The sequence below is a fragment of the Mya arenaria genome, chromosome 16 (genome assembly GCF_026914265.1).
Source record: "Mya arenaria isolate MELC-2E11 chromosome 16, ASM2691426v1".
Taxonomy (NCBI): Eukaryota; Metazoa; Mollusca; class Bivalvia; order Myida; family Myidae; genus Mya; species Mya arenaria.
The window spans coordinates 51,596,149-51,668,237 of NC_069137.1; the positions used below are offsets into that span (position 1 = coordinate 51,596,149).

The window sequence follows — 72,089 nt, forward strand, 5'->3', positions numbered from 1 at the left end:
GTGAGCTTAACGCTGATGTTAACGCCAACAGGTAAGCGTTACATCAGTGTTAGCTAACGCTTACGCCGATAGATTTTTGAACAACAGGATAACGCTGATTGCGTTAGTTAACGTTACTGCTTACGGTTAACGCTAACACGTCAGCGTAAGCGTAAGTAATTTAACGAGAGTTTTGAACAACCGGGTCAAAGATATATCAAACGTGTTACTTTTCATAATAGAGCAGGAAATGATCGTAAAAATCTGCTACATCGATGCCAAAGTCACAAAAGTGCTCAAATATTAAAGTTGAAGCAACACTATAATCGACCACAATGTATCTGTTTTTTATCATTTGAGTGAAATTTCTCTCCATGACATCAAAAAGACGACGATGTAATAAATGCACGTCATATGTACTGTGACAGCATAATTCAATAAGTGATAACTCAAATATGTTTAACACCAAGTCTTTTGAGTAACGCGGTAAACAAAGTTCATCTCCTGGATAGTCTGTTTTTGTGTTATAAACATATTAAACACAGTTTTGTGGAATTAATTCAGTATATATGTAAACTACAATATAAGATAATAGTTCCTTTCACCGGTGGCCACACTGGAGCAGCACGGCGTTCTCATTTTTGTAATGAATAACCGCGGAAGAAGGGAAGGGCGCCTTTGCGCTTCGGGGAATGTTTTTAACAAAGGGAAATTAGACACTATATTGACAAAAGCACAGGGTTAGTACACTTAGCAGTGTGTATCCATGTATATATATATATATTTTGTTATAATTGTGTAAGCCATTATCCATGACTTTATTATTATATTTGATTTTATTGTATATGTCATTTCGTTACAGAAATAACGTACCGTTGAGTCCGACCTGTTATTTCGTACTGTTTGTGTAAAATCAACACCAAAGTGTATGCACAGTACTTTCCGATTTTATTATTCGACGCCGTTTGGAAAAAAAAAATAATGTAAATTCTTCATTACGACATTGATTTTGTTTGTTGAGTAACAAGACATGATTAAAAATGTGGCAAAAATGTCTCGCGAAATGGTGTTTAAAAGTCTATTTTCAAGTTCACGTACGACGTCAACTTCCGTTAGTGAATATATTTACGTTGAGACACATAGGCGTACTCAATACGGTTATTTGTAAAACGTTCGCTTTGTAACGCTCTGTCCGATGATAAATAACCATGACAGATACAAAATGCTTGTGAAAAACTCATAGGTGGTTGGCCTAATCAATTATAGTACCGAATGAAAGGACGAAATCAGGTTGATCATTATGAGTAGCGGTACTGTGTCCCTCAAGTTCATGTGCGGATCTTGAAACATATATAAGCATATTTTAGCACAGTTGTGTACCCTACATTACAACCCATGACAAGGCATTCACATTGTTACTTCTTCATATTCGTATTTCAGATTAAATATATATATGATGAAATATATGAAACATATGTCAAATAAAATGTTATCGGCAAAAAACTCACATTCATAGTAACAGATGGCTCCGCTGAAAACGCAAATGTGTGACTTTTGACGCCAGAGCCTTACAAGTGTGACTTATGTTTACATTAAAACTTTTCTGTGTGAATTATCGCGTAATTTGATATATTAAACGAATGACCAACAAAGGGGGGAAAGGGAGAAAAGAGCTTTATTCAAATGAACTGACAAACAGCTACACTATCTAAAAGCGCGAATATTTAAAGTGACACTCTTCTTCAAAATCAATACATACACTTGTATAACAAACATAAATTTTTACTGATAAATCTTAAACTTTTTACTAAATAATGCATTTATGGAAAATATTAACTTCTGATAACAAGATTGTAACCGTGAATTTAATAGCAGAAAGCGCAAAAAAATATTAAATGATTGGTGAATGCTAAAATATTTACTGAGATCTTATATTGTCTCATAAGGTAGAAAAATACTGTGTTTTATGCAAATTTCTTTCAAATCAAACTCGGTATGCTTCATGAGAACCATTGATTTTTTAGATAAATTAATCCTTAACTTTTTAGAATATTAAAACAATATTATTATTTGTGGTAAATCTTATTTGGGAGTAAGAGTGCATCTTTAAAGATAACGTTAAACGTATTCAAAACATTTTCAGTGTAAAAAGCGCGCACATACAAAACATGGCATATTTAATACATAATGCAAAACATGCAGACGACAGTAGCATGAATTATAAAAGGCATGCGCAATGTATAACTAGCTTTTCGTGAAAAGCTACATATCATGCATTCACTTTTCAAGTTGATTTTTAAATTGAATGTAACAATCGTTGCGCAATCAACCTTTCAGCTCTCTCATGGTATCATTTTAAGCACGATTGTTTGATGTAGTATATTTTTTATAACATGATTATACAATACTTAAGCATTCTTATTTTTCGTTCAGTTATCATTGGGTGCAAAATCAAAACAATTCAACACTCTACAACATGGTAAAATCGCCAAAATGAACTCTAACTTAGTTGATGTTCGCTAAGGTGACACAATAGATCCGCCCTTTGTGTAGTCACTAGGGTTTTGGCGCGAAAGTTAAACCACTCAGGCGTTAGTTTCATTAAATGAGTGTCGGGCAACGGTAAACTATCTCGACTTTGTGAATGTGTTATAAAATGAAATAAAATTGATTGATGTTTGTACAAAAATGGAAAAGCACCCCAAAAAGTGAACGATTTTATGAAAATAGTTACAATGATATTTACAATGCAATGTTTATATTGACAGATGGAATTCTAATGTTCTGTAAATCATGAAAAGCCAAAGCTTAGCATGTCATCAAATAACTACCAAACGTATATAGTCATGTGTTCGTGTCAATGGTAGGAGGACCTTTATCATTGTTCAAAATATGTCAGCACTGTTTATTCCCTCTGGATATCCCCACTTATGTTGTAATACACAGCGTTATCTGTTGCGTTCACGGAATGGAGAACGCACTCGTGGCAAAAGTAAAACTGCTCCTGAAATATCGAATTCATAAAAAATGGAATACTAATTATCATTATGTTATGATAACTGATTTAGAATATAGAATATGCAAACTGAAAGCATATATATTTCCCATTTCAAAACGCGATTCGACGTTAAAAATACTTCATCAGATGAGAGCAAGTGCGTACATTTGCATTAACAACGTAATAAATAAATAACATGACGTCATGAGTTGCGACAACGACGTTATATTTTATTATCCAGTGGCGAATCTACCTGAGGGTCACAGAGTGCCTGTGCCCCCCCCCCATCTGGCCGGCAAGTAATGTTTTTTGGGGCAAATCTTTATTGACTTAACTGTACAAATAAGTTGTTTTGTCACAATTTACAGTTTATATAAATATACAATTGAACCTGATTCTCGTGTTCCGTTATGTTATACCAATTTCAAAGTATGACATAGTATACGACACGAAAAAGTCTCATGAAAATGACATCGGGGCCCGAACATTCGATAATGACAAATCGGCGCTCTATTTTACAGAGACAGCTGATCAAAAGTAAACAAATTTGGCTGCAGTTATACGGGTTAGTTTTCTGTTTTCAGAATATATCCCATACCAGATATATGAGTTGTTTTAAACTGTTAACATGTGCACATTATATGTTCGTCATTGCTTTAAATAATGGCATTTGTGTCAACAAGATATGTGTGTGCATGACGATGCATTTAACAAGTTTAAATTCAAAACGTTGCCGCCTTGAAACTCAACAATTCGGATTTTATGAACATCGGAATCATGCTAGAGCCTTTGTAAATTAATACAGAATAATATATTTGAAACCATTTTTGGAATTTGTTGTCAAGATGTTTTTACTTCAGTTACCATAAATGACAATGACATCAGAAGTACAATATCGTTAAATGCAAATAATATACTTAAGTTACTATAGGTTTATACAGTATTTATTCTTCGTCAGAGATGTGTGTCTCAGGTGTCCGAGTGGTAAACGACTATGATTTAAAATCCGTCGACCCGGTTTCGATTGCCCAAACCGGCATGCTATTTTGTTTGAAAGGTTTATCTTATATCAGTTAATACTATCTTTTTAATTTAATTGATCTGCCAGAAATCATTGGCAGCGACAAAAAATATGAATTCCATGTCATTATATGATTAAAATAATACATTCAAAATGGTTTTATATGTTTATAATTAGTTGTGCCCCCCATTTAGATTGTCCTGGAGCCGCAACTGTTATCCAACTTGATAGTCACTTAGGCATAAATTCTAACAAAGATGCTAAATCTGAAAACTACTAGTACAACTATTAAATAGTATAACCCACAGATACCTGATTGGATTGAGAAAAAAATACAACGATAAAACCTTCCTGGCTCAGTAGATGTATATTTGATTCATGGACATTCGTATCAAGCAAGCATATTTAAATGATGTCCCTCATTGAACCGTCACCTTAGTGCAAGTACACAATATCTGCTTCTATATATATATGCAGTTATTGAGTTATTGCACTAATGTGGCGATTCAGTGTATATTAAACCTTGAACCTTGAGCCTCTTTACAGGCCCATTGTATCATTATTATACAACTCTTTTACCAAACAGATATTCCTACACATACAGTACGAACTAGTTGTTTTGAAAAAAACGTAGTTTTATATTCACCTTATTTGCCTGTGGGTTCCATTGTATCGTTGAGGTGCAACTCTTTTACCTAGCAGTTATTCCTACACATGCAGTAAACGAATCATTTGTTATGAACAAGCAGTTTTATATTCACCTTATTTGGAATAGCGAGCGGTCTTCTAGCTCTGACTTTCATCACGACATTGACCACACTGACTTCATTAGCTTCACTCAGTGTTTCAATTAATGTCGAGACAACACAAAATATGCCACTCTTTTCAGCACCGTTCCTGTCACAAAGGGAATATGCCGTGTAAAAGATGGTGTCTAAGATCGTAGAAATAAAATAAACAAATGTTTTATTTCTTCCTATAGTATACAGTCAAAACTCACTATGCCGAAGTCGTTTAGGGCTCGGGAATAACCGAACCACATAACATGTCATATATGTCTCACTGAACCCCAAAAATTCGACATAACCGGAAAATAGAGATGACAGAGTTCGACATAAAGAGTTTCGAATGTACTTGTTTTTCAAACATTTTTTATTTTTTTATTGACAGATTTCGTTTCTTGTTTGAATGAGTTTAGGGTTTAAAATTAAATACTTTTGAATAACTGCATAAACTCATATTTTGAAAGCAAACGAAATCTAAAACAAAACTTGCACGTACAGACAATGCACCAGTATCGGTCCATTTGGATGAGATGATTTGGATACGCCTTCAACCTCTTTGATGAAGGCAACGAAGTGTTCGGGCTTCTTAGGAACATTGTGTTTTGTATCCCAGTCTAGGTATTCATAGTGTGGAATGGTCACATCTTTCTTGGTCTATAAACCAACAAAAACATAATGTTTACAGGCAAAGCTAGCGATGTAAAATCGACAATGTATTAAAGGTTGTTGTTGTTTCCTTTTTTATATAATAACATATCTTTGATTTCGAATAAACGTAGGGATATTATTAAAATTACATACAAATTAACAAAAAGAAGATAAAATAACATTTTTCTAATTTGCGCACAGCCACAAAGCTTGAAGCTGCACTCTCGCATATTGTCAGTTTTAACAATATTTTTTAAAACGGCTAATTTCGGCATCAGTGCCTTCAATTCACTCATAACAGATAATTCACAATATAACAAATCTCAACTGTTTGGAAAAACTACCGAAAAGTTCACTTTTCTTAAAGCGTTAGTAACGCTTTTAGCCATAAAATATCATTTTTCTAACTTGAATATGATAAATTGCAAAATGATCTTTTACCAGCAGTTTCATATAGTGTATTATTTTTTCCAGACATGTACTCAAAAACAAAAAAATAAGAAAAGTTGTCAAACGATAAATCTGTTAAAGTTCAGCTTTAAGTCTGACCTTTTCCTCGTGTTCGAAATGCAGCATTCTTTTTACAAAGTGTCTTGAACTTTGATCTGTGGTGGATCGTACGGAAACCATACCAGCCTTCATTGTTTGGTTTTCATCAGGAAAGCATAAGCCAATCCCCTGTATAAAACAATATCATAAGAAGCAGGAAACATTTTTGTCTTATTATTTTTCTAGAATTTATAAAACCCTTCCTTTATGATTTCTAGAGCTACTCTACTGATTAATGACGTAACGTTATAAATTGTAACACTACTGGTATTCAAAATATATTAACATGTTATGTCATAATGGCTACGTCATTTGTGATATGAAAATAATCAAATAGAAACGCAATATAAGCTCTCCTTAAAACTTGCGCCCATACTCCAACATAAGCGTTACCACAATAAACACAATTGTTTACATATACCTAAAAGGATGAATAAATGTAAAAAAAAACAGTAGTTCTTACGAAGGATACCGAGTTTAATTTGAAAGAAAGGTGCAGAAAATAAACTATTTCTACCTTCCGAGACGATGGTAGATCACAGTCAATCTTTAAGCACTCTCCAATCGTTAATATTTGTGCGTGTTCAGCAATTTAATACACGGTTACAATTTGGTAATCAGCAATTAACATTTGACATAAATGCTTACTTAGTAAGTAGGTAATGGTTTATTACTCAATACTGTATGTTTGTTATACGTGTGTATGTATGAATTTTGAATTAAAGTGTCACTTTAAGGTAAGCGTGAAATAACAAACCTTCCCGATGTGATTTTCCAAATGTGCCTCCATACTAACGATACAGGAACAGTTTTCTTGAACAGCAAGTGCAATGAAATCGTCAACTGTGCCAGACAGAGGTGTTTGTGCAACTAGGAAGCGGTGTTTTGTTTTTAAACTCTGAAATAGATTTGTCACAAATGCAGTGTAGCGTTTTGTGTATCTCGTTTATTGTTTTTGGGCCTTTCTCTCATTCCCCTATAGAAGTACCTCTTGTCTTATTCTATATATAGATTAGAGTTTATTCAGTAATTTCTTCGTGAATAAATAACCTAGGGAAGCGTTAACCTCCCAAACTGCATCAGCTTTAAAATTAAACAGAGCGCATGTACAACAGACTTGCCAATCAATGCACGATATCGTGACGTCATTTAAATCATCGTTGACACTGAAATCGCGCCTATGCGATCAGTAGGTGGGGCTATATGCGCATGCGCAGTTATAGCAATTTACTTTATCCTGAAGAGTCGTCTTCGGAAATAAGTAACGATTCTGCACACATAAGAAACGAAACATTTTAAAAATCTCGCGCCCCTGATTGGCTGACAATGTAGGGCAATCATTAAAGGGTATATTGTAATATTATTTTGATATTAAATGGACAACTGTCATCGAGGAATATATTTTTAATATATATTTATCATGTCATACAAAACACAGACTTACGTTGATGTATATCGCATTGATGTAATCAGACTCGCCGGGTTGTAAACACAGAGAGAGACGCGGTCTGTTGGAGTCACCTAACAATACACAGAACCAAGAATATAGGTGTTAGCCATAAAAATTGCAACTAAGTTAGGTAACTACTGTATAAAGCAGAACATGTTAATCGTCACCATTAAAGTTTCAAATAATTATCTAAATATTTTAAAAGACTAACGAGTTTATTATTTTTATTTGAGTTTATTTCTTCTTAATTATCTATGTTCAGATGATTACAGTATGTAGCTAGGGTAGTTCGCCCTTATGCAATAAAAATGACCATGGTACCTGGTATATCCGCGTGTTTCCTGTTCTTTTTCGTGAGTAGCCGATTCCTTTCCGTAGCCTGTACTTCCTTATCGGACATCTGTTCCCGGGCTAATTCCATTTTCTAAAGTTTATTTCGAAAGCAACGTTATGTTTGAGTAATAATAAAGCAGTATATATACACTTGGAGCATGGTATTCACATTTTAGGTCAATTATTGATTCATTACATTATACCAGTTGATACTTAGTGTAACAGTCTTACCTCAAACTGCTTCTTTATCTCCTCTTTTCCGGATTTCTCCATATATTCATGGAAGTGTTCCCGTTTTACCACCGAGTCCATAAGAGTCAATGCATAAACCAAAGCTTGGTGAAGATACTTGTATTGACTCTAAAATAGCAATTGAAAAAAAAGTATTTAATTGTACGGTACTTTGAAAGACAATGCATGAATAAATGCAACTATAATTTACATAAGTTCTAACAAATATTAGTGTGACGCTGACATGATGTTTAGAGGTATAGTGGTAAAGATGCCCACATCAGACCCCAGATATTTTTATTCGTGGTCTATACAGTGTGTGTATACAACGTGATAGATTGCGTCATAAATGCTTCGTCGAAAGGCAATATTTTGCTTCGAGTGAAGAATTTAAACAAAGATAACTTTACTATTTCTTCACCAATTTATTTTAATAAATAAAAACTAGCATAGTCTACGCCGCTTACAGATCTTTCGATCCTTCTATCTTTTACTAGAGTTTGATTGGGAGTTTAGTTTCTTAAAACACTTCGACAAACCTTTTCACAAAATTGCCACCTGATGGAGCACTGTCAAAACATTATTTTGGAAAGATGTGTGTTTAAGTGTTTAAGGTAACTAATCACCTAACCAAACTCCTTTTATAACGAAGGCGGTGATCTTTAAGCGACATAGACTTTCCTTAGTTTCATTTAAAACGGTGAAGAAAAAGCTATCTTTGTTTTAAGTCATCATTCGGAGCAAAAAGTTGCCTTCCGACGTAGTATTTGTGACGTAATTAATCACGTGGTATACACACACTCCTAAATATGTCTTTCTCTTCCCATGGACTAGATTAACGTGATTAATATCAGCGTATACGTAGCTGTGCTAAAGAAATAGTTTAATATTAACGTGCGGGTAAACTAATTTGATATTATATATATATATATATATATATATATATATAAGTTAACATCTCACCAAAGTCTGAATCATGTTTGGCCTGTTCTGTCTCATGTTAAGGACACATCCAGGTATATCTATTGCTCCTTCTACCTCACCCTCCTTTGTCAGAATGTCTAAAGCTATGTATGTGCCCGTTCGGCCAACACCAGCACTGAAGGTACACAAAGCTCAATAGCTATATCCGGTCAGAAGAGAGACTTAGAACCAATTTTGGTTACTTCTCAATCTATTATGTAAATAAACAAGTACCGCTATGGCCAAAGAGTTTAATTCTGATACTTTATGGTATTATTGTATGTGCTTAATGCATATAAGTAGTTACATAAATACTTGTCAAACGACTATCTGACTATTCATATATCTATCCTAGTATACATATATACTATATTCGTTCCGTGAAGTGCGTTTAATGTGTTGTCTTTGTATATTTGTCATTAGTTTAAACATTATATATTTTACAACGATTGTGAAACAAGTTATAATAACTTGAACTATGTCGCTCTCGTTGGCACGATGTTGCGCTAGAATGTGGTCTTGTGGTGCGGGGGAAACCGGAGGGAATCAACTTGTCAGACTTGGTGACCACTAACCAAACTCACACGCGCTCAGGCCGGGAATGGAACCTGGGTCGCCTTGGTGAGAAGAGAAGCGAGTGCGCTAACCACTGCGCTAACCGGACAATATTTGTTGTTAACTAACCATGCGGAGTTTCGCTACTCCCATGGACATTTGTCATCATGGGGACTCATTTGTTCATTTAACAGTTTGCACTGGAAATACTTTCTAATTGGACCATTTATGCCTGCAATGGCTTGGCTTAATTTACCAATATATTTTAATACAAAACATTATTATAGTGCTTCTTTACTTTTGTCACAGAATAAGATTATAATTGGAAATGTTGTATTTGTTTAAGATGTCTTAAGCTGTTTGTGCAATTTTTTAATAATCGGATGAAGCATTTCTGATTGAAATGCACTCGCTGACGTTTGACCTATTTTTAGCGATAATACGTCTTTCAGAGGGCGACAGCCCCACACCCCGGTTAAAGTCAGTATTTCATAATCAAAGTTTGACACCAAACCTGCAATGCACAACTACTGGTCCGTTGAGGGTACTCGGCAAGGCGCTCACTCTCTGTCTTAACTCAATAATTGATGTGACATCATCAGGGATGTCCTTGTCTGGCCAGCTCGTGAACTGTAGATGATGTAGACTTCTTTCTTCAGAGTTCTGATACCATGTTTTGAGAAGAAGAATAACATTAAAATGCGGCTGATATAGAAAACCGTTTTATATTGGTTATGAATTTATATTTTTACAATGCATTTCATGTGTAAGATGAATAACACTTAATTGCTATTGGAATAATACACGCTTACACGTCTGTTGATAAATTAACGATCTAGTCACAAACTATAAACGACACAAACCAATTTCATGTGTTTAAAAATACAAGATGATATTTATTAAAACATCAACATAAACATCACTATTAATTCCATCGTTATAGTTAAGACATTGTTTTCTGACGGGTAGTTTCTATGGCAGCTTATTAGCATACTGACGTTAACGTCACCTTTCAAAATTATTCCTGCCTAAATAAAAGGTTCGGGACATTCTACTTTTTTATGTAGGGAAATAAGATAATAATTTTGATTTGATTCCAATAAGAGTTATATGATCCATTTATCATATTTGAACTATCATCTTTCACGTCGAAGAAAATACGTCATCAAATAATATGTATTTGGAGACGTTCTTCTTTCCCCATTCTCCGACAATAATAGCGCTGAACGTTTGAACTATTTTTATAAACATTCACTTTCATTTGAAAAAGTTAATGGTTAACAAAATAGATAACAGTGGTTTCTCATTAAACATATTTACAACAGTATTAAGCAATAAGGAAGTTTTGATAAAGCGCTTAGTTCGTTGCAAACTGATACTTGAACACACACTTAAATCCGTATCATATCATCTTTATATAACTAATATATAACAAGTAGGCAATCGTTTTGACGGGAAATGGCTAGGAAACTGTTTAATATTCTAATTTTAATCCAGATACCTCAACCAGCTTACTCTTAGTTCTTTACTGATATTACTGTGTTAAATCATAATACAATGAAAATACTTTTGCATGGCGCATATAATCATCATATGATGTATAACTACTTTAATACAAATACATTCATTATTTACATTCCATTGTTTTGGATGCGTTATTTTTCATTGTTGCAGTAGAGTAATTCCAGAGGAATTGTGTGCATTATTAGTACAGATATAAACATTGAATATGTTCGAATTGCACATTATCTATGATGGAAAACGTTTGGTCAGAGGATGATCGTAAAGTTCAAATGCTTTCATTACATCGATGAACCGCAATACTTGAACATTCAATCCTGAAATCGGCCTGCTATACTATAGACTGAGGAGTAATGACCATGTTCAATGTACCTGAGAAAGCGTAAATTGTCTCCAAATATAATCTGCGTACAGTTTTTCAACCTTGCACACAACTTCTATATCGTCGTATAGTTTACTTTGATGATGGTCCGGCCAATATTGCTCGCATTTTATGTTCTGCAATGAAATAAATATGAACTTATCTATCACATTTATATGAATATAATATAAAGGACCAACATGTTTGATATACTTAAAGGTGATGGCACTCTAAAGGAGTTATTTTCCTTAACAGATTGCCATAGAATCATCAGGGAACTAAAACATTCTTTACTTAATGCATACCTATATACCATGTGGTTCCGTATTTTTAATTGTAATCATGAAGGAATACCAAAGCGTACGATTTGTTGCTGCTGTTAATCTAGTTCAATACTGTTTTTATTTCAAATTCATTAATTTTATTACAAAACCATAACAAACGTAGAAGACCATTTTAATTTTAATCTAATCTTACATCATCCTCTTCTAAGTTCCATCCACATTACACATTTTCAAAGAAGGGCACAATAAATATCATCTTACCTCACCCTCTACCAAATTGGTCACCATGACGATCTTCTCCACATCCTGTTGCCAGATCATTCGCCAGAATTGGCCGAAATCGCCAAGCTGCTTAGCCATTGGACCTTAAAATTGCTTTATTGAATATAATAATCATTTATGTTCGCTTTTCATAATAGTAAAAATCAGGTTTAATAGGAATGGCATTTATTGTCTACGCAGTTAGTCGTAAAGATTTTGATATTATTAGTTCTAATAATATTGATAGACAACAAATCAAAGTACAAAAATACGTGCTATTACCCAAAGTAGCAATATATGCATTGCGCCTTCTGAATCCCTGAAAGAAAATACAATTTATGTTTTTGATAATGACAGTTATTGATTCACTCCATTCCAATAATCTAGTGAATCGTGTACCAGTACAGCAGTGTATTGGCATAACACATCAGCAAATTCTTAAGCATGTACAATATCAAGCTGGTATGAAATGTTTAAGCCAAATAACAACTTCATCCTTATGCTAACGGACGTTTTACTTAACTCTTGTCACAAAGACGTTTTCGAAATGTTCACTTCCCTATTTGTGTATTGGCAGATATTACAAATTGTAATATTGATACTAAAACAATGGCTACAATGGCATTGGTTATGGCTTAACAGACACTGAATCAGCACACAACATACCAACAAAACATTTATATACATTAAAAGTCAGTAATTATAACTGTTGGGGGACCTTTCAGGGAGACAAATGATCAGTGGATATTTAATTCAATTCAATATATTGCAAATTTACGACATTATGACGCTTCTGTCAGAAAGCATTTTTCAACTAGTTAAAATATATAAAATATAAAACGGGCTCCTGTGCGAAAAACTAACAACACATATACTTATGTAAAGGCCCAAAACTCATTACAATAATACTGCTTTGGTAAGCAACAACATACGTCCATATAGCTTGCATTAATGTAGTCTGTTTCTCCATCGCGTACAATAACTCGAGAATCATCATCTGAAATGAAACAGGTTAAACATTTGACCATGAAAAGTATCCAAATGGTACTAATGGTGTAAACAATGCACGGGAAGTCAAACTAGCAACCAAAACACTATTACGCGATGAAAACAAGAAATTGTTAGTATCCTTACACGGATAGATTCCTTTGTATCTATTACTGTGCATGTTAAGTGTCATTTGGGAAACTTCATAGGATTTCACAAGACCGTATGGGATTTTCTGCAAGAGATAAACCATTAACAACTTAAATAGATTGAACGATAGTAAAATAAAATAAACATATCTACATGACATTATTGCACATAACCCTATAGCAAAAGATATCAGATTAATTTTGTAAATTCAGGTGGTGCACGTACCTGAAATTCTTCCTCTAGGTCTTTCAAACGAATATTTAGTACATATTGTGGTAGACCGGTCACAGGCAGTTTGATTGTTCTAAACTTTTCGGCGTTGTTATAATAAACACCTCCATTTTCCTCAAATATTACTGCAAATTCCCTGGCAGAAGCATCATCTTCGTCTGCATAATCGTTAAATTGGTTTAACATGATCTTCTTCATTAAAACAACAACAACAACATCAATACGTTTGCAATACCGTTAAATTACATAAGCATCAACAATCAACATAGTATCTGTAATACCGTAAGTTTGATGTAGTATTAAAAAACAATTTTCGTCTTGTATAGCGTTAATTTTATTGAAGAAAATCGTATTTGCCTGGCATGGCGTAATTTGATTAAACTCAAGCATTGTACAACTATAATGTAACCTTTAAACTATTTAGATTACAATCCTACCAATTTCAAGATTATCTTCTATAAAAATATGCGTCGTTTCCACTCCGGACCTGTTCGGTGGTGAATTGGGGCTTTTTATGATGGTAACAGAGTGCATATTGTTAGAATCTCCAAAAGTGTACTCCGCTGTGGAAACTCCTGTGGAAACGAAAAGGGCTTGCATGTTTACATAACTGTTTCCATTGTTTTATTAATATATATAAATAATATGTAGATTTGCCTGTACAACATTATATGAGCGCTGCGTCAGATTTTGCTTTACAATGTTTCAACCAATAGGTAGTATTGTAAGACAGTAACTCTCGCCCCGCCCATTCTTAATCATTATAATCTCACTTTATGTCATCTTACTATAGCATAGATTGATTAATCATTATTTCATAATTAACGCCCTAAATCAAATCCTTACATTCTCTTAACACTCAAAAATGTTTTGCTACGAGTACACAAGAAAATCATTACTGGATGTACAGGGCGCATACTTACTTCCTTTGTTCACTGTTGCGTACAATGCGCAGGGGTTCTCAGGTTCTTTTTCATTTGTTTTACTTTTATTGCTCAAATTTACCTTTCTGAAAATACATGGAGATTGCGTTTTGAAGATTACTTTTTTTAAAATAAGTTTTACAATAGTATTAATTGAAATGCATTTAATTATGTTTGTTTGCGTGCATAATAGTATATTGATAGTATATTCGAAGCAGAAACTGTCCAAGGAACACAATGTCAGAAAGCGTGAATAACAGTATATTGATAGTATATTCTTTTGTATTACCTTCTTCGAAACAGAAACAGTGCAAGGAACACAATGGCAGAAAGAGCCACAATCCCGCATCCAATAACCCCACCCAGTGCAGTAGGTGTCGTTTGCTTTTCTGGTTTTGTCTGAATGACTAAAGAGGCAAAACAATTAAAATGAAATACAAAACAATATAATTATATAATATGACTTAAAACAGGAAAGTTTGTGTAGAAAGGCTTACATAAACAATTAATGTTTTGTACGGTGCAGTAGGTGATAAAAATGTGGTTTGGTTTTCTGTTTTTGTCTAAATGACTAAAGAGAAAAACGAGTAAAATGAAATACAAAACAATATATTTATATAATATGATTTAAAACAGGAAAGTTTGAACAGAAAGGAGTATATTTACAACTAATGATTTGTACGGTTGTTTTTGTAATTCTTTGAAAAACAAATACAATTTGCTAACATATATATGAGTCTAAAAATGGAACGTTTTGTACAGCTTTGGGATTATGGGAATTTAAAAGTGTATCTTAACATCAGATTTAAAAGCATTGTAGGATTGATCCATACATGTTTGACATCTTTGACCGTTCCATCCAGCTTTGCAGGTACAAGAGCCAGTTTCTTTCGTGCAATTACGCGATTCGCATCCAAGTGAACAAAAATGCTCACATTTCTCTCCAAATCTTCCATTCGCACACTGGCTACAGGTTTCATCAGGATTTTTCTCATCACAATATCCGTTTTCACAATCCTGAGAACAAATATATTGACAGGTCTCTCCAAACGTACCGGCAGTACAGGAGGTGCATACTGTTTGACCGGATAAAGACTTATTACAATTAGAACAGTACTCAGGACATTTTGAACACAATGAAGGGTTGAGAAAATATCCATATACACATCCACTGCATTGTACATTGCTTGTGCATGTGCATCCGTTGGATCTATACGAACACTCTGCACACATATTATTGTGTTTGTAATATCCTGGTAGACATTGTAGGCAACCATTTATTCTGTCACAGTTTTGACAATAAACTCCGCAGTCTTTGTCACATGTTTGGCCATAGTAACCAACATTACATTCCAAACATCCATTTGACTGATTACATATTTTACATTGAACATTACACGCATCGCATGCATATCCCCAATGACTTTTATCACATGATATACAATTACCATTTAATCGGTCACACTCCAAGCAATATTCGACACAGAGATCATCACAAGTGCTTCCCATATAGCCAGGCTTACATGACAGACAACCACCATTCGATTTTTGGCATAATGAACATCTACCAGTACAGCTGTTTTCACATTTATTTCCCCAGTAGCCGTCACGACACGATGTACACAAGGTTGCACTACATACAGCACAGTGTGTGTCACAAGGGTAACAATTGCCATTATGTACGTAGTATCCTGGCTCACATGAGAAACAATAACCATTCGATTTGCTGCACGATGCACAACTTTCATAGCAGTTGTTTTCACATGTATTTCCCCAGTAGCCGTCATAACACGATTGACAACTGTATATAGAGCATAATTTGCATTGTGATCCACAATTATGACAAATATTATTTTTCAAATAGTATCCATATTTGCATTGTGAACAATAAATTCTACCATAAGATTGATGGCAGCTTTTGCAGTTCGGAGTAATACATTTGTATATACAATTGTTTCCATAATATCCGTCTATACATCCGTTATAACAGTAGCCTCTACTTGTACATGATGCGTATTTGCATGTTGAACACTCCTGTGCTAAGACAACTGTAATAAAAAAGAACCAATACCTAAGGAATACTTCTTGGATACCGTATAATTCTGTTTTGCACTAGACATTAGTGAAAACGTTTGAACCAATTAGCTTTAAAAAACAGCCCATTTTTTTATATACTCAATACAGTGTTTTTTCAGTGCAGTTCAATTTAAAAAAAATAGTTTCTGTTTTAAAAAATTCCCTCTTTCATACAAAGTGCGCGTACATCTTTTACTCGTGAGTGGGCATCGATCTGTGTAAATTACTATATATAAATTGTAATAAAAGGCGGCGTGTTAAGCATGAAACCTTAACCCTTCTGCCTTTTTAGTCTTGTTACTATTTTCTGGAAAAGAATTAAGTGTGAATTGTTCCCTTATTCTTGTAAATTACAAGGAAAAACACAAACAGACGGGGAGAATTGTAGATAACAAGGAAAAACACAAACAGACGGGGAGAATTGTAGATAACAAGGAAATAACACAAATAGAGTTGAAGAATTGTAGATTACAAGAAATAATACACGTATACTGAGAGAATTGCAGAAAGCAATTGGGAGAATTGTAGATAACAAGGAATAACACAAATAGACTTGGAGAATGGAAATAACAAGGAATAACACAAATAGTCTGGGAGAATGGTAGATAACAAGGAATAACACAAATAGACTTGGAGAGTTGTAGATAACAAGGAATAACACAAATATACTTGGATAATTGTAGATAACAAGGAGTAACACAAATACAGTGAGAGAGAATGGAAGATAACAAGAAATAACACAAATAGACATGGAGAATGGTAGATAACAAGGAATAACACAAATAGACTGGGAGAATGGTAGATAACAAGGAATAACACAAATAGACTGGGAGAGTGGTAGATAACAAGGAATAACACAAATATACTGGTAGAATGGTAGATAACAAAGAATAACACAAATAGATTTAGAGAATTGTAGATAACATGGAATTACACAAATAGACTCGGAGAATGGTAGATAACAAGGAATAACAAAAATAGACTGGGATAATTGTAGATAACAAGGAATAACACAAAAGACTGGGACAATGGTAGATAACTAGGAATAACATAAATAGACTTGGAGAATGGTAGATAACAAGGAATAACACAAATAGACTGGGAGAATTGTCATTTACTTATAGACCTTGAGCTGCCAATTGACCCTGCTCCCCCCCCCCCAGGGGGAAATTGAAGGTTATGATTTTCTTAAAGCTTAAGCAAAACGCCACAAAATGAGATATGTTTACGCTCTGAGGGAGGGGGCATAAGTGAGTAACGGACTTTTAAACTACGTTAGTTAGAAAGTAGTTACTTTCAAGTTTTATCTGTACTATTTCTTCTATGTATAATGACCGTTTATGAGATAAAAGTTGGTAAATCATCGTTCTTAAGTTCGATGAAGGTTTTCTAATAATTCATACCGCGCTAATTGGTGAATTACGTTACTGTTAAAACGTAACATAAAAAGCAACGTTTTTATAGGAATAATATGTTACACAGAGTGCTTATACAAATAAGGTCATGTTATTTTGCTTGATGAAAGAGGTATACCATATTTTAAATACGTATTAGACGATTTCATCAATAAATCCCTAAACTTTCTTATGATTGTGCAGATAACGAGTGTGTAATTTACGTTACTTTAAGTTATATTTTGCATGGTAACGATTGATGCTGGTAAATTATGAATACCCTTTACACAATTAATCGTTTTAGTTATACACATTATATTCTGGTTTTATTTGTAATTTGAACCAGCGATAAAACCTACGTAACCATGATTAGGTTACTTAGGCAAAAAAATGAATATTATTGTTAAGTTTCATGTGGAAAATGGGTAAGATCAAATAGAGTTGCAATCAATCAAATGTTAAAACACAATAATATAAAACATATGTATTTGTTCAATATAACTTGTATAAAGGCATAAATATATATATATATTCAATTAATAATCAATACAGCGTGAAAATTCATTAAAATGCAGTTTACAAGCATAAACATAAATTGATAAATAAGTGGAAAAACTAAATTTTGTAAGATGAATAAGATTTAAAATTGCGCTCATGGAAATGGGCTAGGCAACTTTGGAATAGGTCATAAAAATCCAATTGTGAACAAAACTGCCCTTTTCCTATGGTCAAGTTACATGGTCCTTAGAAACTGCTGATAGAATGGCTTTTAAAACCATGTGAGGATGTTGCACAAACATATGTCGGCGATGCAACACTTCAAAGCCTACCATGAGTACCTGATACATTCGAAAAGCTGGTTGATTACCCTGATTTATTCAAGTAAGTTGAATGAAAAAAAAGAACTGCGCCAATATTATTGATATCTGGTCCCAAAACAAGAACTCCTACGGATGGATGGCTTTTATGGGTAACAAGGACATACTAGTTTAACCTAAATGTCATGTTTACTTTTCGACCAGTGGAAAATTGACAACTTTGCAGAAAAATTTGAGACCCTGTTGTTCTAAGAGAAATATGTTAAAATCTTACAAGGCTTGAAGGTGCCAATGTTGAAATATTTCACAAGAAGGCTTTGTTTTCATCCTAACAAGAGGCAGGCATTAAAACGTGCATTGTTAGATCTCAAGATGTCCTAGTGGTTTAAGCGAGGTATTTCAGGTTTTTTCATACTGGTGTAGGTAACAAGCAGCATTTTTCTTTGGAAATGAAATTGGTCAAAACAAAGGAGAAGATATTTGTTCAGTAATATTAAAAGCCATTCTTATAGCATAGCTTCCCAAGATGTGATACAACAATGGCGCCCCTTTAAATTATTATATAATTATAAAAGGGCTATTACCAATTCCATATGGGTTCACTGTTTAAACTTGGTCACATTATTGAAAGAATGGAATGCTTTGTCTGCTGAATGGTAAACCAAAATATAACCGGTGAACAAATTGAGATATGACACATTGTGCAAGAAAAAGAACCTAGGTTCTCAAGGTTTCTCTCTAGACTCCTATAACAGTATCAACATGAGTTGTAGAGCACCCCTTAAAATGCATGGTCAACTACCAATTGTACGTCTGGCAATACTTCCATGAAAATTACCCACTACAAATTTGAGATATAAAATGAAGTGGTTGGATACAAGTGCCAAGTACTATCGAAAACGTGTGGTAAGATTGTTTCACAAGAAGTTTGTGTACTAGGTAAGAAGAAAATTACAGTGACTCGGAAAAGGATGTTGAGGAAGTGGAGTTTGAAAATATGACTGACATAGTATTTGAAGATGAATCTGATACAAACTAGAGCAGGATGTTGCTATATTACGTGTAATCGGTTAAAGTGACACTCTTATTCAAAATCAATACACGCACATGTATAACAAACACAGATTTTAAGTGAAAAACCGTTTACTTCTGAAACTAACTCCATTTTTGGAAAATATTATTTACTGATAACAAGATTGTAATAGTGTATTTAATATCTTAACACGCAGTTTTCTAAGATTGGTAAGTACTAAAGATTTACTGTGATCTATTTTCGTCTCATAAGGTAGAAATACCGTGTTGTCTACCTCTACACTTGGTATTCTTTATAAGAACAATTGTTTTCGACGTTTATTTATCCTCTTTGGTTTGTTAAAACATTTGTGTTATTTGTGGTAAATCATATTTGTGAGTAAGAGTACATCTTTAAAAGTATAACGAAAATTGAATGAAGTTACTTGACTTCACTGACTGCAGAATGTTTTTCAAATAATTAACTATAATGAATAATATTAAAAACGTGTAGACATTTTTTTCATGTACATTATGCAAAATTGCAAAAAAAAGATGTATGAGCATTGCAATTTGTCACGTATATGACACATACTGTTAACAAATGTCAAGTTGTTTTAATCTCATGTAAGAGAACTGCATGTAAAGGAACACACGGGCGTGTACAGCAAATTTCTAGACTGTGATTGTTAATATATTGTTTACAATTATAATCATATATTGTCCCGTTACATGGTTAAGGATATTCTTGTTAACACTGGTAACGTAAACTACAATTGACAGATGCAATAGTATTCCCATGTAAGAATGTAATTTATATTTCTAATCCATTAACATACAATAATTAGGAGTGGTATGTTATAACTTATCAAAATGTCAAGTCATGTAATTGAAATTTGAAGTAAAGTATTTTATATGCAGATTAGCATTTTTTGTGACAAATCTTTAATTTAAATTTAATGATGCAATGATCGTTCATTTTGTTTTTGCAATTTAATCTTGCATAACAGATTAGAAATGTGATGTGAACAGTGTGAAGTTAACAAATCAAGTCCTAATTACTTAGGAATTGTCTGTAACGTATTTTTTTGCAAAATGACGTATTCTACATGCACATTCATCAGAAAATGTGATTGTTTATCTAAATTATATTTGTAATTTGCTTTTGCGTCATAAACAAGGATCACTGTATAGATAGGATTGCAAAATGACGATAAATGCTCATTGTAGGCATTATTTGTTTAATATATATAAACAGCCAACATACTTTTCTGATGATGTAACGTAATATTAATGTGAAAGTTTAACTTGACATTATGTTTTATTTATCAGTACTGTCTGAAGTTTAATGTCTAATTAAAGATTTCTCATCAATTTGATGCAGTTTATTTTTATGCTTGTTTTTCGTCATAAAATATTGCAAGTTTTGAAGTAACGTAAATTACAGTATATTGAGACATGAAACATCTTTGTTTTTAGCTGAAAAACTAGTGGTGTGTAAAATAACGTCATATATTATTGAATTAAAACATTTTTCTTCACTTTTTTATTAATTAAACGACATTATTTTATAAGTGAAAGCTATGTTCGAAAGTTTAAAATTATTTGGTAACGAACTTTAAAATGCTGTAGTTTCCAAACGCCCCAACGGCCAAGGCGTAAACATGTCTTAAAATGTTTGTAAGATGATACACTTTCATAAAATCATGGTCTACAAAATTCCCCCTTGGGGGGGGAGCAAAACCCTTTTCCGCTCATAGTCTATAAGCCCGGGTTCCATCATATATGAAAAGTGTACTTGTTTAAAGTTTAAAGTTTGGGTTTCGACCTACATGTATATAATATGAATTCAATCATTTAAGCATCCTTCATTTTCAAAACAAATGTTTGAAACGCAAAGCTTGCAAGCCAAATTTAAAATGTAAAATGAAAAGATACGCTTGATTGACAAACCAGGAAGATAAACAAGTACACTCAGGCTCAAGCATTTCTTTAACACCACTATGGTATTGAATTGAATTAGAAATAAATCCAAACATTAACAAAATAGTTTCAAGTTTACGATGTTAGTGAAATTGTCTACGTGTCAGACATATATACTTCCATTTTCGGGCGAAAAGAGGCACTTAAACATTCGTTTCTCGTAGTTACAAATAAATAAGGAATACATTTAATTTATATAGATCGTTCAAAACAAGTAAAGATTATGTTGTACATGCTCAATTTACAGAACATTTAATGAATTTTACTGCAATCGCAGCGCATTTACTTGATGAAATTTGTTAGAACTCGTCAAAGTAAATTAGTTATAGAATAAATCCTCCGCTTATTGTCGATTAAACGATCTGACGAGATTTCCGATTTTAAAAGCAAATGTAGGTACTTGTTACTACACATAAATGAAGTCATGTTAAAGCCTCTTTGTAAGACCAATGCCGTATGTATTTAAGAAAGGATGTATGTAGAAAAAGCACTATAGTTTTAAAACACAAAAATTAACTTGCTTTGATGAGTATGTGGAAAATAATTGAGAGACATGGAGGGAAAAAGACATGATAAACACTTACTTTGAGCTTGCACAAACATCAGACAAAGAACTACCACAAAGTGGCAAATCTCCATGATGAAACTATTAATGAAACACAATTAAAACGTCTTCAAATTGATGCGTCACCACTTCAATTCCAGCATTTTTTTATTGTACAAGTTACCTAACAACTTTACAACTTCAAGGCCGAGTTTTCAAATTCATAGAGAACTTAAGACTTATCGTTATTTAAATATGTTTCAAATCCATATAGCAGGAAAAATACTTGATCATTCGAGCGAATGAATGCGGAAGTGAATTTAAATTCGTGTTTCAGTGAACCGGAGAGAAAAGTGAAGTAGGTAATTTTACAAATAATTATGATCAAATGCTCTCATTTTTATGGGTTAAAATGTGTGTTTATATTTTATGGACATCACAATATTGTATTAAACAATCAATCAACTGAAGTGACGCTGGTATTTAACATAACTATTATATGAACATATTCATATTGTTTTTTCCAAATTAGCTGGTATAAACGTTTTAAGTACCAATATATACTAAGGCAAATCAAGTATTTTTAGTAATCAAAGGTCACCGGCCCAAAATGCGTGTCATACATAATGAAACAAATAATATACGAGTTGTGTCAAGAGAATGAAATCAAACAGATATATCTTCATTCTACACATGATTGTTTCCCTTTATTTGTTAATGATGGTTTACATTTAGGTCACATACTACTAAATAAATTTCCTATATATTATTTAGACATTTGACGAATTTGTCTTTGTTCAGTTTAATAATATTTTATTGCATGAGAACGTATTTGACAATGACATATCAATACAAATTTCAACACAATATTTAGACCGACATTATACAATCAAGCATGCAAAGGGATTGGGCCACGAGTTATGCTAACATCAGTTACGGCCCTCTCCCGAAGCGTCACATTCTATACCAAGCAAAGGAGTTTTATAAGCAAAAAAAAAAACAACAACAAAAAGAGTAATATCTAATGTATACTGCATACTTTAAGTGAAAAAAACATGATAGAGTAGAGCGCTTCGCCACCCCCAAACACTGTATTTGGGGGAAAAGTTCCACATGTGAATATAACATGAAATAACGTTAGAAAAAATACGTTTCTTATAATAAAAAAAACAACAATATTTGAACGCAACCACTGTGTATTCGATAAAATGACCTAATCCGATGTAGGTGTACAAACAATGCGGTGAAATGTAAAAAATAGATCAAGTAGATCCAGCGAGTTCAATAGATCAAGTAGATCCTGCGTGTTCAATAGATCAAGTGGATCCAGCGTGTCCAATAGATCAAGTAGATCCAGCGTGTCCAATAGATAAAGTAGATCCAGCGTGTCCAATATATCAAGTAGATCCAGCGTGTTCAATAGATCAAGTAGATCCAGCGTGTCCAATAGATCAAGTAGATCCAGCGTGTTCAATAGATCAAGTAGATCCAGCGTGTCCAATAGATCAAGTAGATCCAGCGTGTTCAATAGATCAAGTAGATCCAGCGTGTCCAAACTGTTTTGGAAATCACAAACCATTCAGATTCATAAACTGTAAATATGGAAAGGATACAAGGGTCTGATACAAGGATACAAGTGAATATCAATGTTTATCTCAGAGTGAGGCTTACTAAGCTATCTAGCTGCTTCCCTAGAAACATGTATAATTGACCATGGTGGAAGCATTAGCACCAGCATCTTATAGTCATCGTGATTTGGATTTAATACCACATTTAACCTTCAGCTTTGTTGAAAATTATGTGAAAGATAACATACAAAGTTCTGGAGAAAAATTGATTGATAAAGGTTTTAAATACTATAGTGAGAGCTACACCCAGGATCTCAAAGGTATGTTACTTTATGTTGTGTTACATTCATTGTTTATGTATACTGACCAGGCCTGTAAATTGCAAAGCATGTGTACAGAACTATAAAAATTGATAACCCAGAGCCTGTTCATAATCATCTGAACCCTCTATCCCTAATAAATTATGTAATCAGCAGCTATTCATACCTTTGCAACCTAAGCCAGATGGCTTATCAATACACATCCCTGGGGGTTCTCTAATTACAAGGATTAATATGATGGCCAGGATAATTCAGTGGTTGATTTACCATAGTTCTCTTAAAGCTTTTATCTAGTTATATTGGTTGTAGAGTCACCATACAAAATGTGATGTGTTGAATCTTTGTGTTGCAGTTTAAAAAACAGATGATGGGTGTAGATTGGATGGAAAATGCTACAGATTCCAAAGAAAAAATGAAAACCCACACAAGTTGAACGTACGTTTATTTAAACAATCAAACAGACATGATGACACAATATCAATATCAAATAACAAATGAAGAAATACAATATACATATCATGTTTATTTTTCTCTCTCAAATAAATGCGTTTATAAATAAATATAAACATCCATACTGATATAATTTTATAATGAATGAACTGCTGGTATCCTTCAAGAATGACGAGAATATAGAGATCACAAGCTCATGGTGTCCGTGCCCTATTGGCTTGTCAGGTGTTTGTGGCCATGTAGTGGGTGCTCTCTACACAATTGCCAAATACAAGAAGCTTGGGCTTAGGGCTCTACCTGAAGATGTAGCAAAAACCTCCCAGCCACAAACCGAACATGGACCAAGGGGACAGTATATAATGAAACTAATGAACTATCTAATGAAAACCTAATGATGCCAAACTTTTCAAGTTGAAGTTGTTGATTGAGATTTTCATTTTTTCAACTTTCTGGTCAGCTAGCTCTTTTTGCAGCCTCTCAATTTCGATAGTATCTTCTTGTATTAGTGTCGCTGTGAATTCAGCAGTTGAATTTGATGCTTGTTGAGGTAGACTGTCATCACCAGTTGACACCTGAACACTGAAAATAAAATGAATGCATAGACATGTGTATGTATTGAGTTTGTTTAGATGAAATATAACAGTTATATCGCATTTATTTTTCATTTTAATATGTAATATGCTCATTAAATATTATATTTGCACATGTGTTATTTTACTTTTGTTTACATACCTAGCATCTGCCATGATCTTCCTCTCCAATGCTCGCCCCTCTGGTTTGTCACTGCTCCAATCAAACGCTAACGGTACAGAAGTTGGCTTGAGCCACGTCCGGACTGATGTCCATGCCCGATAATCTTCTTATTTGAAGTGTTTTGAACAAACAACCGTCATCTTGGTGATATGAAATCAAATACTTGTTTGTAATTGCTGTTTAGCATAAATATGGTATTTCTAAGAGTCTACACTGACCCACATATCTTTATTGATAAGCATTGTTTATGTTTCTTTATAATTGTTTATTACTTATATTTATTTTCAAATGACATGCTTAAGTGTTACTTTTTTAAAACAATTCAGCCAATGAACATGTGTCTAAAAGCAAAAGTTTACATTACATTGTAAGACAAATAGCCTTAGGTTAACAGAAAACAAATTTAAATTACCTTGAAATGTTCTCCTTTATCTCGTCTTATTTTCACAATCCATTTCTTTTTCATAATTGCATCTTTAGGAAGTGTATGTTATTATCATAACTATAATCTGAGTTACAGAAAGGCACATAGCAATGTTAAGCAGATTTTCCACTGAATTGCATGTGATTGGGCTTATCAGCCATTGTGTTTAGATTCTTGCTTAGTTAGCCTCGCTCTGGTAATGGAATACAAGGTATGCATATAATTTGAGAGAGGCCTATTAATTGTTACATGCCTAAATTCTTTAACTGAGACATGACAGTGAATCAAGTCATGGTTATACCATCTCAGACCATTGGATCATTTCCATATTTATAGTTTATGAAGCTGAATGGTTTGTGACTTCCAAAACAGGATGGACACACTGGATCTACTTGATCTATTGGACAGGCTGGATCTTCTTGATCTATTGGACACGCTGGATCTACTTGATCTATTTTTTACATTTACACCGCATTGTTTGTATACCTACATCGGATTTGGTCATCTTATCGAATACACAGTTGTTGCGTTCAAATATTGTTATTTTTCTTATAAGAAATATTTATTCTAACGTTGTTTAATGTTATATACACATGTGGAACTTTTTCCCCCAAATATAGTGTTTGGGGTGGCGAAGCGCTCTACTGTATCATGTTGTTCTTTTTACTTAAACAATCAAAATATACATGAGATATTACTCCTATTTTTATTTTTTTTGCTTATAAAACACCTTTGCTTGGTATAGAATGTGACGCTTCGGGAGAGGGCCGTAACTGATGTTAGCATAACTCGTGGCCCAATCCCTTTGCATGCTTGATTGTATAATGTCGGTCTAAATATTGTGTTGAAATTTGTATTGATATGTCATTGTCAAATACGTTCTCATGCAATAAAATATTATTAAACTGAACAAAGACAAATTCGTCAAATGTCTAAATAATATATAGGAAATTTATTTAGTAGTATGTGACCTAAATGTAAACCATCATTAACAAATAAAGGGAAACAATCATGTGTAGAATGAAGATATATCTGTTTGATTTCATTCTCTTGACACAACTCGTATATTATTTGTTTTATTATGTATGACACGTTTTTTGGGCCGGTGACCTTTGTTTACTAAACATACTACACTTGACTAAGTATATATTCCAAATTGGAAGTATTGACGTTTATATCAGTTTATTTGGAAATAAAAAAGTGATTATGTACATATCATAGTTAAATACCAACGTCACCTCAGTTGATTCAGTGTTTAATACAATAGTATGGATTCCATAAAATTAAAACACAAATTTTAAACCATAGAAATGAGAGCGCTTGATTATAAGTAATTATAAAATAATACTTGGCAAAATGCGTCTTGCGAAATGGTGTTTAACAATCTATCTTCAAGTCTACGGACGACGTCAACTTCCGTTAGTGAATATGTTTACGTTAAGACTCATGGCCTAACACAATACGGTTATTTATAAAACGTACGATTTGTAACGCTCAATCCGATGATAACCATGACAAACATGAAATGCGTGTGAAAACCTTATGGTGTGTTGATCTAGTCATTCGTTTAAGTCTGAATGAACCGACAAAATGGTTAATCGTTGTGTGTGTTTGTGGCACCGTCTTCCTCAAGTTTTAATGTGGATCTTAAAACATATACAGTCAAAGCCCGTTGGCTCGATATCGCTTGGCTCGATTCCCACGTTGGCTCGATATCGATTGGCTCGATATCGCTTGGCTCGATTTCCACGTTCGCTCGATATCGCTTGGCTCGATTTCTCTGTTGGCTCGATATCGATTGGCTCGATTTCCACGTTGGCTCGATATCGCTTGGCTCGATTTCCACGTTGGCTCGAACTGGATGTTGAGGGCCGATTTTGTTTTACTCTTTGTAAGCACTCCCGCTTGGGTCGATATTTGCGAGTATTTTCGCCGGTCCCTGGGATATCGAGCAGACGAGTTTTGACTGTACGCCCAATTTTTAACAAAGTTTTGTACCGTTTATTACAACTAATACGACATTAGCATTAATACATAGTCTTCATATTGAATAAATTATACGTGCGTGACGCCAAAAAATGACGTCATATTTCGAATTTTACGGTTTGATTTAATATTTAGATGATCAAATATATCAATTGTATGTGAAATAAAATGTAATCTCCAATGAAACAACATCCATTGAAAAACTTGAAAGTTGGCTTCGCTGTTTTATTTCAAAAATAACGTGAATTTATGACTTTCGACGTTAGAGCCTTAGTCGTTTTAAGTACGTCTTTGACGCTGTAAATGATAAATTAAAGTTATTTTAATTTCTTTGAGTTTCTCATTTTCCAAAATGTAGTACAATTGTTACTTATCTTTACATTAAAACGGTGTGAATTATCACGTTATTTGATAAATAAAACGAATGACCAACAAAGGGGGAAAAGAGCTTTATTCAAATAAACTAACTAACAGCTACACTATAACAATATCTAAAAGCGCGAATATTTAAAGATAACGTTAAAAGTATTCAAAACATGATTTTCAGTGAAAAAACGCTCACATTCAAAACATGACATATTTAATACATAATGCAAAACGTGCAGACTAGAGTAGCATGAATTATAAAAGGCATGCGCAATGTATAACTCGTTTTTCGTGAAAGCTACAGATGAAGTATCATACATGTACTTTTCAAGTAAACTGGTTTGAACCCCCAGTAAATTTACATTTTACTGACCGTTCTAAGGCGGTATCTAACAATCCTTGATAAAAATACCTAGTTTTTTTTATATATAGTATACGTATGCACTGTGTTGATTGTGGAGTTTTGTGCTGTTCTTCCATGTTTCTTGTTTGTGAATTTTTGTTTTTGTGTTCTATGTCTTTGGCGTTTACCCAGTGCCATGACACCGGGTTTATGTTTAATCTTTTTGCTACTAAGCTTGTTTCTGTAGTATTTCGCATAAGTATCGATTACCAGAAATGGAAGTTTTATAATGTATATAATTTTCGATGACAAAAATGACGTATCTCCGTTTCCTCGAAAAGCCCCCGAAAAGACGTTTTTTTGTGAAAAAAGCCAGCTATGAAATAACAATAATTACTTTTGAAGTTGATAACCAGAGATGCAAGTCTTATATGTCTAAAATATATTTTCAATGTGACCGTGTTAAAAAATGCCATTACAGAGGAGCGCTTTCATGGAAAGCCGCAAAAATCCCGGGCTTTTCGTTCAAAGCCAGATAAGAAATATCAACATAAATTTTTATAGTCGTTTACCAGAAATTTAAGCTTTATAACATGCATGACATATATTTCCATGTTAACTTGACTAAAATGAAGTTATTGGAGTGAGTTTTTTAAAGCTGCACTTTCACAGATTTACCATTTTTACAACTCTGCGATCATTTTTTGTCAGCAATCTTATATCACTGGTTTCCATGGATTTTTGCAAAAATTGGCTTGTTCCAAGACAAAAAATAAAAAGTTGTCAAAACGTTCAATCTGTGAGAGTGCAACTTTAAAAAAAACCTGGGATTTTCGCGAAAAGCCGGGCTTTACGTGGAAGCCACATAAGGAATATCAAACATGCACTTTTAAGTTGATAACCAGAAAGGCAAGTTTCATTATATTTCTAAAATATATATTTTCAATGTTACCGTTAAGAAAATGAAGTAACAGGAAAGCGTTTTCTTGAAAAATCGCAAAAAACGGGCTTAGTATAAAATAGTGGCCTGTATAAAATAAATTCTCGTTGTAACTTATCAAATGCTACTGATCGCGGTAAGCTTGCATATTAAGCCTCACCTATTTGGTAGCGTTCTGATATGAGATTCATTATTATTATATGCCTTTTACATTCCTTTTCCATATCCAACAGTGAAAATACAGCACGACGTATTGAAAAATCCGTATCACCATACTGTCGTTTTCTGATTCCGTATCATGCGAGTACCGTGTGTAATCTCGGAACTACTTTAGCGTTGGTAAAAAATTGCGTGACCAAATAACTGGTAAAACTTGTCAACTTTCAAAAACATTAAATTATCTAACTTTACTCTCGCTCCAGAAGCATGTAAATATTCAGGAACATGGTTCTTATGTTCTTCAAAGAACCATGAGGATAAGCACGAAGCAGAGAACACTTCTAATCTATCTAGACAGCTAATTCAGTGAACTAGTACTCAACTAGTTGTTTGGCATTTCGAAGTTCATAAATTGTTGCATTATCCATGTTTGTTATCATAAAAATATGAGCAGCTCGCCAATAAGAAGGCTATTTCGCGTCATCGATAGAAATAGCGATTGACTCACGAAGTTCCCTCATATTCTGCATATTATGATCGTCAAAATATCCCACGAATATTTACTTTGTTAAAAATGGCCTCGTTACGTCTACAGGAAATGACGATTAGTGTATACTGGTAAAATAAGTACCGTTTTTGTGTTTTGTTTTGTGCTGTGACATTTAATAATTGTTTTCGTATTAGCAAAGTGTTAATTTTGCCTACACTCAAAATATTTTGTTCTTATTTTGCTCAATAAAGTGAATTCTGTAACTTCTGACTTCGTTTCGCTGTAGTAGCCTCCCTTGACTTCATTATACAAAACTACGTAACACATCCGAATTCATGCGCGCATTTGACAGATGACGGTCAATTTAAATCAAATTGAAACCGAAAAATAAAAAGGAATAATTAAATAGGCAGGTATATAATAAATAGAATATTACGATATAACGATTTTCTGGTGACCTGCATCACGTCTCGTTCGGTGAGCAGACATGTATCCGTCTCGACCTATGGTCTCGACGGATACGTGTTTATACACCGAATTCGACGTGATACAGGTCACCAGAAAAGCGTCCTACCATAATATCCCCTATATATCGTAACAATACAACACTCTGCAACATGATAAACCAATAAGAGCTCATGTAAGAGTTCATTTTGGCGACCTACAGAAAACGAAGCAAGCGCAGCAAGGCAACAGGCCTAGAAATCATGCAACATTTTCTATGCATCGCCAAAATGAACTCTAACTTATTCGGTGTCCGTACTTAGTTGACCCACAAGCTCCACCCTTTGTGAAGTCACGTGGTATTTTGGCACGAAAGTTAAACCGCCCAGGCGTTAATTTCATTAAATGAGTGTCTGGCAATGGTAAACTCGCGACTTTGTGAATATGTTATAAAAGCAAATCAAATTGATTGATATTTGTACAAAAATGGAAAAGCACTAATTACAATGATGTTTACAATACAATGTTTATATTGACAAATGAAAGTCTAGTGTTCTGTTAATCATAAAAAGCATAGCTTAACATGTCATCATAAAGCTACCAAACGTATATAGACATGTGTTCGTGTCAATGGTAAGAGGATGTATGCCATTTTTCAGAATTGGTCAGTGCTGTTTATTCCCTCTGGATATCCCCACTTATGTTGTAATACACAGCGTTATCTGTTGCGTTCATGGAATGGAGAACACACTCGTGGCAGAAGTAAAACTGCTCCTGAAATATCGAATTCATAACAAATGGAATATTAATAAAAATTATGGTATGATTACTGATTTTTAAAAATATGCAAACAGAAAGCATGACACCCATTTCAAAATGCGATTTGACGTTAAAAAGTATTCATCAGATGAGAGCAACTGAGTACATTTACATTAACAACGTCATAAATAAATAATATGACGCCGTGAGTTGCGTCAACGATGTTATATTTTCTAACCCAATTAAATTTTGCTAGTCACTTTGGCATACATACTAACAAAGATGCTAAATCTGAAAACTATTAGTACAACTTTTAAATAGTATAACACACACCTGATTGGATTGAAAAAATACACAACGATAAATGCTTTTGTATCCTGGCTCAGTAGATGTATATATGATTCATGGACATTCTTTTTAAACACACAGTTTTAAATTGTGTCTCTAATTGAACCATCACCTTAGTGCAAGAACGCAATATCTGCTTCAATTCTATATGCAGTTATTGAGTTATTGCACCGAGGTGACGATTCAGTGTATGTTAAACCTTGAACCTTGAGCCCCCTCATTGTTAATTGTTGTGCTACTTGGTCAATGCCCGAGGTTTCCATTGTGTCATTGTGATACATCTCTATTATCAAGCAGATATTCCTACACATGCAGTAAACGAAAAAAATGTTTAGAAAAAGTAGTTGTATATTCACCTTATTTGCTTGTGGTTTCCATTATATCATCGTGATACAACTCTTTAACCAAGCAGCTGTTTCTACACATGCAGAAAACGAAACATTTGTTTTGAAAAAGTGGTTTTATATTCACCTTATTTGCATGTGGTTTCCATTGTATCATTATTATACAACTCTATTACCAAGCAGATGTTCCAACACATGCAGTACGAACTATTTGTTTTGAAAAAGTAGTTTTATATCTACCTAATTTGCCTGTGGTTTCCATTGTATCGTTGAGGTACAACTCTATTACCATGCAGATTTTCCTTCACATGCAGTACAAAATATTTGTTGGCTTATTTCAAGTATGTATTGTGTGATATATTTCTTTGAATAAACTTCTTCTTCTTCTTCTTCTTCTTCTTCTTCTTCTTCTTCTTCTTCTTCTTCTTCTTCTTCTTCTTCTTCTACACGAAGGAAACGAACCATTTGTTTTGAAAAAGTTTTTTTTTATATTCACCTTATTTGGAATAGCGAGCGGTCTTCTAGCTCTGACTTTCATCACGACATTGATCACACTGACTTCATTATCTTCACTCAGTGTTTCAAGTAATGTCGAGACAACACAAAATATGCCGCACTTTCCAGCACCGTTCCTGTCACAAAGGGAATATGCCGTGTAAAAGATGGTGTCTAAGATCGTAGTAATAAAATAAACGAAGTGTTTTATATTTTCCTATAGTATACAGTCTAAACTCGCTATGTCGAAGTCGTTTGTGACTCGGGAATTACTTCGAGATAACGAACATTCGATAAAACTGAAACACAGAACATGTCAAACATCTCTAACTGAACCCAAAATATTCGAAAAGTTCGACATAACCGGAAATAGAGATAACAGAGTTCGACATAACCGGAAAATAGAGATAACAGAGTTCGACATAACGGATTTCGACTGAACTTGTTTTTCAAATATTTTTTTATTTTTTATTTACAGTTTTCGTCTTTTGTATGAATAAGTTAAGGATTTAAAATTAAGTATTTTTTAATAATTACATTAACTCATAATTTAAAGGCAAACGGAATCTAAAACAAAGTTTGTACATACAGACAATGCACTAGTATCGGTCCATTCAAATGAGATGATTTGGATACGTCTTCAACCTCTTTGACGAAGGCAACGAAGTGTTCGGGCGTCTTAGGAACATTGTGTTTCGAATCCCAGTCTAGGTATTCATAGTGTGGAATGGTCACATCTTTCTTGGTCTATAAACCAACAAAAACATAATGTTTACATGCAAAGCTAGCGATGTAAAATCGACAATGTAATAAAGGTTGTTGTTGTTGTTGCCTTTATTTTATATAATAACATTTTTTATCTTTGATTTCGAATAAGCGTAAGGACATTATTAAAATCACATACAAATTAACAAACAAAGATAAAATAACATTTTTCTAATTTGCGCACAATCACAAAGCTTGACGCTGCTTTCTAACATACTGTCAGTTTTAACACTTTTGTTTAAAACGGCTAATTTTGACATCAGTGCCTTCAATTCAGTCATAACAGATAATTCACAATAGAACAAATCTCAAATGTTCGGAAAAACTGCCTAAAAGTTCATTTTTCTTAAAGCGTTAGTAACGCTTTTAGCCATAAAATATCATTTTTCTGACTTGAATATGATAAATTGCAAATTTTACCAGCAGTTTTTTACAATGTATTATTTTTTCCAGACATGTACTCAAAAATTCAAAAACAAACAATAAGAAAAGTTGTCAAACGATAAATCTGTTAAAGTGCAGCTTTAAGTCTTACCTTTTCCTCGTGTTCGAAATGCAGCATTCTTTTTACAAAGTGTCTTGAACTTTGATCTGTGGTGGATCGTACGGAAACCATACCAGCCTTCATTGTTTGGTTTTCACCAGAAAAGTATAAGCCAATCCCCTGTATAAAACAATATCATAAGAAGCAGGAAACCATATTTTTCACATCTATATGATATATATAGAACTTATTATTTTTCTAGAATTAATAAAACCGTTCCTTTATGATTTCTAGAGCTACTGTACTGATAAATGACGTAACGTTATAAGTTGTAACACTACTGATATTTAAAATATATTAACATGTTATGTCATAATGGCTACGTAATTTGTGATATGAAAATAATAAAATAGAAACGCAATGTAAGCTCTACTTTAAACTTGCGCTCCTACTCCAACATAAGAGTTACCACAATAAATACAATTGTTTAAATATACCAAGAAGGATAAATAAATGTCAAAAACAGTAGTTCTTACGAAGGATACCGAGTTTAATTTGAAAGAAATGTGCAGAAAATAAACTATTTCTACCTTCTGAGACGATGGTAGATCATAGTCAATCTTTAAGAACTCTCCAATCGTTTAATATTTGTGCGTGTTCAGCAATTTAATACACGGTTACAATCTGATAATCAGTAATTAACACTTGACCTAAATGCATTACTTAGCAAGTAGGTAATGGTTTATCACTCAAAATTGTAAGTTTGTAATACGTGTGTATGTATGAATTTTGAATTAAAGTGTCACCTTAAGGTAAGCGTGAAATAACAAACCTTCCCGATGTGATTTTCCAAATGTGCCTCCATACTAACGATACAGGAACAGTTTTCTTGAACAGCAAGTGCAATGAAATCGTCAACTGTGTCAGGCAGAGGTGTTTGTGCAACCAGGAAGCGGTGTTTGGTTTTTAAATTCTGAAATAGAGATGTGTCACAAATGCAGTGTAGCGTTTTGTGTATTTCGTTTATTGTTTTTTTAGGCCTTTGTCTCATTCCCCTATAAAGGTACATCTTGTCTTGTCATATATATAGGTTAGAGTTTATGCAGTAATTTCTTCGTGAATAAATAACCTAAGGAAGCGTTAACCTCCCAAATTGCATCCGCTTTAAAAATAAGCAGAGCGCCTGTCAAAAAGACCTGCCAATCAATGCAAGATATTGTGACGTCATTTAAATCATCGTTGACACTGAAATCGCGCCTATGCGAACAATATGTGGGGCTATATGCGCTTGCGCAGTTATAGCAATTTACTTTATCCTGAAGAGTCGACGTCTTCAGAAATAAGCAACGATACTTCACAAATAAGAAACATTTTAGAAATCTCGCGCCCCTGATTGGCTAACAATGTAGGGCAAACAATGAAGGGTACATTGTAGTACTATTTTGAACTTAAATGGACTGGACAACTGTTATCAAGGAATATTATATTATTATAATCTATATTGATCATGTCATACAAAGCACACACTTACGTCGATGTATATCGCATTGATGTAATCAGACTCGCCGGGTTGTAAACACAGATAGAGACGCGGTCTGTTGCAGTCACCTTACAATACACAGAACCAAGAATATAGATGTTAACCATAAAAATTGCAACGGACTAAGTTAGGTAACTACTGTACAAAGCAGAACATGTTAATCGTCACCATTAAAGTTTCAAAATAATTATCTGAATGTATAAATTTAATTCTTCTATATAATTTATTTTCATATGATAACAGTATGTATCTAAGGTAGTTCGCAAAGATGCCCTTTTGCAATAAAAATGACCATGGTACCTGGTATATCCGCGTGTTTCCTGTTCTTTTTAGTCAGAAGCTGATTCCTTTCCGTTGCCTGTACTTCCTTATCGGACTTCTGCTCCCGGACCATTTCCATTTTCTAAAGTTTATTTCGAAAGCAACGTTATGTTTGAGTAACACTAAAGCAGTATGTACACATTTGGAGCATGACATTCACATTTTAGGTCAAATATTGATTTATTACATTATACTAGTTGATACTTAGTGTAACAGTCGTACCTCAAACTGCATCTTTATCTCCTCTTATCCGGATTTCTCCATATATTTATGGAAGTGTTCTCGTTTTACCACCGAGCACTCAAGAGTCAATGAATAAACCAAAGCTTGGTGAAGATACTTGTATTGACTCTAAAATAGCAATTACAAAAGAAGTATGTGATTGTGCGGTACTTTGAAAGACAATGCATGAATGAATGCAACAACAATAATTAACAGTAGTTGCAACAAATATTAATGTGACGCTGACATGAAGTTAAGAGAGGTATAGTGGTAAAAATTTGACCCCATATAGTTTTATTAGAGGTCTAAACAGTGTGTGCATACAACGTGATAGATTGCATCGTAAGGCAATATTTTGCCTGGAGTGAAGAATTTAAATTTTGCCTGGAGTGAAGAATTTAAACAAAATTTTAACTTTACTATTTCTTCACCAATTTAAATGAAAACTAGCGCAGTCTATGTCGCTTACAGATCTTTCGATCCTTCTATCTTTTATCAGAGTTTGATTAGGAGTTTAGTTTCTTAAAACGCTTCGACAAACCTTTTCACAAAACCGCCGCATATTTTGGAAAGAGGTGTGTCGAAGTGTTTAAGGGAACTAAGCACCTAATCAAACTCCTTTTATAACGAAGGCGGGGCTCTTTAAGCAGCATAGACTGTCCTTATTGTCATTTCAAATGGTGAAGAACAAGAACGGTTATAATCTTTGTTTTAATTCATCATTCGAAGCAAATTATTGCCTTCCGATGTAGTATTTGTGACGTAATTTATCACGTGGTATCCATACAAATCTTAATATGTTTTTCTCTTCCCATGGTCTAGATTAACAAGATTAATATCAGCGTATACGTAGCTGTGCTAAAGAAATAGTTTAATATTTACGTTCGGGTAAAAGTAATTTCATACAATATATATATATATATATATATATATATATATATATATATATATATATATATATATATATATATATATATATATAAGTAAACATCTCACCATAGTCTGAATCATATTTGGCCTGTTCTGTCTCATGTTGAGGACACACCCAGGGATATCTATGGTTCCTTCTACCTCACCCTCTTTTGTCAGAATGTCTAGAGCTATGTATGTGCCCGTTCGGCCAACACCAGCACTGAAGGTACAGAAAGCTCAATAGCTACCGCTTATACGTCCACCCATAAGGTAGACTAAGAACAAGTATTTGTTTACTTTTCAATCAACTCTGTATATAAACAAGTACCGCTATTGCCAAGGAGATTATTCTGTATTCTTGTGCTTAACGTATACTAGTAGTTACTTAAATACTTATTAAAAAACTATATGACTATCAATATATCTATACTAGTGTATATGCATACTACATTCGTTCTGTGGTGTGTGCGAATTAACATGGTGTCTATATATATTTGTCATTAGTTTCAACATTTTATATTTTACAACGATTGTGAAGAAATTCATGATAACTTTTACTATGTCATCTCGTTGGCACAATGTTGCGCGTGAGTGTAGTCTTGTGGTACGGGAGAACCCGGAGAAAATCCACTTGTCCGGCTTGGTGACCACTAACCAAACTCACATGCGCACAGGTCGGGAATCGAACCCTGGTCGCCTTGTTGAGAAGCGAGTGTGCTTACCATTTCGCTAACCGGACATTTTTTGTCATTGACTATCCATGCGGATTTTCGCTCCAATGGACACCTGCCACCATGGGGACTCATTTGTTCCTTTAACAGGGACTTGTTTGCACTGGAAAGGCTTACTTATTGGTCTCTTTATGCCGACAATGGTTTGGCCTAATTTTAAACATTTTGTCTAAATAGAGCTCTTCTATGTTTACCAATATATTTATATACATTTTTTCATAGTGCTTTTTTACTTTTGTTCACAGAATAAGATTATAATTTGAAATCATTTTTGTTTGTTTTAGACGTCTTAAGGTGTTTGTGCATGAATATTTTTTGATAATCAGACGAAGCATTTGTGATGGAAATGCATTAGGTCGTGACCTTTGACCTATTCTTGGCGATAATTCGTCTTTCAGAAGGCAACAGCCCCTATCCATTTTATCGAATGCAATTTTGCTGGCTCTCATTCATTAACAAATTCTGTCTTCAGACGTCTTTTTTTCTAAATTGATCTAAGCTTATTTCCATCTTTTATTTTTGTTTTGCATTTGCTACACTTTTTGAAAAGAAACCCGCTAAATGTCAGTATTTTTAATCAAAGTTTGACATCAAACCTGCAATGCACAACTACTGGACCGTCGAGGGTACTCGGCAAGGCGTTCACTCTCTGTCTTAACTCAATAATTGATGTGACGTCATCAGGGATGTCCATGTCTGGCCAGCTCGTAAACTGTAGATGATGTAGACTTCTTTCTTCAGTGTTCTGATACCATGTTTGGAGAAGAAGAATAAAGTTAAAAAGCGGCTGATATAAAAAAAACGTTTTATATTGGCTATGAATTTTTATATTTACAATGCATTCTATGTGTAAGATGAATAACACCTAATTGCTATTTCAATAATACACGCTTACACATCTATTGATAAATTAACGATCTAGTCACAAACTATTAACGACACAAACCAATTTAATGTGTTTAAAGATACGAGTTGGTCTTTATTAAAACATCAACATAAACATCACTTTAAATTCCATCGTTATAGTTACGATATTGTTTTCCGACGGGTAGTTTCTATGGCAGCTAATTAGCATACTGACGTTAACGTCACCTTTCAAAATTATTCCTGCCTAAGTAAAAGGTTCGGGACATTCTACTTATTTTAAGTAGGGAAATAAGATAATAATTTTGATTTGATTCTAGTAAGAGTTATATGATCCATTTATCATATTTGAACTAACATCTTTCACATCGAGGAAAAATGCCATCAAATAATATGTATTTGTAGACATTCGTCTTTTACCATTCTCCGACAATAATAGCGCTGAACGTTTGAACTATTTTTCTAAACATTCACTTTCATTTGAAAGGTTAAAGGTTAACAAAATAGATAACGGTGGTTTCCCATTAAATATATTTACAACAGTATAAAGCAATAAGGAAGTTTTGATAAAGCACTTAGTTCGTTGCAACCTGATACTTGAACACACACTTAAACCCGTATCATATCATCTTTATATTACTATTATATAACAAGTACGCAATCGTTTTGACGGAAAATATTTGGCTAGGGAACTGTTTAATATTCTAATTTTATTCCAGCTACCTCAACCAGTATACTCTTAGCTCTTTACTTATATTACTATGTTAAATCATAATACAATGAAGATACTTTTGCATGGCGCATTTAATCACCACATGATGTATAACTACTTTAGTTTCAATATATAAACATTCATTATTTACAGTTCTATTGGACTTCTTTAGACGAACATATATTCATAATATGATGAACGAAACATCTGCTAAATATCTCTGATGGTACAAAATCGACGCTTGTGATTTGTCAAATGAAGGTTTACTTCATAAAATGCATGTGACGTCGATGAAACCACTGACGTCATTGCGTTCAGTCGACTATTTACTACGTTCCTTTGTTTCGGATGCGTTATTTTTCATTGTTTCAGTAGGGTAATCCCAGAGGAATTGTGTGCATTATTAGTACAGATGTAAGAATTGAATATGTTCGAGTTGCACTTTATCTATAAAGGAAAACGTTTGGTCAGAGGTTAATCGTAAAGTCCAAATGTTTTCATACATCAATGAACCGCAATACTAAAACATTCAATCCAGAAATCGGCCTGCTATAGCTATAAACTAAGGAGTAATGACCATGTTCAATGTACCTGAGAAAGCGTAAATTGTCTCCAAATAAAATCTGCGTACAGTTTTTCAACCTTGCACACAACTTCTATATCGCCGTATAGTTTACTTTGATGATGGTCCGGCCAATATTGCTCGCATTTTATGTTCTGCAATGAAATAAATATTAACTTATTTATCACATTTATATGAATATTTAAGTGAACTTCACTTAAGGACCAAAATGATAAATGAACTAATAGGTGACGGCACTCGAAAGGAGTTATTCTCCTCACTAGAAAGACACAGACTAATCAGGGAACTAAAACAAATCTATACTTAATTCATATCTATATAACATGTGGTACCGTTTTATTGTAATAATGAATGAATACCGAAGCGAAAGATTTGTTGCTGTTGTTAATCTAGTTCAATATTGGTCATATATATTTCAAAGTCATTTCATTACAAAATCATAACAAACTGAGAAGACCATTTTATGTTCAAGTTCCACCAACATTACACATTTTCATAGAAGGGCACAATAAATATTACCTTACCTCATCCTCTACCAAATTGACCATCATGACAATCTTCTCCACTTCCTGTTGCCAGACCATTCGCCAAAATTGGCCGAAATCGCCAAGCGGCGTAGACATTGGACCTTAAAATTGCATAATTGAATGTAATATTCATTCATGTTTGCACTTGCTATTCATCATAGTAAAAACCAGGTTTAAAGGGAAAGGAATTAATTGTCTACGCACTAAGTCGTAAAGTTATCGATATAATTAATTCTAATTATATATTATTAAACAACGAATTAAAGTACAAAAGAACGTGACAATACCCAAAGTAGCAATATATGCATTGCGCCTTCTGAATCCCTGAAAGAAAATGTAATTTTTGCTTTTGATAATGACAGTTATTGATTCACGAAGTATATGTTCACTCCATTCTAATAATCTAGTGAATCGTGTACCAAAGTATTGGCATAAAACATAAGCAAATCCTTAAGCATGTACAATATTAAGCTGGTATGAAATGTTTTCAGTCTAATAACAACTTCATCATTATGTTAACGAAAGTTTTACAATACACTTGCAACAAAGGCGTATTCGAAATGATCATTTCCTTATCTTTGTATTGGCCGATACAAATAATATTTGAAATTCCATACCAAAACAATGGTTACGATGGCAAGCCCTGTAGATATATATTTAACGATGACCACACTGTAATGTGACGTAAGGTTAAGGCTTAACAGACATTGAATAAGAGGCACACAACATTTCAACGAAACAATGACATTATACCTATAAATAAACATTAAAACTCTGTAATTACAGCTGTAAGGGTTACCTCCTGGGACCGGTCAGAGAGACAGGAGATCAGTGGGGATTTAGTTCATTCCAATATCTTGCAATATTTCGATATTATGACGATTCTGCCAGTAAGCACTTTTCAACTTGTTTTGAAGTATACAGAAACGGGTTCCTGTGTTACAACACATATAATTATAATTATAAAGGCCAGAAACTCATTGCAATAATACTGCTTTGGTAAAAAACAACATACATCCATATAGCTTGCATTAATGTAGTCTGTTTCCCCACCTCGTACTATAACTCGCGAATCATCATCTGAAATGAAACAAGTTACACATTAGATCATGAAAAACATACAAATTGTATTAATGGTGTACAAAATGCATTGGAAGTCAAACTAATAACCAAAACACTATTGCGCGATGATAACAAAACTGAATTAATAAGAAATGATAAGTATCCTTACACGGGTAGATTCCTTTGTATCTATTACTGTGCATGTTTATTTTCGTCTGGGAAACTTCATAGGCTTTCACAAGACCGTATGGAATTTTCTGCAATAATTTTGTTATATTCAACGAGAGTGAAATGAATAAACATATATCCATGAAATATTTGCACGTAAACCTCGACTAAAAGACATAAGAAATCAAAAGATGTACATTTAAGTGGTGCACGTACCTGAAATTCTTCTTCTAGGTCCTTTTAACGAATATTTTGTATATATGTTTGTAGATCGGCCACAGGCAGTTTGAATGCTTTTACTTTTTCAGCGCTGTTATAATAAACACCTCCATTTTCCTCAAATATAACTGCATAAGCAGAAGCATCATCTTCGTCTGCAATATCGATAAGTAGGGTTAACATGTGGTTCTTCTTCATTTAAAAAAACACCAATTCGTTTGCAATACCTTAAAGGTATTAAGTTAACATCAAAAATTCAACATAGTTTATTCTGCAATACCGTAAGTTTGATTTTATATTAGTATTCAAAAAACAAATTTCGTCTTGTTTGGAGTTAATTTTATTGAAGAAAAAAACATATTTGTCTGGCATAGCGTAATTTGATTTAACCCAAGCATTGTACAACTATAATGTAACCTTTAAACTATTTAGATTACAATCCTACCAATTTCAAGATTATCATCTGTAAAAATATGCGCTGTTTCCTTGCCGGACCTGTTCGGTGGTGGACTCTGGTAATTGGGGCTTTCTATGATGGTAACATAGTGCTAAAGTGCATAATTTAGTACTGTGCTTAATCATTCAGAATTTCAGCTTTCGCGGGTGTTTAAAGGTCTGCCTACTGCCAATCATCCGATACACACTCCCTGCGTCAGATTTTGCGTTGACAATGTTTCAACTAATGAGGTAGTATTCTAATACAGTAACGATAGCCCCGCCGATTCTTAATCATTAAAATGTTACTTTACGTCATATATCTATAACATATATTGATTAATCACTATCTTATAATTTTTAACGTACTTAATCAAACCTTACAATATCCTTACACTCAAACATAATTTGCTATGGATACACAAGAAAATCATTACGGGATGTACAGGGCGCATACTTACTTCTATCGTTCAATATTTCGTACAACGCGGAGAGGTTCTCGGGTTCTTTTTCATTTGTTTTACTTTTATTGCTCAAATTTACCTTTCTGAAAACACATGGAGATTGCGTTTTGAAGATTACTATTTTTAAAATAAGTTTTACAATAGTATTAATTGAAATGCATTTAATTATGTTTGTTTGCGTGTATAATAGTATATTGATAGTATATTCGAAGCAGAAACTGTCCAAGGAACACAATGTCAGAAAGCGTGAATAACAGCATATTTATAGTATATTATTTTGTATTACCTTCTTCGAAACAGAAACAGTGCAAGGAACACAGTGGCAGAAAGAGCCACAATCCCTCCTCCAATAACCCCACCCAGTGCAGTAGGTGTCGTTTGCTTTTCTGGTTTTGTCTGAATGACTAAAGAGGCAAAACAATTAAAATGAAATACAAAACAAAATAATTATATAATATGACTCAAAACAGGAAAATTTGTGTAGAAAGGCTTACATAAATAATTAATGTTTTGTACGGTGCAGTAGGTGATAAAAATGTGGTTTGGTTTTCTGTTTTTGTCTGAATGACTAAAGAGACAAACGAGTAAAATGAAATACAAAACAATATATTTATATAATATGATTTAAAACACGAAAGTTTAAACAGAAAGGAGTATATTTACAATTAATGATTTGTACGGTTGTTTTTGTAATTCTTTGGAAAACAAATACAATTTGCTAACATATATATATGAGTCTAAAAATGGAACGTTTTGTACAGCTTTGGGATTATAGGAATTTAAAAGTGTGTCTTAACATCAGATCTAAAGGCATTGTAGGATTGATCCATACATGTTTGGCATCTTTGACCGTTCCATCCAGTTTTGCAGGTACAAGAGCCAGTTTCTTTCGTGCAATTACGTGATTCGCATCCAAGTGAACAAAAATGCTCACATTTCTCTCCAAATCTTCCATTCGCACACTGGCTACAGGTTTCATCAGGATCTTTCTCATCACAATATCCGTTTTCACAATCCTGAGAACAAATATACTGACAGGTCTCTCCAAACGTACCAGCAGTACAGGAGGTGCATACTGTTTGACCGGATAAAGACGATTTATTACAATTAGAACAGTACTCAGGGCATTTTGAACACAATGAAGGGTTGAGAAAATATCCATCTACACATCCACTGCATTGTACTTTGCTTGTGCATGTGCATCCGTTGGATCTATACGAACACTCTGCACACATATTATTGTGTTTGTAATATCCTGGTAGACATTGTAGGCAACCATTTATTCTGTCACAGTTTTGACAATAAACTCCGCAGTCTTTGTCACATGTTTGACCATAGTAACCAACATTACATTCCAAACATCCATTTGACTGATTACATATTTTACATTGAACATTACACGCATCGCATGCATATCCCCAATGACTTTTATCACATGATATACAATTACCATCTAATCGGTCGCACTCCAAGCAATATTCTACACAGCGTTCATCACAAGTGCTTCCCATATAGCCAGGCTTACATGACAGACAACCACCATTCGATTGTTGGCATGATGCACATCTACCAGTACAGCTGTTTTCACATTTATTTCCCCAGTAGCCGACACGACACGATGAACACCAGGTTGCACCACATACTGCACAGTGCGTGTCACAAGTATTACACTTGCCAATATATACGTAATATCCTGGATCACAAGTCAGACAATAACCATTCCATTTTTGGCACGATGCACAACTTTCATTGCAGCTGTTTTCACATGTATCTCCCCAGTAGCCGTCATAACACGATGAACACCTGGTTGCACCACATACTGCACAGTGCGTGCCACAAGTATTACACTTGCCAATATATACGTAATATCCTGGATCACAGGCCAGACAATAACCATCCCATTTTTGGCACGATGCACAACTTTCATTGCAGCTGTTTTCACACGTATCTCCCCAGTAGCCGTCATAACACGATGAACACCTTGTTGCACCACATACTGCACAGTGCGTGCCACAAGTATTACACTTGCCATTATATACGTAATATCCTGGATCACAGGTCAGACAAAAACCATTCAATTTTTGGCACGATGCACAACTTTCATTGCAGTTGTTTTCACATGTATCTCCCCAGTAGCCATCATTACACGATAGACAACTGTATGTAGCGCATGATTTGCATTGTGATCCACAATTATAACAAATATTATTTTTCAAATAGTATCCGGATTTACATTCTGAACAAGAATAACTACCAATTGATTGATAGCAGCTTTTGCAGTTCGGAGTAATACATTTGTTTATACAATTTTCTCCATAATACCCGTCTATACATCCGTTTTGACAGTAGCCTTCAATTGTACATGGTGCGTGTTGGCCGACTGCACAACACTGACATGTTGAACACTCCTGTGCTAAGACAACTGTAAGAAAAAACAACCAATACCTGAGAATACTTACGCAATTATATTTCTTTTTAATTGATTTTAATATTGGATATTGATTTTGGATACCGTATATTTCTGTTTTGGACCAGACATTGGTTAAAAGGTTTGAAACAATTAACTTTGAAAAAGAGCAATTTTCTTATATACTCAATACAGTGTTTTTCAGTGCTCTTCAATTAAAAAACAATGCTTGTTTAAAATACTCTATTTCAATCAAAGTGGGCGTACATCGTGTACGCGTGAATAGTCATCGAGAAGCGTGAGTTACTATTTATAAATTGTAATAAAAGGCGGTGAACTAAGCATTAAACCACCCTTAACCCTTTCTCGTCACTCTTATCCCGTTACTCGACCCCTTCACTTCGATGAACTCATCTAGTGCACTCTTACTTAGAATACTTATACACCACGGCTGGTATGTATTGTTAAATAGATAATATTTACATGATACATGTTATCATAAATTAATAGATATACTGTCAGATTAATGTACGTATTTTAGTCTTGTTTCTATTTTCTGGAAAAAAGTATAAAGTGTGAATTGTTTCCTTATTCTGAAGATAACAAGGAAAAACACAAATATACTGGGAGAATTGTAGATAACAAGGAATAACACAAATAGACTGGGAGAATTGTAGATAACAAGGAATAACAGGATTAGACTGGAAGAATTGTAGATAACAAGGAATAACACAAATAGACTGGGAGAATTGTAGATAACAAGGAATAACACAAATATATCGGGAGAATTGTAGATAACTAGAAATAACACTCATAGGATGGAAGAATTGTAGATAACACGTTACAACACAAAAAAAACTGGGAGAATTGTAGATTACAATGAATAGCACAAATAGACTGGGATAATTGTAGATACCAAGGAATAACACAAATACACTGGGTGAATTGCCATTTTCTAAACCCCCGGTTCCATCATATATGAAAAGTCTACTTGTTAAAAGTTCATTTGGGTTTCGACCTATATAATATGAATTCAATCATTTAAGCATCGTTCATTTTTATAAGGACAAAACAAATGTTTGAAAAGCAAAGCTTGCGCCAAATCTTTTAGGTAAAATGACAAGATTGCTTGATTGATAAACCAAGAAGATAAACAAGTACACTCTGTCTTAAGTATTTTTTAAACATCACTATGGTATTGAATTGAAATTGAAATAAATCTTAACATTAACAATATAGTTCCATTTCCGGGTGAAAAGAGGCACTAAATTATTCATAACTAAGACATCCGTTTCTCGTAGTTACAAATAAATAAGGGCTACATTTAAATTATATAGATCGGCCAGAACAACGAAATATTTTGATGTACATGCTAAATTAACAGAACATTTACTGAATTTTACTGCAATTGCAACGCATTTATATGAAGAAAATTGTTAGAACTCGTTACCGTAAAATAGTTATAAAATATTTCTTCCGCTTTTTGTTGATTAATCGATTTGATGAGATCTCCGATTTTAAAAGCAACTTTTGCTACTTGTTACTACACATTAAATGACGTCATGTCCATGCGTCTTCGTAACATCAGTGCCGTATGCATTTAAGATAAGATGTACGTAGAAAACGCAGTGTAGTTTTAAAACACATAATTATCTTACTTTGATGAGTATGGGGAAAATAATTGAGAGACATGAAGGAGAAAACACAGGATAAACACTTACTTTGAGCTTGCACAAATATCAGACAAAGAATTACCACCAAGTGGCAAATCTCCATGATGAAAATATAAATGAAACACAATTAGAACATCTTCGAATTAATATATCACCACTTGAATTCCAGTATTTCTTTTATTGTACAAGTTAACTAACAACTTTAAAACTTTACTGTCATGTTTTCAAATTCATCGAGAATTTAAGCTTTATCGTTATTTAAATATGTTTGAAACCCGTATAGCCTGAAGTATACTTCATCATTTTAGCGAACGAATACAGAAGTGAATCTAGTCACGCGTTCATCAGTAAACCGGACGGAAATGTTAAGTAGTTAATAATTGTAAAATTACTATTAATAAAGCGCTCTCATATTTATGAGCTAACATTTGCCTTTAGTTGTAATGGAATTCATACATATTGTATCAAAACTAAATCAACTGAACTGACGTTGGTATTTAACATAACCATAGTATGAAAATAATCATATATTTTGCCAAATTCATATTATTGTATTAAACAATGAATCAACTGAGGTGACGTTGGTATTTAACATAACTATAATATGAACATAATCACATGTTTTTCAAAATTAGCCTGTATAAACGTCTTAACTTCCAACTGGGAATATATACTAAGGCAAATCAAGTGTTTTAGTAATCACCGACCCAAAATACGTGTCATACATAATAAAACAAATAATATACGAGTTGTGTCAAGGGAATGAAATCAAACAGATATATCTTCATTGTACACATGATTGTTTCTCTTGATTTGTTAATGATGGTTTACATTGCGTTCACAGACTAATAAATAAATTTACTACATATTATTTAGACATTTGACGAATTTGCACTCGAAATAACACTGATTTCGAGCGCTTCGCCACCCCAAACACTATATGGTTTACATTGCGTTCACAGACTACTAAATAAATTTCATACATATTATTTAGACATTTGACGAATTTGCACTCGAAATAACACTGATTTCGAGCGCTTCGCCACCCCAAACACTATATTTGAGGAGAAAGTTCCACATGTGTTTATAACATTAAACAACGTTATAATAATACGTTTCTTATAAGATTTCTTTTTAACGCATTCGTTAAAATGCCCAAATACGATGAAGGTGTACAAACATGTACAATAACTTTGTTTTTTTCAAGGTTCACCACCATACCGGAATTAAAACAACACTCATCTATTGTATTCAGCTGCTGCTGTCATTTGAATGCCGATTCGGCCCTTTTTGAAAGCAATCCGCGAATATTTGACTAAAAAAACTGGTATATCATAGGTAATGAAAATGCCCGACCCACATTTCCCTCTTAAAAGAGCTTATACATGCGTGTTAACAAAGAGGATAAAGATTGTCAAACTTGATTTATCTCCTTTTCTCGTACCAATATTACTGGGAAACGAATTAGTTACCGCACCAGCTGTACCAAAACATGAATTAAGGTTAAAGTACATAAGCTTTAAGACTCTTATAATGCCTTATACACTTGCTTTAGAAATGATTGAAATAGCTTTACGTGATTAATTTTATCACAAACATTCCGGAGGTCTAAAGAATAAAATCGTCACATTATTTTGAAAGGTATTTCTGAGCCATAGCTTCCTGGTACAGTATTTGACCCAGATTTATGAACAGGGCATATTATACTTTGTTCCCAAGATTGTGAAGATACTCCTGTTCACAAATTCTTATCAAGTAATAACAAGAAAATGGTTATATTTCGGAAAAAGAATAATAAAAAAGATTCAGACGAAGTCCCAACTTACCTACTGCATTTAAAATTTACCAGTATGGAAATAGACTACGCTCTTCAGATAAAGTAAAAGGAACTTTAAGAGTGCTAGCACTTTTGTCTATAAATTTGTTAACATTTTCGCCTCAACCAATAATGCATTTTCATCATTATAAAGAAGGCTTATGAAATTTGAAAAAAACCGTGCCAGTCTTTGGTAGCAATACTACACACCGCTTTTGATTACTTTGTGCCAAGTTTGAATTGCTTTCAAATTGATGTAGGGTTTGCACTGTTTACTAATTTTAATATGTTCTTACATTGATAATCAACGTGCTTCATACAGCAGTATTTTTTAAACGCGTTGCGCCTATCTTTATATCTTCTTAGCTCATTGCAACTATAAAAATGACGAAATGTGCGTAAGGTAATACTTTTTTGTTTAAGATGATAGCATTCTTTGTCCCACCATGGCGGTTGGTCAAGCACCTATTTATTTTTGCATTTTATACAATTTCCAGTATCATAGTATATTTTCAACTTTATCTTTACTATGTTAGCTTTTTCTTTCATAAATTCGATGATATAGCTAGGTTGTACGAAGTATAGACAAAGCGACCGTTATAACCCCATTTCCAGTAATAAGAAATATCATGCCTATCGTATATGTTGAAGACTTGTCCTTCCCCATGCGATGCGTACTTTAAAAGGAAATCCATCTTTGCGTTCGTAAGACTAAATTAAAAAGAAGAAGGGAAAAATTGTGAAGACCAGGAAATGGTCAATTTATAAAATGTTTTTAAGTCATTTTAATATCTCAAAGGTATGACTCACCTTGATATCATCAATATTCAAAGGCCCGCCTCCTAGTGTTGGGAATCGGACAGAAAAAATATTATCGATACTCGGTTTATGAAACCGAGCAATGATCGATTATTAATCGATTAAATCATTATTTAATTATCTTTAGTTATCATATTAGGGCATACATATACAATACTTGCACAAGTTTTAAGCATCAATGTTCCCTTATAAAATTGTTTGTACATGTTTTTGTATAAATTCCATTATTTATTCAGAACGCGAATATCTGCTAGTGTTAACAAGTTACTATTACAGAACATGAGACCATATGCTCTAATTTTTGTTTAACATTTAGTATTGTATACATATCTAAAAAACACAATAAAAACATATCAAATTAGTTTTAATAATAAGTCAGTAACAAGTACAACAAGCAGCTGAATATTCTATATGTTTTATAAGAACATTTTCTTTCAGACAACTGAAAAAAACTAAATTCTTACATGGTAAGAAGTAAATGCAGTAACATGTTTTAAAAATCACTTTAAAACCACAAACAAGAGAAGTTGAGAAGCAATTCTTTAGCAGTTAAATTACAAAGAAAATTTGTAATAAGTTACTGTAGTGACTTACTGATTTGATTACAATTTGACTAGATAACTAAACATAGTAACACCTTAGCATTTCAACATTAACTAGCATTAACCAGAAAAAGACAATTAGTCGGTAGCGGTTACGTCCCTTGTTTCTATAATCGATTGTTCAAATTTCACTATCGTTTGTCGCGGACGTAGGCCTTACCGATCAATTGTCGATTATAATCGATCATCGGCACAACACTACCACCTCCAATGAATAGTTGATTTTCAATAACATTTAATTGCAATGGTAAACAATAGGAAAACGAACAATGCCTAGACCTTTGGTCATCAAACTTGACATGTAGACTGGGCCTCACCAGTAAACTATACCTATTGATTTTAGGGGCCATTGGGTCAAAGGTCAAGGTCACAGTGACTTTGAATGATAAAAGGTAGTCCGAGTAATAACTTGATAATGCCTGCACCCATAGCCCTCAAACTTGACTTGGAGGTTGGGCCTGACTAATAGATAACCCCTATTGATTTTAGGGGTCATCGGGTCAAAGGTCAAGGTCACAGTGCTCTTGAAAGCAAACTCGACAATTCCTGGACCTATGGTCATCAAACTTGACATGAAGGTTGGGCCTGGCCATTAGATGACCCCTATTGATTTTGGGGGTCATCGGGCTTAAGGTCAAGGTCACATTGACCTTAAATGCGAAAACGTTAACAAAGCTTGTCCAAGTGACATCTGAATAATGCCTGGACCTATTCAATTACTAAGGTTTGCAAATTTTGCAATGTCAATAGCCATAAGAAGTGATTTGCACTTGTGCAAACTATTCGTTAGCAAAATATCGAAAGTTCAAATACTATGGTATGCAAAAGTTGCAATGTCAATAGCTGTAAGGAGTGATTTGTACCTTTAGGAAGCATTTGTAAACAAAAAAGTAAAAGTTCAAATACTAAGGTGTGCAAATTTTGCAATGTCAACAGCTGTAAAGAGTCATTAGCACCTGTGGGAAGTATTTGTAAACAAAAAACGAAAGTTTAAATACTAAGGTTTGCATAAGTTGCAATGTCAAAAGCCGTAAGAAGTGATTTGCACCTGTGGGAAGCATTTTTAAACAAAAAGCGAAAGTTAAAATACTAAGCTTTGCAAAAGTTGCAATGTCAATAGCCGTAAGAAGTGATTTGCACCTGTAGGAAGCATTTGTAAACAAAACGCTCAAGTTCAAATCAAATACTAAGGTTGGCATAAGTTGCAATGTCAACAGCCGTAAGAAGTGATTTGCACCTGTGGAAAGTATTTGTGAGCAATAATCGAAAGTTCAAATACTAAGGTTTGCAATGTCAATAGCCGTAAGAAGTGAATTGCAACTGTAAAAAGTATTTTTTTAAAAAAAAATCAAAAGTGCAAATACTAATGTTGTTTCAAATTGGAAGAAATTTTAACTGATGTAGTTCACATAATTTATGTTCTGCCAGGAATGATAAATCGCAAGTGATTTTTTATTTGAAGTATCAAATATGAGCTGAAAAATATGAGAAGTTAATAATTGTGTAATAAGTTATATGCTTTTTTTAAGTATTTGACATTGTTTTAAGCTATAACAGGAATGAAGAATAGATGGATGTGCTCATGGATTTACCATTATGTCTATTTGTTAGGTTGCATATTAAGAATGTGTACATGCAGCGATTGACAAAAAATTGTGAATGCAAAGGCAATGCAAGTGATGACAGATAATTGTTCAATATCTTAAAAATATGGCAAGCAGATATGTAAATAGTACAGTTTCAAAATAGCACACAGATGCAAATGTAAAAAAAGTTATAGATAGCAAATTATGTAATCTGTGAGAATGATCAGTAAATGTAAAATATATCTTTTTTTAAATCAGAATAAGGTTTGAAAATGTTTGATATTTCTTCAAATTGACATTCATAAAATAATTTAGTCAAGTTTTGAAACAGCTTGATAATTTACGAGTGAAGTATATGAGCCATAGGGATGGTATTAAATTTTAAACTAAAAAAAACTCAATAAAAAAACAAATAGAAGTAGCAAAACGTTATGCATTAATTAGGCGTTTCACAAGAGGATTTCTACACCTGTGTTGGTAAAGCGACCTCTGGCAGTGACAGGTACTTGCGTTTCAATTTTTGTAAAAGCTTATTGGAATCTGTAATGTCATTCACCTTGAACAGTTTCTTCATTTTGTCCATGAAGAAGCGCTCCTGTGAAAAGCAGTCTTTTTTTCTTCAGGATGACCATGGCAGAACCATAATGTTGTCCATTGTCTGGCATTTTGTTGCAGGATGGACATTTGCCATATGCGATTTTCTCGTTTCTGCAGGCTAAAATAGATAAAAACTAAAACTTCAGAGATAAAGGAAGTGTAGATTTTTTATTAAATATGGGCATTGAGAAATTACACGTTGTTGTGTATCAACAATTTCTTGCTTTGATGACTGGTCATGAATTAATTGCTATAAACAGTATAGATAAAAGAAGAAAAGATGCAACAATGGCAAAAAAGGAAACGAGTGCAGTTACCTTTGTGTAATAAATGCATATGTAAACTTGAATAATTATGATATGTAAAAGTACATGCGATTATCTTAGAGTGTTATAAAGAGCAACTTTTATTTATCTATGAAGTACCTGGTCTATCGCAGCACTGGTAGCAGTAAACAGACTGGACTGCCATCACCTGGAAATCTTCAGTGCTGTCCACATCCGATAAGAAGTCTGGATCTGTACTGGACAGTATGCCAGACACATCTACAGTGATGTGGTATTTTGGAAGAATATGTGCAAGAGAAATGTACTACTCCTTAGGAATACCAAATTTCAAAGGAAATAGACAAGCACATGTTCAACAACATGTACTTTTGATGAGACTGAAAATTGATTCAATAATGAATAACTTCCAAGTGCAGAAACAAATAATGTGAGTAATGCATGATGTTCATAAAAGAAATATTCCCTTCTGTTTTCATATGTCTTTACTTAAAAGTGTGCGTAATGCTTTAAAGTTCTGTTAACAGCGACACTCATTCTAATTTAGCAATTAGTGTTTATTGAAAGCAGTATTCATACAATGAATGATGAGAATACAACTATACTCAAAACAATCAAATTATTGAATGAACAGCATTCTTTTGAATGTATGATTTGATCTTATTTGCTATAAACATTATTGAATGATTACATTACAAATTGAATACTATTGATTCGAGTCCTTACTGCTGGTCAGCCTTTTTCGAACTTTGCTGACCAGGAACTTTGATGATGTTTAATTCGTAAATGAAAAGTTTTCAAAGTATGTTTAATGCATATATCTTATAATAGAAGGATACATTTGATTATTTGTGAAACTTAAAGACATAGTGTAATTAGAAACAACATGTATTTCTTATCTCTGACCAACCTGGTCAGCCTTATTCGTGTCCTTACTGCTGGTCAATCTTTTTTCAAAATTTGCTGACCAGGAACTTAGATGATGTTTAATTGGGAAATAAAATGAATTTCATCCACGAAATTTCATTTTTTTTCTGAATAATTTTCTTATTTGAGAAGATATAATCAAGATCTCTCAAGACGTTGTTGAATAGATAGTCTTGGGCATTTTGACATAAAAACGAAATACCTGTACTTATGTCGTCAGACATTTCCTAAATAATGTGAATGCTTTTTGATCCAAAACCTTTTTTGTAAGATTTGTTTGACCTACCCAAAACATGTCGCCAAGAATAAATGTTTCATTCCCAAAAAATCGTTCCTCAAAGCTAAATAAAACATGTATTGTTTAAACGTTTTAGTTTTTGACCCTCCCCCCCCCACAATACACTTTTGCGTCGCTGCCGGCCCTTAATTAGGAAATAAAATGTTTTCAAAGTCAAAGTTTACTGACAATCTAGTGTCAATCTATACCATTTAGACGATTGCGCTTGTTGTCGGTGCGAACGACATTGGCTGTAGATCAGCGGCTGCAATTGTACAGGGGAAAAATTGGAGAGCCAGGAGGAAAGCCTATTGTCAGATCTGGATAACGTTCAGTACTCACATGCCGTCAGTTTACAACAAATAGACGAAACAACGCAATAATATAATCCGTAAAATAAAGCATTATTTACATACCCGTCTTTGTTAAAGCTTTTTCAATCAGAATGTAAAATAGCTGCTGAGAAATGCGTCAAAACGTGCTCTCGTTTACAAACAAACGCGCCAATTTACATCGACGTCTTGCTTTGCGCATGCTCAAAAATTGAAAGGACTTATGGACCTTCGGGCCTTTGTTTATACGCCTCGAAATCGACATATTACATTATTTCGCTTTTAACACTTTTTGCTAATTAGGTTAAAGGAAAACATTTTCACAAAAGATAAATCGAAATCACTCTAGCAGTAGTCAAAATAGTATCATTCTCTAATTCTAAATTTTCATTAACACTTTTCTGTGCATACACTTACAATCGAAAGGCTAAATTTTACATTTCCGTCTCCAGTACGATCTCATAAACCAATCACTAAAAAGGCTCGCTCTATGGAAGTCTTTAATTTGGTTGTTTGTAGCCTTGATCCGTCTTGATTTCATGGTCATGCATTTCTTCTCAATTTTGAAATGCTGAATTGGTCAACGTTATGTTTTCTTGTGAATGTGTTTTGTGTCTTGGTTGTCCTACATCAGCCAGTTGTTTGATTATTAATTGGGACAGTTTTAGAGTGAAAGGCCAGGTTAGTGTCTACATAAAACATATAGTAAATATAATTGTGATATCACGCCTTCTGAAACGCATATATATTTGACACTGCATTCGAAGGAGTTTCTTGTGTTTTAGTCCATGGTAATGTATACTCAAAACACGCCCTTAGACACATATAATATGAAACAATGTCAATTTGGTTTCCGTTATTGTACCATTTCTCATATGCTCTCAGTTGTCCACAACGCCTGAAAACCATAACCTTTGATTTGCCCGTGTTGGTTTTCATCCTTGTTATGTAAAAAACGTTTAAATGTTCTTGATTTGTCTTTGTATCTTTTGTAATTGTGACTGCAACAACTATTACGTCATCAGCAAAAAAGAAAGCATACCTATCATCAATAATGCCATGATTAATGTAAATTTCAGACTCACATTTCAGACTCCTCTAGATCATTGATAAACAATGACAAAATCATCGGAGAACTAACACAGGCCTGTTTTGTACCAAATAGATACTTAAAGTACCGCTCGATTTTTGATCTTTACAACTGTGTTAAGCTCCTGTACATACACAACAATATTGTCAGAAGTGCTTTTTTCTCTTTTATGCAATTTCTTGATAAGATTCTACATAGATACTCGAGTATACAAGAGTCAAATGCCTTGAAATAGTCGATAGTAAAACAACACCGTACATACCCCTCTTCTTTCGACAAAGGTTCGTTTGAAAAACAGCATAGGTCTTGTCTATTGTCGGATATTTCTTTAGAAACCCGGCCTGATATTCAAAATATTTGTACAAAGTTAAGAAATCCTTGAAATAAGTGAAATCGCCTTGTAATTATTTAGCTCGTCTTGAACCCCCTTTTGTGGAACGGTACAATGATACTCTTATTCCATTAAACAGGGAATACACCGCTATCGTATATTTTTTTATATTGTTAAATATTTCCCGCAAATACTGTAAAAAAATCACACTGATATTCTTTAACATTTGTAAGCATATAAATCCGTCATTTCCATGGCAACAATCGTTTTCCACGCGATTATACTTGATAGTATTTTATTATAAGTTATCTCCCTTTCTCATTCATGAGCATTTAAAACATGTACATGTGCCTCAAACGCATTTTGTTCCTCGTGTGTGTAAACAATATTTGTTTCACTATGTAAGTTTGAAAAATATTCCACCAATGTTTTAGGTAATATATTGTGATCTTTTACAAGTTTTTCTCTGTTAGATTTCTCCGCTGTCTCCGTTTAAGATCTGCAAATATTGATTAAGTATTTATAGCGTAAATATACGTTTGTATATCTTCAGTAGTGTTCGATATTCGACAGACAAGTTTGTATTTTGTCTGTTTAGCCGTATCCAGTCTGGCTGCTTGTTTTCATACCTTCACCATCGGTTTGGAATTCAGTTATAAATTAACTACCCGTAAGCTTATCAACAGGATTCTTGTTTCTGCATTATTTACGAATGATTCGTATTATGTTGAAAATGTTCTCATAAAGCTTTAACTTTACATCTGTACACTCGTCGCGCCATTTGTACTTAACGTACTTACGAATATGTCCACCTTCTTCATAACATAGAAATAAACAAACCATTTACTTTTCAATGTATAAGAGAGCGGAAAAATCTATAAAGTCACAAAAGTGCTCAAATATTTCATTGAAGCACATCATAATCGGCCAGAAATGTTCTGGTATTAGCCATAAATGTAAAATGTCTCTCCTTGTCATCAAAAAGAGGACCATGTAATACAAATGCTCATCATACGAACAGCATAATTCAATAAGTGATTATCCAAATATGTTTCATACCAAGTCTTTTGAGTAATGCGGTAAACAAAGTTCATCTCCAGGTAAGTCTGTTTTGTGTTATAAATATAGTCAACACAGTCAACACATTTTTTTGTAATGAATTCAGTATATTTGTAAACTACATTATAAAAGAATAGTTCCTTTCACCGGTGGCCACACTGGAGCAGCACGGCGTCCTTGTTATTGTAATGGATAACCGCTGTAGAAGGGAGTGGCGCTGAGGAGTCCGGGAAATGTCTTTAACAAAGGGAAATTAGACACTGTATTGACAGAAGCACATGGTTTGTACACTGAGCAGTGTGTATCCTTGTATGTATATTTTTGTTATAATAGTGCAAGCCATTATTCATGACTTCATGATTATATTTGATTTTATTGTATATGTCATTACGTTACAGAAATAGCATACCGTTGATTCAGCCATGTTATTTCGTACTGTTTGTGTGAAGTCCACACCAAAGTGTAAGTACAGTACTTTCCGATTATATTCCTAGTATTCGATGCCGTTTGAAAAAAAATAATGTCAATTCTTCATTACGACATTGATTCTGTTTGTTGAGTAACAAGACATGTGATTATATGTACTCGGCAAAAAACGTCTCGCGAAATGGTGTTTAAAAATCTATTTTCAAGTTCACGTACGACGTCAACTTCCGTTAGTGAATATGTTTACGTTTAGACACATAGGCTTACTCAATACGGTTATTTATAAAACGTACGGTTTGTAACGCTCTGTCCGATGATAAATAACCATGGCACGTACAAAATGCTTGTGAAAAACTCATAGGTGGTTGACCTAATCAATTATAGTACCGAATGAAAGAACGAAATCAGGTTGATCATTGTGAGTAGCGGTACTGTGTCCCTCAAGTTCATGTGCGGATCTTGAAACATATATAAGCCTATTTTAGCACAGTTGTGTACCCTACATTACAACCCATGACAAGGCATTCACATTGTTACTTCTTTATATTGGTATTTCAGATTAAATATTTAGATGATGAAATATATGAAACATATGTCAAATAAAATGTTATCGGTAAAAAACTCACATTCATAGTAACAGATGGCTCCGCTGTAAACGCAAATGTGTGACTTTTGACGCCAGAGCCTTACAAGTGTGACTTATGTTTACATTAAAACTTTTCTGTGTGAATTATCGCGTAATTTGATATATTAAACGAATGACCAACAAAGGGGGGAAAAGGGAGAAAAGAGCTTTATTCAAATAAACTAACACACAGCTTCACTATCTAAAAGCGCGAATATTTAAAGTGACACTCTTATTCAAAATCAATACATACACTTGTATAACAAACATAAATTTTTACTGATAAATCTTAAACTTCTTATTAAATAATGCATTTATGGAAAATATTAACTTCTGATAACAAGATTGTTACCGTGTATTTAATAGCAGAAAGTGCAAAAAATATTAAATGATTGGTGAACGCTAAACTATTTACTGAGATCTTCTATTGTCTCATAAGGTAGAAATACTGTGTTTCATGCAAATTTCTTTCAAATTAAACTCGGTATGCTTCATAAGAAACATTGATTTTTTAGATAAATTAATCCTTAACTTTTTAGAATATTAAAACAATATTATTATTTGTGGTAAATCTTAAGAGTGCATCTTTAAAGATAACGTAAAACGTATTCAAAACATAATTTTCAGTGTAAAAACACATTCAAAACATGTCATATTTAATACATCATGCAAAACATGCAGACGACAGTAGCATGAATTTTAAAAGGCATGCGCAATGTATAACTAGCTTTTCGTGAAAAGCTACATATCATGCATTTACTTTTCAAGTTGATTTTTAAATTGAATGTAACAATCGTTGCGCAATCAACCTTTCAGCTCTCTCATGGTATCATTTTAAGCACGATTGTTTGATGCAGTATATTTTTTATAACATGATTATATTGGCAAACTTACAATCAGTGCCCTGTATATAATGAAATATTGTTGTAACTTACCAAATGCTACAGATCGCGGTAAGTTTGCATATTAAGTCTCGACTATTTGAGATATGAGAATCATTTAAATTACATAACATAACATAACATTTATTCAGCATTAAAAGACATATCAGCCATAGCCAAAATGCAAAACATATGAAATAAATCATTTAAAACAAATCATCGTGAAGAGCAAAGACATAGTCAATAGAGAAGTATACTATATATCATATTATCAAATTCTCAACATAATTAGATTATCGATCCCCACAAAGATGCATGATATGAATATTTACTAGCATTGTGCATTGTTTTTCTGCTGTCTGGGACAAAAGGATAATAATTTTTTGTTTATTGGCCAATGGCAAAAGTATGGTTAAAAATTGTTTTCGTAGGTTATGATATTTTGGACATACTTAAAGAAAATGATATTTATTTTCGATGGCATTCATATTACAAAAGGTACATATTCTATCTGTTCTTGGGATGTTTTCATGTCTTTCTGTTTCGATTAATAGTTCATGTGAGGAAACTTTGTCGTATTATTTCGATCGAAATCGGTTGTATATCTTGATTTAACCAAATTTCTGACATTCCAATTTCATATAATATTTTCTTTATTTGATATGCCCAATTCATGCCACTGTACGTATTATTGTTGTCAACGTCACTTTTTAACATTTCAAATGTATTTTTGATTAATGATGTATTACTAGATTTTAATATTCTTATCCAATACTTAAGCATTCTTATTTTTCGTTCAGTTATCATTGGGTGCCAAATCAAAACAATTCAACACTCTACAACATGGTAAAATAATATGAGCATTAGCTATACGTTCGAGTTCATTTTGACGACCGACAGAACATGGACCAACCTCGCACCATTTCCTGTAGATCGCCAAATTGAACTCTAAGTTAGTTGATGTTTGCTAAGTTGACACAATAGCTCCGCCCTTTGTGTAGTCACTAGGGTTTTGTCGCGAAAGTTAAACCACCCAGGCGTTAGTTTCATTAAATGAGTGTCGGGCAACGGTAAACTATCTCGACTTTGTGAATGTGTTATAAAATGAAATAAAATTGATTGATGTTTGTACAAAAATGGAAAAGCACCCCAAAAAGTGAACGATTTTATGAAAATAGTTACAATGATATTTACAATGCAATGTTTATATTGACATATGAAATTCTAATGTTCTGTAAATCATGAAAAGCATAGCTTAGCATGTCATTATAAAACTACAAAACCTATGTGTGTCGGCCAATGGTAAACTCGCGACTTTGTGAATATGTTATGAAAGCAAATCCAATTGATTTATATTTGTACATAATTAAATGGAAAAGCACCAAAACGTGAAGTCTTTTATGAAAATAGTTACAATATATTTACAATACAATGTTTATATTGACAAATGAAAGTCTAGTGTTCCGTGAATCATGTAAAACATAGCTAAGCATGTCATCAAATAACTACCAAACTTATATAATCATGTGTTCGTGTCAATGGTAGGAGGACGTATGTCATTGTTCAGAATTGGTCAGCACTGTTCATTCCCTCTGGATATCCCCACTTATGTTGTAATACTCAGCGTTATCTGCTGCGTTCCCGGAATGGAGAACACACTCGTGGCAAAAGTAAAATTGCTCCTGTAAGATTAAACAATGGGAAACTAATTATCATTATGTTATGATAACTGATTTTTAAAATATGCACACAGAAAGCATGATTCCTATTTCAAAACGCGATTCGACTTTAAAAAGTCCTCATCAGTTGAGAGCAACTGAGTACATTTACATTAACAACGTCATAAATAAATAACATGACGTCATGAGTTGCGAAAACGATGTTATATTTTCTAACCCAATTACATTTTGCTAGTCACTTTGGCATACATACTAACAAAGATGCTAAATCTGAAAACTTTTAGTACAACTATTAAATAGTATAACACACAGATACCTGATTGGATTGAGAAAAAAATACAACGATAAAACATTTTGTATCCTGGCTCAGTAGATGTATATTTGATTCATGGACATTCTTTTTAAACAAACAGTTTTAAATTGTGTCTTTCATCGAACCGTCACCTTAGTGCAAGAACGCAATATCTGCTTCTATTTCTGTATGCAGTTATTGAGTTATTGCACTAAGGTGTCGATTCAGTGTACAAGTATGTTAAATCTTGAACCTTGTGCCTCCTTAAAGATGCATTGTTAATTGTTTTGAAACTTGGTCAATGTCTGCGGTTTCCATTGTGTCATTGTGATCTCTATTACCAACCAGATGTAACTACACATGCAGTACGAACAAGGTTGTTTTGAAACAAAGGCCCAACCAAACAATAAACCTTATTTGCCTGAGGTTTCCATTGTATCCTTATTTTACAACTCTATTACCAAGCAGATATTCTTACACATGCAGTACGAACTAGTTGTTTTGAAAATTAGTTTTATATTCACCTTATTTGGAATAGCGAGCTGTCTTCTAGCTCTGACTTTCATCACGACATTGACCACACTGACTTTGTTATCTTCACTCAGTGTTTCAAGTAATGTCGAGACAACACAAAATATGCCGCTCTTTCCAGCACCGTTCCTGTCACAAAGGAAATATGCCGTGTAAGAGATGGTGTCTATTATCGTAGAAATAAAATAAACGAAACGTTTTATTTTTTCCAATAGTATACAGTCAAAACTCGCTATGTCGAAGTCGTTTGTGGCTCGGGAATTACTTCGAGATAACGAACATTTGATATAACCGAATCACAGAACATGTCTAACTGAAACCAAAATATTCGAAAAGTTCGATATAACCGGAAAATAGAGACAACAGAGTTCGACATAAAGAGTTTCGAATGTACTTGTTTTTCAAATATTTTTGAATTTTTTATTTACAGATTTCGTCTTTTGTATGAATGATTTTAGGATTTAAAATTAAGTAGTTTTTAATAACTACATTAACTCATAATTTAAAGGCGAACGGAATCTAAAACAAAGTTTGTACGTGCAGACAATGCACCAGTATCGGTCCCTTAAGATGAGATGTCTTGGATACGTCTTCAATCTCTTTGATAAAGGCAACGAAGTGTTCGGGCTTCTTAGGAACATTGTGTTCTGTATCCCAGTCTAGGTATTCATAGTGTGGAATGGTCACATCTGTCTTGGTCTATAAACCAACAAAAACATAATGTTTACATGCAATGCTAGCGATGTAAAATCGACAATGAATTAAAGGTTGTTATTGTTGTTGTTGTTGCTTCGATTAATTTTATAAAATTGATCACACATGTTTGTTTTCGAATAAAACGTAAGGACACTAATAAAACTACAAACAAATTTACAAACAAAAGATAAAATGACATTTTGCTAATTTGCGCACAATCACAAGGCTTGAAGCTGCACTCTCACAGATTGTCAGTTTTGACCCTTTTAAAAACAAGTTATCTCAAAATCGGCTTATTTGGGCATCAATGCCTTCAATTTAGTTATAACGGATAATTCAAAATGGAACAAATCTCAAATGTCGGAAAAACTGCCGTAAAGTTCAATTTTCCTAAAGCGTTAGTAGCGTTATTAGCCATAAAATATCAATGTTTCGAACTTAAAAATGATAAATTGCGATCTGATCTTTTATCAGCAGACTTACATGACAATTTCCAGACGTGTACGCACAACTTTGCTCATTCAAAAACAAAAAATAAAAAAGTTGTCAAAACGATCCATCTGTGAGAGTGCAGCTTTAAGTCTGACCTTTTCTGCGTGTTCGAAATGCAGCATTTTTTTTACAAAGTGTCTTGAACTTTGATCTGTGGTGGATCGTACGGAAACCATACCAGCCTTCATTGTTTGATTTGCACCAGGAAAATATAAGCCAATGCCCTGTATAGAACAATATCATGAGAAGCAGGAAACTATATTTTTACATCTAAATGAAATATAGAACTTATTGTTTATCTAGAATTAATAAACCCGTTCCTTTTATGATTTCTAGAGCTACTCTACTGATTAATGACGTCACATTATTATTTGTTACAGTACTGATATTTAAAATATATTAACATGTTATGTCATTATGGCTATGTCATTTGTGATATGAAAACAAAATTAAATGGAAAAGAAACGCAATGTTAACACCACTTTAAAAATGCACTCTTACTCCGAAATAAGAGTTACCATAATAAATACAATTGTTTAAATATACCAAAAAGGATTAATAAACGTCAAAAAGAATGGTTCTTATGAAGGATACCGAGTTTAATTTAAAAGAAAGGTGCAGAAAACACGGTATTTCTACATTATGAGACGATAGTAGATCACAGTCCATATTTAAGCATTCTCCAATCGTTCAGCAATTAAATACACGGTTACAATCTTGTTATCAGTAGTTAACAATTGACATAATCGCATTATTTAGTAAGAAGCTAGGTAATGGTTTATCACTCAAAATTTTATGATTGTTATACATGTGTATGTATTGATTTTGAATATGAGTGTCACTTTAAGGTAAGCGTGAAATAACAAACCTTCCCAACGTGTTTTTCCAAATGTGCCTCCATACTAACGATACAGGAACAGTTTTCTTGAACAGCAAGTGAAATGAAATCGCCAGCTGTGTCCGGCAGAGGTGTTTGTGCAACTAAGAAGCGGTGTTTTATTTTAAAACTCTGAAATAGAGATGTGTCACAAATGCAGTGTAGCGTTTTGTGTATCTCGTTTATTGTTTGGTTGGGCCTTTGTCTCAATTCCTATAGAGGTATATCTTGTCTTGTTCTATGTAAAGGTTAGTGTTTATTAAGTAATTTATTCGTGAATAAGTAACCCAAGGAAGCGGTAACCTCCCACATTGCACCAGCTTTAAAATTAAGCAGAGCGCCTGTCGAAAAGACCTGCCAATCAATTCAAGATATTGTGACGTCATTTTAATCATCGTTGGCACTGAAATTCTGCCTATGCGAACAGTTGGCGGGGCTATATGCGCATGCGCAGTTATAACAATTTACTTTATCCCGAAGAGTCGTCTTCAGAAATAAGTAACGATTTTGCACAAATAAGAAACGAAACATTTTAGAAATCTAGCGCCCCTGATTGGCTAACAATGTAGGGCAAACATTAAAGGATAAATTGTAATACTATTTTGAATTTAAATGGACTGGACAACTGTCATCGAGGAATATATTTAATCTATATTTATCATGTCATACAAAGCACACACTTACGTCGATGTATATCGCATTGATGTAATCAGGCTCGCCGGGTTGTAAACACAGATAGAGACGTGGTCTGCTGGAGTCACCTAACAATTCACAGAACCAAGAATATAGATGTTAACATACACAATCAACTTACTTAGTTAGGTTTCTACTGTACACAGCAGAACATGTTAATTGTTATCATTAAAGTTTCAAAATAATTATCTGAATGTACACAACAACTAGCAAGTTTTCTATTTTAACATACGTTTAACTATTCTAAATACTTGTATTATTTTTTTTAGATGATAACAGTGCATATCTAAGGTAATTAGCAAAGATGCCCTTATGTAAAAAAAGGCCATGGTACCTGGTATATCAGCGTGTTTCCTGTTCTTTTTTGTGAGAAGCCGATTCCTTTTCATAGCCTGTACTTCCTTATCGGACTTCTGCTCCCGGACCAATTCCATTTTCTAATGTTTATTTGGTTTAAACAATAATTATTTCGATATAACATTTACAATGAGTTCATTTTAACAAATTTGACCATACTCAAAATTAACTGAGACCAAATATGTTATGCATTGAAAGAGAACATGTAAATTGTGCACATAACAATAGTGTAGACAGAATTAAGAAGAACGCCTCGAGGCTTATGCTATGTCTCGCTTCGGTAAGTCATTCACGCTGCTTATGCTGGTGCGATGATTGCAGTGATTCGAAAAAATATCATCCTACAGTCGTATGGTAAAAAAAATGGTATGTAAAAACAAGTCTGTAATCCCTGAAGTGTTTATTTCGTAAGCAACGTTATGTTTGAGTAAAATTAAAGAAAAATATACATACTAGGAGCATGATATTTACTTTTTAGGTCAAATATTGATTCATTACAGCATACCAGTTGATACTTGGTGTAACAGTCCTACCTCAAGCTGCTTCTTTATCTCCTCTTTTCCGGATTTCTCCATATATTCATGGAAGTGTTCTCGTTTTACCATCGAACACTCAAGAGTCAATGAATAAACCAAAGCTTGGTGAAGATACTTGTATTGACTCTAAAATAGCAATTACAAAATAAGTATTTGATTGTGCGGTACTAAATGAACTATAATCAACAGAAGTTGCAACAAATATTAGTGTGACGCTGACATAAAGTTTAGAGAAGTATAGTGGTAAAAATGCCCACATCTGACCGCAATCAATGCCGCTGACATATATATTTTCAGTCCTTCTATCGTTTTACCAGAGTATGATTGGGAGTTTAGTTTCTTAAAACGCTTCGGCAAACCGTTTCACAAAACCGCCACCTGATGGAGCACTGTCAAAACCTTTTTTTGAAAAGAGGTGTTTCGAAGTGTTTAAGGGAACTAAGCACCTAATCAAACTCCTTTTATAACGAAGGCGGGTTTCTTTAAGCAGCATAGACTGTCCTTATTGTCATTTTAAATGGTGACGAACAAGAACAGTTATAATCTTTAATTTAAGTCATCATTCGAAGCAAATTGTTGCCTTCCGACGTAGTATTTGTGACGTATTCTATCACGTGGTTTCCATACAAACCTTAATATGCTTTTCTCTTCCCATGGACTAGATTAACATGATTAATATTAGCGTATACGTAGCTGTGCTAAAGAAATAGTTTAATATTAACGTGCGGGTAAAACTAATTTTATACAATATATATATAAGTAAACATCTCACCAAAGTCTGAATCATGTTTGGCCTGTTCTGTCTCATGTTAAGGACACACCCAGGGATATCTATTGTTCCTTCTACTCACCCTCTTTTGTCAGAATGTCTAGAGCTATGTATGTACCCGTTCGGCCAACACCAGCACTGAAGGTACAGAAAGCTCAATAGCTACTTCTTATACGTCCACCCATAAGGTAGACTAAGAACAAGTATTTTGTTACTTCTCAATCAACTCTGTATATAAACAAGTACCGCTATTGCCAAGAAGATTATTCTGATTCTTTATAGTATTCTTGTATGTGCTTAACGTATACTAGTAGTTACATAAATACATATGAAACGACTATCTGACTATTCATATATCTATACTAGTATATATACATACTACATTTCAACACTTTATATTTTACAACGATTGTGAAGAAAATCATGATAACTTTTACTATGTCACTCTCGTTGGCACAATGTTGCGCGAGAGTGTAGTCTTCTGGTGCGGGAGAAACCGGAGAAAATCCACTTGTCCGGCTTGGTGACCACTAACCAAACTCACATGCGCACAGGTCGGGAATCGAACCCTGGTCGCCTTGGTTAGAAGCGAGTGCGCTAACCACTTCGCTAACCGGACACTTTTTGTCATTATCTATCCATGCGGATTTCCGCTCCCATGGACACCTGTCATCATGGGGACTCATTTGTTCCTTTAACAGGGACTTGTTTGCGCTGGAAAGGCTTACAAATTGGTCCCTTTATGCCGACCATGGTTTGGCTTAATTGTAAACATTGTATCTAAATAGAGCTCTTCTATGTTGACAAATATATTTATAACCATTTTTTTCATATTGCCTTTTTACTTTTTTTCACAGAATAAGATTATAATTTGAAATGTTTTTGCTTTGTTTTAAAAATCTTAAGGTGTTTGTGCATGAATATTTTTTGATAATCAGATGAAGCATTTGTGATTGAAATGCAGTATGTGGTGACCTTTGACCTATTCTTGGCGATAATTCGTCTTTCAGAAGGCATAGCCCCTATCCATTTTATTGAATGCAATATTGCTGGCTCTCATTCATTAACAAATTCTGTCTTCAGACGTCACTTTTTCTGAATTGATTTAAACTAATTTCCATCTTACATTTTTGTATTGCATTTGCTACACTTTTTGACCCCCCCCCCCCGCTAAAAGTCAGTATTTTTTAATCAATTTTGACATCAAACCTGCAATGCACAACTACTGGTCCTTCGAGGGAACTCGGCAAGGCGTTCACCCTCTGTCTAATGTCTATAATTGATGTGACGTCATCAGGGATGTCCTTGTCTGGCCAGTTCGTGAACTGTAGATGATGTAGACTTCTTTCTTCAGAGTTCTGATACCATGTTTGGAGAAGAAGAATACAGTTCAAAGCGACTGATATAGAAAACCGTTTTATTTTTGTTAGTAATTTATATATTTACAATGCATTCCATGTGTAAGATGAATAACACTTGAGTGTTATTGAAATAATACAAGTTCATACATCTGTTAATAAATTAACGATCTAATAAAAACACTATAAGGATTCGAACCAATTTTATTGTTTTAAAAAATATAAGTTGGTCTTTATTAAAACATCAACATAAACAGAAATAACTATTTATAAGGACAGTGAGTGTTATAAATAGTGAAAAATAAAAGGTTGCCAGGTTGGGTTTTAAAAGCTTGTCATAGAATTTGCTCAGGTTATTTAGCTTCAATTCAAGGATCATTTTCACACATAACATTTTTGAAAGTTAATATAATAGTATTGTGCATGTCAATATACGGTAGGTATTTATCCTATCATTAACAATATATGGCGAATAGAAGATAGTGGAATTCATCACCAATTTCATTTAGAGTACACAATTGACATTTGCTATCGTTTCTATCTATACGTAGTGATCTTCCTTTTCAATTGGTAAATGATTATAACAAAGTCTTACATTTATTAGAGACTGGACAAGGTTTTCATTTACATTGAGATAACATTTTTTATTATTAATTTTAAGTTCCAATTCAGTTTGATAAATTCTGTAATTGGAATATTTGGAAGATTTAAAAACATCACTATTCCAGGGCTGTTGGAACTGGTCTTTTAAACAGGTTTCGACTAAATTCAACAAAGATTGCTTTGAAGCAGCATAATATTGGTTCTGCCATATAAAGCTCAAACCACATTCATCAAGAATAGCTATGACATTACTTAACCATCCATAATGATGTTCACGAGCAGTAAAATCTTTCAATAGAATCTTTTACAAAATAGATGACATATTTTATTGGTTATGGGTCAGTTTATACCAAAATCATACTATGCGTTTTTTAATCATAATTCTTAAAAAGTAACGGCCAAGATCACCAAACAACATCATATGAGAGGTGCTTTTTTAACATTCAGGATATACTTCATAAAATCAGTTTGCACCCTTTCTATCAAATAGAGATCGCCGTAGCCCCATACCTTACAAGCACAGAGTAAAACAGATGCAACACTTATGCAAATAACTTAACTTGGCAATCTAATAATAAACATAGGTACATCTAATCTTCACATAAAGACAAACTAAAGCTTTCTAGCCTGCTCAACAACATGTTATTTTAAAGTTGTTTAACAGTCTTCTTTTTGAAAAAAGTTACACCAAACTATTTAAAAGAATCTACAACTTCAATTTGTTATTAACAAAGATGTTTCTATTGCGTCTTGGTCTATTACCAAATACTAAAACTTTTGTCTTTTCAACATTAATGTAAAGCTTCCATTTATCGCAGTTATCAGCAAAATTATTCAGTAAAGAAAATTGGCTCATTTTCAGATTTAGCAAACAGTATTGTATCATCTGCATACAATAATACAACTATTTTCAAGTACATATCAATACATAAGTTGCTTTTACTTAACATGTAATGCTCTAAATCATTTAAAAACAAAGAAAACAGTACAGGTGATAAATCTTCGGCTTGTCTGACACCGCTGCAACATTGAAAACATTCTCTTTTATTATTATCAACAGTAAACATAATTTAATATAATTGTTATACATAATTTTTATGAAATTAAACAATTTCCCATTAATATTAATATATTAAACAAGTTTTGCCCAGAGGCCCGCTGTCCATAGAGAATCGAGCGCCTTTCTAAAGTCAATAAATGCACGGGTAGTTTCTTTGGCAGCTAATTAGCATACATACGCTTACGTTAACTTTCAAAAGTATTCCTATCTAATTAAAAGATTCGGGACCTTCTACTCATTTTAAAAAGGGAAATACACGTAATAATTTTGGCTTTATTCCAATAAGAGTTATAAGAAAAATTAATCATATTTGAACAAACACCTTTTACATCGAGGGAAAGATGCCATCAAAAAGTATGTATTTGTAAACGTTCTTCTTATTCCAATAATACCGCTTAACGTTTAACTACTTTTTTGAACAATGACATTTGAAAAATGTAATGGTTAACAAAATAGGTAACGTTGTTTTATTAGTTATGTTTTATGATTTACCTATTTTTGATAAAGCGCTTGGTTCGTTGCAACCTGGTACAAGTACACAAAGTTAAATCTGTATCAGATAAGTGAGTAAAATCGAAAGTCATTCTAAATCATTTGATATTTTTTCTTCCATTTATGAAAACACATTTATTTATACCAGATGATGTATAATTTCTTTAGTTTTAATATATAAACCTTCATTATTTGCACCCCTATTGCTTTTTGGACGAACATATATTCATATAATGGTGATCACAACATCTGCTTAATATCTCTGATAGTACAAAACCGACCCTTGTGATTGGTCAAATGAAGGTTTACTTCATAAAATGCATGTGACGTCGATGAAACAACTGACGTCATTGCGTTCAGCCGCATTCACACAACGTTCCATTGTTTTCGATGCGTTATTTTTCATTGTTGTAGTTGGGTAATATACCAGAGGAATTTTGTACTTAATAAGTACAGATATTGAACATTGAATATGTTCGAATTGCACTTCATGTGTGTAGAAAAACTTTTGATCAGAGGACGGATAATCGTGAAGTGCTTTCACTGCAATACTGAAACATTCAACCCTTTACCCTGTCAAAAGACTGAGGAATAATAACCAATTTCAATGTACCTTAGAAAGCGTAAATTGTCTCCAAATGAAATCTGCGTACAGTTTTTCAACCTTGCATACAACTTCTATAGCGCCGTATAGTTTACTTTGATATCGGTCGGGCCAATATTGCTCGCATTTTATGTTCTGCAATTAAATAAATATTAACTTACTCATTATACTTATATCAATATGATTGTTGACTACAATTAAGGACCAAAATGATTAATAAACTAAAAGGTGACGGCACTCTTAAGGAGTTATTCTCCTCACAAGAATGACATAGAATCATCAAGGTACTAAAATATATTTACTTAATTCATATCTATATAACATGTGGTAGCGTATGTTTGATGGTAATCATGAAGAAATACCAAAGCGTAAAAATTGTTGCTGCTGTTAATCTATTTCAACATTGTTTATATATATTTCGAATTCAGTCATTTCATAACAAAACAATAAGAAACTCAGAAATCATTTAAATTTTATTCTATTCTTACCTCATCCTCTTCCAAGTTCCAACCACATCACACATATCCCTAGAAGGTCACATAGATTAAAATATCACCTTACCTTACCCTCTACCAAACTGGTCACCATGACAATCTTCTCCACTTCCTGTTGCCAGACCATTCGCCAGAATTGGCCAAAATTGCCAAGCTGCTTAGCCATTGGACCTTAAAATTACGTTATTGAATAGAATAAGCAAGTACGTTCGCACTTGCTATTCATAATAGTTAAAAATAGGTTTAATAGGAGTTGAATTTATTGTCTTCGCAGTTAGTCGTAAAGTGTTAGATATACATGTAATTAGTTTTAATAACATATTGTTACACAACAAATTTAAGTACAAAACTACGTGATATTACCCAAAGTAGCAATATATGCATTGCGCCTTCTGAATCCCTGAAAAATGTAATTTATGCTTTTAAAAATGACATCAAATGATTAAAGAAGTTTATATTCACTCCATACTAATTATAATGTGAATTGTGTACCACAGTAATTGCTTTAAAAATGGGTAAATGTGAATCAGCCATCCTAAAGCATGTACAATATTACGTTCGTTTGAAATGTTTAAGCCAAATATCAACTTCATCATTAGGTTAACGCACATTTTACATTACACTTACCACAAAGACGTTTTGAAATGTTCAATTTCTTATGTTTGTATTGGCAGATACAAATTGGTTTATTCATACTATAACAATGGCTACAATGGCAAGCCTTGTAGCCAACTATTTAACGATGACCCAACGGTAATGCGTCTTAAAGTTAAGGCTCAACATACACTAAATCAGCGGCACAAAACATATCAGCAAAACAATGACATATTACATATATATTTATTAAAAATCTTTAAATATGAATGTGTGGGTAACCTTGTTGGAGTAGTCCACCAGACAGGAGTTCAGTGGGGATATAATTCATTCCAATGTAATACAAACGTACGATATTGTTACGCTTCCGACAGTAAGCATTTTTTGAATAGCTTAAAATATACTTTTAAGTAACGGACTCCTGTGTTACAACAAACATAATTATATAAGGGCCAGAAACTAATTACAAAAAAACTGCTTTGGTAAGAAACAACATACGTCCATATAGCTTGCATTAATGTAGTCTGTTTTTCCACCTCGTACTATAACTCGCGAATCATCATCTGAAATGAAACAGGTTAACCTTAGATCATGAAAAACATACAAACGGTATAAATGGTGTACAAAATGCAAACTAGCAACCAAAACACTTTTACGCGATGAAAACATATCTGACTTTATAAGAAATTGTAAGTATCCTTACACGGGTAGATTCCTTTGTATCTATTACTGTGCATGTTTAGTTTCGTTTGGGAAACTCCATAGGCTTTCACAAGACCGTATGGAATTTTCTGCAAGAGATAAACCATTAACAACTTAAATAGATTGAACGATAGTAAAATAAAATAAACACATCTACAGGAAACATTTGCTCATAACTCTCGATTAAAAGATATAAGATTTGTTTTGTAAATTCAGGTTGTTCACGTACCTGAAACTCTTCTTCAAGGTTCTTTAAACGAATGTTTTGTGCATATTTTAGTAGACCGGTCACAGGCAATTTCAATGTGCTAATTTTTTCAGCGCTGTTATAATAAACACCTCCATTTTCCTCAAATTTTACTGCAAGTTCCCTTGCAGAGGCATCATCCTCGTCTGCAATGTCGTCAAATTGAGTAAAAATTATCGTTTAAAAATATCTCGTTTGCGATACCGGTAAACTAAGTAAGCATCGACATATTATCGTCAACTGGTATTTAAAAACAAATTTCGCCTTAAATATCGTTAATTTTATTGTAGAAAACCATATGGGTCTGGCGTATCGTAATTAGATTTAACCCAATATTTATATAAACAACTACAGAAACAAGCTCGGTAGTCAAAAGTTTTAAAATAAACCCCGTTTAATGGCACAGGGTCATTGCCAAAGCCAAACATTGTACATCTATAGTGTAACTTTTAAACTATTCATATTACAATCCTACCAATTTCAAGACTATCTTCTGTAAAAATATGCGTCGTTTCCTTGCCGGACCTGTTGTTCGGTGGTGGACTCTGGATATTGGGGCTTTCTATGATGGTAACAGAGTGTTACTGATTAATTTAAATCAATGTTCAGGTATGCCATCCATTTTGACAATATTTAATAAATCTCTAAACGCTAGAAATAAGTAAGCGAAATATGATCCGTTCACTACCATAACTCTATGTTCAAAGAAACGATTATTTTAAATATATACCTGAATTACTTTTCATTAATTAATAAATCATTGTTTTATTTCTTTCTTTTTTTTTAAATAGATTTTTTTCTGTTTCGTATGCATCTTATTTTCAGGGCAACCAACCATCATTTACACTGTTTGAAATTATTCTAAACAGGCCATTTCATTAACATTATCTTATACATTACTTATTTTGGAAGTACAGGAATTTATTTGTAAAGTATAACAGTGTGTGTATACCACGTGATAAATTGCGTCATAAATGCTACGTCGAAAGGCAGTGTTTTGCTTCGAATGAAGACTTTAAACAAAGAT

At 33.5% G+C, this 72,089-nt stretch overlaps 3 protein-coding genes and 1 pseudogene across 5 annotated transcripts in view; all 4 read right to left on the reverse strand.

The window, feature by feature from the left end:
- Positions 1–1,657: 1,657 nt before the first annotated feature.
- On the reverse strand, positions 1,658–22,349 carry LOC128222187 (receptor-type tyrosine-protein phosphatase mu-like). 2 transcript variants are annotated; one of them, XM_052931083.1, is made up of 21 exons: positions 22,097–22,349; positions 15,064–16,278; positions 14,520–14,637; positions 14,231–14,316; positions 13,745–13,882; positions 13,302–13,465; positions 13,074–13,161; positions 12,872–12,936; positions 12,222–12,258; positions 11,940–12,043; positions 11,406–11,531; positions 10,027–10,175; positions 8,958–9,093; positions 7,995–8,123; positions 7,752–7,854; positions 7,425–7,501; positions 6,738–6,878; positions 5,981–6,109; positions 5,280–5,437; positions 4,760–4,895; positions 1,658–2,983 (listed from the first exon to the last, which is right to left on the reverse strand). In XM_052931083.1, the coding sequence occupies exons 1-21, from the start codon at positions 22,149–22,151 to the stop codon at positions 2,885–2,887; spliced, it is 3,453 nt and encodes a 1,150-aa protein (XP_052787043.1). In that variant the 5' UTR covers positions 22,152–22,349; the 3' UTR covers positions 1,658–2,884. The 2 variants fall into 2 exon arrangements, with proteins under 2 accessions (XP_052787043.1, XP_052787044.1); XM_052931084.1 differs by lacking the exon at positions 15,064–16,278.
- A 5,331-nt stretch (positions 22,350–27,680) lies between these two features.
- On the reverse strand, positions 27,681–46,634 carry LOC128221779 (receptor-type tyrosine-protein phosphatase kappa-like; annotated as a pseudogene).
- An 11,736-nt stretch (positions 46,635–58,370) lies between these two features.
- On the reverse strand, positions 58,371–64,978 carry LOC128222590 (receptor-type tyrosine-protein phosphatase S-like). 2 transcript variants are annotated; one of them, XR_008259169.1, is made up of 9 exons: positions 64,912–64,978; positions 64,137–64,265; positions 63,581–63,683; positions 63,238–63,314; positions 62,545–62,685; positions 61,772–61,900; positions 61,041–61,187; positions 60,482–60,617; positions 58,371–59,668 (listed from the first exon to the last, which is right to left on the reverse strand). XR_008259169.1 is itself a non-coding variant. In XM_052931678.1 (9 exons), the coding sequence occupies exons 1-9, from the start codon at positions 64,945–64,947 to the stop codon at positions 59,570–59,572; spliced, it is 1,008 nt and encodes a 335-aa protein (XP_052787638.1). In that variant the 5' UTR covers positions 64,948–64,978; the 3' UTR covers positions 58,371–59,569. The 2 variants fall into 2 exon arrangements, 1 of the variants encoding a protein (XP_052787638.1); XM_052931678.1 differs by having other exon boundaries at positions 60,482–60,619; positions 61,032–61,187.
- Positions 64,979–64,982: 4 nt separating this feature from the next.
- LOC128221781 (receptor-type tyrosine-protein phosphatase S-like) overlaps positions 64,983–72,089 on the reverse strand; it is a 9,317-nt gene continuing 2,210 nt past the window's right edge. The window contains exons 3-11 of the mRNA XM_052930382.1: positions 71,538–71,624; positions 71,045–71,208; positions 70,817–70,904; positions 70,612–70,676; positions 69,883–69,919; positions 69,587–69,690; positions 69,035–69,160; positions 66,118–66,266; positions 64,983–65,046 (exon numbers count right to left, since the gene is read on the reverse strand). Coding sequence (XP_052786342.1) covers positions 64,983–65,046; positions 66,118–66,266; positions 69,035–69,160; positions 69,587–69,690; positions 69,883–69,919; positions 70,612–70,676; positions 70,817–70,904; positions 71,045–71,208; positions 71,538–71,624 — 884 coding nt within the window. The remainder of the gene's footprint in view (positions 65,047–66,117; positions 66,267–69,034; positions 69,161–69,586; positions 69,691–69,882; positions 69,920–70,611; positions 70,677–70,816; positions 70,905–71,044; positions 71,209–71,537; positions 71,625–72,089) is intronic.

Excerpts from the sequence above, each read along its gene's own strand:
- LOC128222187 (XM_052931083.1), bottom strand. The coding sequence starts at position 22,151 with ATGGAGATTTGCCACTTTGTGGTAGTTCTTTGTCTGATGTTTGTGCAA. Across the intron at positions 12,259-12,871 it reads TTAATGCAAGCTATATGGAC|GGATTCAGAAGGCGCAATGC; the intron begins GTATGTTGTTGC and ends ATTTTCTTTCAG. Across the intron at positions 7,855-7,994 it reads AGATAAAGAAGCAGTTTGAG|AAAATGGAATTAGCCCGGGA; the intron begins GTAAGACTGTTA and ends AATAAACTTTAG.
- LOC128222590 (XM_052931678.1), bottom strand. The coding sequence starts at position 64,947 with ATGAGACAGAACAGGCCAAACATGATTCAGACTTTG. Across the intron at positions 63,315-63,580 it reads GAAACACGCTGATATACCAG|GTGACTCCAGCAGACCACGT; the intron begins GTACCATGGCCT and ends GTGAATTGTTAG. Across the intron at positions 60,620-61,031 it reads GACCGATACTGGTGCATTGT|AGGAACGGTGCTGGAAAGAG; the intron begins CTGCACGTACAA and ends TTCCTTTGTGAC.